Source organism: Oppia nitens, unplaced genomic scaffold, assembly GCF_028296485.1.
Source record: "Oppia nitens isolate AA-2021 unplaced genomic scaffold, nextdenovo-longstitch-racon4-pilon3 scaffold5_pilon_pilon_pilon, whole genome shotgun sequence".
In the NCBI taxonomy this organism is placed as follows: Eukaryota; Metazoa; Arthropoda; class Arachnida; order Sarcoptiformes; family Oppiidae; genus Oppia; species Oppia nitens.
Window position 1 is genome coordinate 7,356,008 of NW_026533243.1, and position 60,948 is coordinate 7,416,955.

Genomic DNA, 60,948 nt, shown 5'->3' on the forward strand with positions numbered 1-60,948 from the left:
TAAAATAAACAATTAGTATAACTAACAAAAATACAACTAATGATAATTACTTATAATTGTAGAAATAATTTTACAAATTTAAATTAGATATTGTCAATAAAAAGTAACTCTAATTATATATATTTAATACAAAGTATTAATGATATTATAATCAAACATTACTTTATAGAGTTACTAATACTCATACTGTAGTAATATATAATATGAGTGGGCGAGTGAGTGAGTAAGTGATAGACCATTACACCTAATATTATATGGATAGGCATTAAGTTTTTACAACATTTTGATAAATCAATTGAGAATTATTGATATAATGGTGTTGTCGTCCCTGCACTTGACATATACGAGAGCACATATAAAGTCAATAATTATTTATATAACCCATATATTTCATGTACAGTATAACATGTGTCCGACAGTTTTATTTTAGAAAATATTTCGCTCAAAAATATAAATAAATATTTTATTAGGAATTTTGTTTACATATAACCTATTTTTAAAGAAATTCTAAAATTATATATAAAAAATTAGTTTTTTGTTGAAATTTTATAAAATACAATATTATTTTAAAACTTATACTGTATAATATACAAGAGTTGTTTTATAATAATAATATTAAACAATATATTATTATTATTATATATATTGTAGTAAAATACTGTACGTTAAAGTATGTAACTATTTGTTTAGTTTAACAGAGAAAAATATTTCAAATATTTAATGCTTACACAAATTGTTCAAATTTTAATAATAATGAGTATTTTTATTAAAATCAAAAATATTTTTTTAACAATTATAACATTATTAGATGAGATTTTATAATTATATTTGAAAATAATATTTATTCAAATATTTTAACTAAAAAGCTATTTTCATAACAAGTATAACAGACATAAAATTAATTAATTGATTATGATTGGTAATATTAAAATAAAACACAAAATATAATAATAATTTAGTTTGAAAAATAATTAAACTAATTATTGAATATATTGAATTTAATTAATAGATCTTAATCTATAACAAAACCAAAATCAGTATTTATTAATAATTTATAAAAATATAACTCAAATATTATTGTTAATTATAAATATAAATAATTTGAACACATAAATGTTAAATATTTAAATATATACTTTTAAAAATATTGGCTAATTTTATTAAATATTTTATTCAAATGTTTTTTCTTTATTTATTAAATAATTATTTTATATATTATTATAATTTAATTTTTGTCTAAATATAATAAAAACACATATGTCTGATAATTATTAAAATTTTCTAATTAAACTTATTTTTTATTGAATATTTCGTAAAAATATATAAATTTTTGATATAATGATTATTAATATTTGCAAAATTTAAACAGTATAAAAATATACTGAACCTTATACCGGTACATATTTATACTTATTAATATATTATTTTATTCAATAATAGACCAAATAATAAATAAATGTATTTATTAATCAATTATTACTAATAGACATAATATTACATATGCTTAATAATTAATGAGAAAAACGTATTTGATTTACACAATAAATTAGATTGACAAATGAATTAACAATAAAATTAAATGAGTTGTAAATATTTTTTTTTTAACATTTACACTAGAAAATAATAAATGCCTTAAAATAGTAATGAAAATATAGTATAATTAAATAATATAATACATTTACATTTACTGTTTATGTTTTTTATAGAAAATATATTTTGTTTTTTATCTTTTATTAGTTTGTAGTGTCAGTGTATATACACATCTGTGTTGTTAGAGATAGTGATGTAAAAGAAAGGGATGTATGCGATGTATGTCGTCATCAATCGATATGAAAGTGTTTCGTCAATGGATTATAGTTTTGACGCCAATTGTTTGCGTCAAACCCTCTAAATCTTGTTTTGGACGCTAAAACACAACACACACATAGCTTATGATGAATAGCCGTCTGAAAGATCACTGACTATATAGTAGTTCATAGAGATATTGTTTACTACATATATTAACTACAAAAATATTGGTCCAAAAAATTTCCAAATTTCACAACAATAGGATTATTGACTGTATATAAATTGTTATATTAATTTATATTCAATTCAATTCAATTTACTTTTTAAGTAAAATTATTATTATTATGTATACATGTAGGATATGGTTTACAAAAATACACTGTAGATAAAATGTTTTGTGTAATAATACAAAACAAGTTTAATCATAAAGATATAAATAAAAAAATCCAAAAAAGTGAAATCAATGAAAATAACAGAATATTCTTTTATTTATAAAATAGTTAAAATCATTTTCTTAACTAATATACTTTTTGAAAAAAATCAATACATTTTTATTTCAATATTCTAGAAAAATATAATTTTCTAAAATAAAACTTTTCAATTATTTATATTTCAGTTTTTAATCATAAAAAACTCCTTTTAAAAAACTAATATTTAAGTTATATATTTGTTTAGTTTAAAAATTGAAAAAAATAAATCTATAAATAATATTTTTATATATATTGTATATGTATATACTAAAAAATTATAGCTGAAAAATTTTAGCTTTTGATAAATATATAAAATGATTGCCTCATCATAACTGCTTTTTTAAAAATATATTGTAATACAATTGAATAGCGAGTTATAAGTTGAAACAAATAGATAACAACATAGAAATAACAAATTTATACAAACATATAGTACTGTATATGTAGTCTCAGAGGATGTCTTCAATTTCAACAAAAAAAGATTGACTTAAAGTATTTGTGACTCAAAACAATCCAAGGCTTTCATATACTATATTGTATAGAATCTATACTATAGATATTATATATAGTATATAAATTTGATATAGTATTTCATTATTTTTGTTATTATTATTATTATTTTGGTAAAGTAATCGATARACTTTTTATGTATGTGGGGGTGTTATACCAATAAACCAATTAGTAATACAAATGTTAGCTTTATGTTTGACTCAAATAAAAAAAATATAAGTTAATGCTTTCAGAATAAACACATTATATTAAAGATTATATTTAAGTTTTTTCATTTGGTAATCATAAAATATGATATTAAATATACTATACTTGTTTAATACTACAGTATATTAATATATGTACTGTACTTGTATATGAAAATTATTTTTATAATAAAATTTTAATATATCAATAATAATCTATTACTGATGATTAAATATTTATTTAAACCAGTACATTATCAATTATATAATATTTATAAAATATTTTTTCTCTTTTTTGGTATCATTATCTGTTATCATGATAACTTTTTTTTAATAGTCAACATATTTATCTAAAAATATATATTATAAAAAATATTCGTATAAAAACAGTTTCTATTAAATTGAACTAACTATTAAATATGTACTGCATATATAAATTATTTATATATATATCGGTATATACTATATAATATTAATCATATTTAATACAAAAATAGTTATTTATGTGTATATACAGTATGTAGTGAACTCTTGTTGAAAATAAATACACAAATGGGAATTACTATAGAATTTAAACTATTTTTAGATATACTGTAAAATAAATTATTAATAAAATACTTTTAAACTACACTTTTTTAAATAAAAAATAAATAAATAGCAATTCATTATTTATCAAATATATGACAATTTTCTAGGCATTTAGATTATATAAAGATTAAAATTGACGAAAATTATAGTCCAATTAATTAGAGTATTAGATATGGGATTCAGTAAAATGAGATTTAATTATAGAAATACAAAGTGGGAGAAATCATATACAATATGTAATGGTGGGTGTTGTTAATTAAGTTACATAAATATTCTGGTCAATARACAAACATATAGTTAATCAAAAAAATAATGTTTATTAAAATGTTAATTTGTCACATTAATAAATATTGATAATAAAATAAGAAATAATTTTTATAATCATTGTTTTCAACAAACAAATTTTGATAAAACTTTTGTTTGTAAATACTTTATTAAAACTATTACTATTAGTAATATAATAAATTATTCAATTTACTAATTAAATATAATGTCAAACAAATTATATAAATAAAAATTTTAATTTATTAATTAAAATAAAACAGCAATTATTGCCCAATAAACAAATATTATTTATAATAATTTTTGCATATTTTAATAAAACTGCTAAACCTTTTAATAAAAATATATTAGTATACAAAACATTTTTACATTTTCTAAATTTATAAAATATTTTTACTAAACTCTTTAAACATTAAAATTTGGTTACAATAAATAAATAAACATCAACTAAATTTCACGTTATAATACTTATAATGTTAATAAGGAAAATAATGTCTTTTTATTATGTAAAACATTAGTGACCTAAAAATTTTAAGCACTTATGTAATAATGACTGTTAATCAATATATACTGTATTTATTAAATAAATAAATATAACATATTTATAACTTAGATAAATACTGTACATATATTACAAATTATTTATTATAATAATAAATAAAATATCATTTATTCTGGTTATTTTATTTAATTATAATTGATTTTCTCAAGATTTTTACATTTTTACAAGCAAAAAGTTTAATAATTGTTATTTTTATATTTTAGTTTTATTTAAATTTTATTGATAATAAAAATGTTTAAACATTATACTGTATTTTAATAAATGTTATATTAAAAATCAATAATTCATTATACATAATTATTAAAATTAAAATATAATCGCGTTTACGTGTTTGTATAAACTTAATAAACAATATCAATTAATTAATTAAAATTTATATTAATATAAAAAATTATCTTAACTAATATTGAGTTTAATTATAAATTTAATATTTGTTGTATTCATTAAATTTAATTTATTTGATTACAAATTATATTTTATCTTAAATTTCTACAAAATGCTATTAATAAATATTTTTAAAAATACAATATATCTATATAAATTTCAGTTAAAGTGTTTTTTATATAAAGATTTATTAAATTTAAATATATACAATTTAAAAAATCATTAAAATATATACTATTCAAAAATGTAATATTCAAAAAATATTAAATCGTTAGTAACAACAACTTATTTAAACAATTTTAATGATTAATAATAAAACAGTATTTTGTAATAACAGACTTTATAACAAAAAAGTCAAATAAAATAATATGTTGTCTGTTGTATCATATTTTAAACAAAAGTATTAATCAATTAATTAATTCAAAACAATTCTGTAATCAGATATTTAGTTTTAAAAAAATAATTTTGTTAAATATAAAAAATAATTTTAGAGAAAAATATTTACTAACTTTTAATAACTAACAAAATATAAGTACTTGTAATGAAAACTATAATATTTTTTGGCAATAATACAACAAATACAGTATAAAAGTGAGAGAGAAAAGAGACAGACATTAAAAGTGAGAACTGGTAGCACAGGTCCAGACCTCACCCATTCTCTAAGTAAAAGTAAAGTAAAACTCAAATTAAGTGCTGATTAAAAACAGTTTACTTTTTGGTTATTATTTTTTATTATTATTTTATTATTATTATTATTATTATTATTATTATTATTAGGTATACTTGTTTTTTCTCAACAACAAAATTTGTGCACTTATTTTATGTCAGCTAAAAATTCAAGGTAATTGCTATCTTTGGGTTTGCAAACATAACTTTACAGTATATAAAGTATTATCATATAATATACAGTACTGTAAGTAATGGATTGGATATTATGAGCCATTAATCGTAAAGAATGCTAATTAATATCCATTGGTTGGAAAAACCAGATTTTCCCGACTTTACTGATATTTGGAGACAGAAAGAGATATATTAACTCCAATTAATAGCTTATACTGTACTGTATATTGTATTTATTATTTGATGCTTAACTGGTTTTCTATCAAAATTTATCATTAAACGACATCAAAAATTAATATAAATAGTTTTATTAAATATATAACTAATATGATATATATATATATATATATATATATATATATATATATATATATATATTTATACGGTATATACTGTAGATATTTACAGAAACAGTCTTAGTTTCATTTATTCTCTTATTTTTTTAATCTGAAAAAAACTATCAAAATTCGCCAAACGTTTAATAATGTTTTTTTGTAAGTCATGTAATGAATGGATTATTAGTTATATATTATGAAAACAGCTGTATTTCAAATGCAATGTTTTATATTTTATAAATTAAATAAAAGTTCAAAAAGTCCTTTTCGTTATTATCGAAAATAATATAATATGTTATTATATAACATATAAACAAATGTAAGCAAACTTTTTTTTAAATAAAAATAATTAATAATTTAAACAAAAAGAATATTTTATATTATTTTTTAATATAAAATAATTGTGTTTATATAATAAAATACATGGAATTTATTTTAAACAAAATAATTATAAAACTAAAACACACTCAATTAATAATGCATTTTATTATTTCAATTAAATTATAACAAAAACATTTCGCAAACAAAATAAATAATTGTTAATAAATTTATTAATGTTAGGGTCAAATGGTTTGTGAACTCTTAAATATATAATACTAAACATTATATAAATAGCAGTTTCATTATAAATATATTTAAGTGTAATTAAACATTTGTAAATTGCAATCACTAACAGCTTTATAGGGACTTGTGGTCTAATGTTTTAACAATATAATGACTGTATTAATCATTGATAAACTTTCTTTTTTTTAAACAGTTAACTTTGTAGCCATCAATTGAACTAATTTTGGCAAACATTTACTTAATGAAAGATTATTTTTAGCTCAAAAATAACTATAATATTAAACATTTGAAATGAAGCCACAAAATTATCGGAAATGTTTTTACTCAAACAAATAATTATAATAATACAGTATATGTTTAGACTGAAGTTTATAATAAAAACTTCAAATTACATATCTACCAGTATTTTATAATTTTGTTAATTATTTAATATTATTTGCATAAAACGTATAATTTAAGAAAATAAAAAATTAAATATGTGATGTTAAGTTTTTTCATTTTTTTACTAATTTATTTTTTTTAAAAACTAATCTTAAGTTTCAAAAAATTTTATTTTCTATAAAATTGACATTAAATATTCAGTAGATTTGAATCCATACACAAAAAATACTTATTGAATTAATATATATTAAGTATACGGTAAATTTAATAATTACACAAATGAATAAAAAAAACATTTTATTTTTTATATTATTGGACTAATGCCAAGTAATTAAAAACATCAAATGTTGAATAAAATCAGAGCCCATAAAGTATTTTTTAAAAGAGTTTAATAAATAAACATATTTTCTGATAATTTAGCAAATAAGTCAAAATGTATTAATGCTGATGTTTTTATCATTTAAAATAAATTTATAAAGTTATTTAGTTAAATTTATAAATTTAAATTAATAATTTGCTAATATAGTGCACTTTTTAGTAATGTTTAATATAGATAGACCAGTCATAAAATGTTCAATATTTTAGAGACAAATTTTAATAATCATTATGTTATTCAAAAATAAAATTATTTAAATATATATAGCTAATAGACATTATAAAATCAAATGTTAGTTGAAAATTATACGATACCTGTATATTAATGTTATAGACCTTCGTATTTATTATTATTGAAAATATTTATTTATTATAATTACCTTAACATTTAATATTTCTTTACTAAAAATATTTGTTTAAGACAACCATTATATTATAAATTGTCATTTTTAAAACTATTTGAAAATCGTTGTCTATGTTTGTCATAATGTGATTACTTGTTTAGTGTTTTAAATAAATGCTTTTAATAATTAAATAAATATTTTATATTTTAATGTTTCAAATTATTTCAATAAATTTTAAAAACTACTGCAATTAAACAATATTTAACATTTGTTGTAGTCAAATGAACTAAATTTCTTCATATATTTCAATTATCAATAAAATACTGATTAAACACAACATAAGTTATAAAATATAAAAATTAACAAATGGTTAACAATATAATTATAAATATGTTTTCATTGTACTTATAGTAACATTATATTTTACTGTATAACAACTTTCTATAACATTATCAAAATATTTATTATTATTTTGTATTCATTGTTAAAAATTATGAGTTTTTAGTTTAATCTAATTTTTTAAAAGCAATTAACAGTTGCAAAATATGCAAAATATTTAAATGTTATGTTTTAATTAATATTATTTGATATCTAAATCGCCCAAAAAAAATTTTTTCGAAATTTTAGTCAAATATGATTTTGTTTTTGTTTATTTTTAATTATAAAATTTTTTAAAAATAAAAACCGAATTATCAATAAAGTTTATCACATAAAAACCTCTTTTATTCTTTAAAGTGAAAAAATTAATATTTTTACTTTACAACATATTTCAAGAGTTTCAATAAATAAAATAATAGTATAATTAATTTATTAATAATATTTTCCTTTTAAATTATTTAAAAATATAAAAATAATACAAATTTTATATGCAAAATTTTAAATCAGATTAAATTTTTGATTAATTTTATCCAAATATCTTTTTTACTCTCATTTTAGTTTTTTTAAATGTATAAAACTAACAAAAATTACTTTTCCTAACATTATATGATATTCAAATTAAGAAAAACTATTATTTTGACATTATATTAAATTATAAATCTTAATATATATAATGTCAATGGGAGTTAACATTTAATTAAATCAATAATATTAAATTACAATATTATATAATCCTCATTATTAATAAAATTTAAAAACATAATTAATTATTATTATTATTATATGATAAATAATACAATATAATTAATCAAAAATATTATAATTGCTATTTATTTTTAAGTCAATTCAATATCAAATTAATTTATTCAAATAAAGTAAATATAAAGAGTTAATTAATACCTTTATAATAGTTATAAATTAAATTATTGTCTTATTTTGCTAATTAGTATCAAAAGGTTGTTCTTAAGTTGCCTTCAAATATAAATTTAGTTTAAATTTTTTATTTGTAATATTCATTTCATTTTACATAACATTTGCCAATAATTTTTTTGTTCAAAATCTGTCGCCAGAATAATCAAAATGATAAAAATAATTTTAATTAAAATTGTTATATAATATACTAAATAAAAATCTTTTAAAATTCTAGCGTTTATACAGTTCACTAAAAAATTAAAAACTAATTTTGATATTATTTTTCATCAGATAAATAAATGAAAAGTATTATTATATAAAGTATTATATAATCAATATATTAGTTTGTTTTGCAGTCAAAATAAATAGTGGGAGAAACGTAAGAGATGTGCCTCTAATTAGATATTTTAAATCCATACTAAATGATCTATAAATATAATTTTTTAGTATTTATAAAACCAATAATAATAATCGTTTTTTATATTTTTGTTGTTGAAGGTTAGTTATAATTACTTTTTAATCGCTGTTTGAAATCAAATTATTCCCTTTAAGCTATATAACAAAAATATTATTACAAAATATGTGTTTCCAATACTATTAATATTATTAATATAACAATTATACTAAAATTAATATATACTTATATTTTTAAATATTTTAAACTCATTTTTATCTCTTAAGTCAGTATATGAATATTATGATTAAAAAAATTATTTTAATCACTCCCTAAAGTTGTCGCCTAAAATATATTTGATATTCAAATATTGTAAAATTTTTGTTTAAATTTTTTTATTTTATTTATTATCCTTTGAATTATTATTATTAATATTATTAATTATAATTGAATTGACTATAAAATGACATACAATTCTTGAGGCAACAAATTCTTCAAATATGCTGTCGTTTGACTCAATCCTATCATTTCTATTATAAGTAATAATCGCTTTTATATTTAATAATTTAATTTAATTTAATTTAATTTAATTTAATTTAATTTAATTTAATTTAATTTAATTTAATTTAATTTAATTTAATTTAATTTAATTTAATTTAATTTATTGATATACAATAAAAATAATAATATAATATAATATAATAAGGAGACCATTCATACAGTATTACTTTTGAACTGTATTTACAAAATTGCTTACAAATACCAAACACACACACAATAAGAAATAATGTCACCAATTATTATATCAAAATGAAAGCTGAAATTCAATATATTTTATTAAATTTTTTATGAACTTTTGGGATATTGGTTACAATAAAATGTATGACAAAGATATTGTTTATCAAATAACACACTCAAATGGCAATTGGGAAACAACTTATTAATTTAATGAGAAAAATGACCCAATGTTTGTTTGTTACTTAATTTTTTATTTTTGCATTTACTTATAAAAATAAAAGTCAAATAAAAGCCGATTTTCATGTCATATAAGCGATGGCTATATGAATATGAGATTCAAATTATACCGAAAAATTTTCGGTAACTATTATTTTAGTTTAAAATTACTATTTTTCTAACTCAACAAATACTTTACTGAAGAAAGTTATCTATTTTTATTTTTCAAACTTAAAAACAAATAAATAAATGTGAGTAAAATTTTAAATTAGATTTTTTTAAATAAACTAAAATCTCGCTTATTATCAATTATATGGACAAACAGGTACTGTCACTATCATCACTAATACCTGTTAGTAAAACTTGATTTTTAAATTTTTAAATTGCATTCATATAACCAACAAATAAAAACATCCCAAATAAATAAATAATATTATTTATACATAAGTAAAACCCTTAATAATTTTAAGCTATTCGTAAAATTACATTAAAATAAACTGATGTTTATTAAACTCAAAACTACTAGTGCTTCACATTATTTCTAATAACAATTTTATAAACAAAATCAATTGATTGAATAGATTTATAAAAATTTAAATTACTTTTATATTCTATTCAAAAATAAATTACAAACATTTATTTCTTTAACAAAATAAAGTCAATAAAACTGTTTATTTAATTAGCAATAAAATTATAATGACACACGAAAATTGACTTTTATAATATTAAATTAAATAACATTAAATATTACTATAACTTAAAAACCAATTTATTAGTATTAAATTACAGGTGTTTTATACAATTTTTTATTATAAAATATTAAAATTTTTATAATAATACTCTTCCTGTTTGTTAATATGATTTTGTTTCACTTCATTTATTTTCATCTAATCTCTCTCTCTCTCTCTCTCTCTCTCTCTCTCTCTCTCTCTCTCTCTCTCTCTCTCTCTCTCTCTCTCTCTCTCTCTCTCTCTCTCTCTCTCTCTCTCTCTCTCTCTCTCTCTCTCTCTCTCTCTCTCTCTCTCTCTCTCTCTCTCTCTCTCTAACACACTCTTCACTCTCTCTCTCCTTTTCTCATTCATAAACACTTACTTAACAATTTACTCACTCACTCACTCTCTATTGCCTAATCACTAACTCATTCACTCATATATTTTTTTACTGAACGTCCTTCTCGTCCTTCGAAAGAATGTAATAATAAAAGTCAGTATTTTATTATAAATTTTTATTTTTCTTAAATTATTATAAACTATAATATAATATAATAATAATAATACAATAATAACAAAAACAAAAATATAACACTTTTTAGTTATTTCCTAACCGTATATTATATTGTTTAATCTCTTTTCTCCCGTTCTCTATAATTGTTATATTTTTTAAATTTAAATAGTTATATTATTTATATTTTCATATATTAAAGTATCTCTCTCTCTCTCTCTCTCTCTCTCTCTCTCTCTCTCTCTCTCTCTCTCTCTCTCTCTCTCTCTCTCTCTCTCTCTCTCTAGAATAATAACAATAACATTTACAAAGCAATTATTATTATTATTTATTTATTAATTTTATTTTTAATTCATTTATTCAATTAGTCAGTCAGTCATTCATTAATTACTTTTATAATATCATTACTGTAAGTAATAAAAATTTAAAATAAAATCTATTAAATATAATTTTTACTAACATTTTTTTTTATTTGAAAGGCTATTAGATATATTCATATAATAATTATTATTTACAAATAATTTATTAGCAAATAAATTTAAACAATAAAAAACATTGAATCAACAAATCATTTCCTTTAAATTAAGCTTTATTTAATCAATAGAGCAAAATATAATAAAAATAAATAAATAAATATAATATAAATATTACTTCTAAATAAAATTCATTTATAAATTATTATAAATAGTTTAATTCAATCAATAGTCTAGAATAAAACATATAAAGGTGTAAACATTTTATAAGTAAACGTATTTCAATCAATGATTAAAATTAAAGATTTTTCATTATCTAATTTATATATATACATACAAAAAATCACATTAATTAATAAAAAAAGGTTAATAAACTATCTGTTGATTTAATAATGAAAACATAGACACATTCAATATATTAACCACAACAAGAAGTCGTTAAAAAATATTTATTTAATTAACTCCTTTGTGTTTGTCTTATTGTATATAATAAGTGAATAAATAAAATCTATTATATTTAATGGTTATTTTTTTGCAATTTGTTTTTTCTCAATTGTATAAACAATGTTAAATTAAAATTTTGATAAACATTTTTTAAAGATGTAAATAGAGTAAGTCATTAATCAACAACACCAGGAAAGGTGTTAATATAATTGTGTAAACATTTTGAAACAATCAGATGACCATAATTTCATGTAAACATAGTTTAATAGTTTTTTCAATAGTTTTCAACAACAAAATAATATTAATATTAACAATTTACTTATAATATACTATCATTATATTATTCAATATACAAAAAAATATAAAAAATTAATATCAATGATAATTATTATTAGCTAATAAAAATTAATTAATATTGAAAAAAGTTGTTTCGTATTGTTATACATATACTAGAATTATGTTATATATTTCTCATAAAATAAAATTATCATTTGTGTTAATTATATTTTTTAATTAATTAATTCATTTTATTGTTATACTAAATTCGTGTGTGTGTGTGTGTGTGTRTGTGTGTGTGTATGTATGTGTGTGTGTGTGTATGTGAAATGCATATCATTGTATAAAATGTACTTAATATTATGATAATAATTATAAATGTGTGAAAATTCATTGATATCACAAATGTTTTCATATACAGTAATATTCAATATGTGTTATACATTATTTTGTTTTGCATAACCGACAGTTGTTATTAATTTTATTTAGTTAATTAGTTTACTAATATATCTATATGACTGTATACTAAAATAAGCTGCTTTATAAATTTAAACATTACATAATACATAATTAGATATATTTATAACATTATATTGAATGCTAATCTAAGAAAAAATTGTTTTAAATAATAATAGTCTTTTGAATCATAAGTACAGCAATTTTATATATTAAATCAATAATAATATTATTATTATAATTATTATCATTAGATTGTTATTATATTTCTATTGTATTAAAATTAACTATTATTAAAGTATTTATAGAGACTGTTAATAGATTGCCAAACATGTATACTATGGTATGGTTCAACCCCCCCCCCAATTCAAAATAATCAAAATTTTAATATAAATATCATTTAAATTTTTTTAAAAAAGATTTAACTAATTTGAGCTAAAAATTTAGTTTATATTATCGACTTATAAGTACCGACTCTTACAATATTAAATATATTGATTTTAACAACTATAGATAAATTTGATCAATTTCAATGAGACATTAATTTTCAAATATACCATGTAATAACAGTTACGCTATATTTATTTTTATATCTATAAAATAATATTTTTGCAAAAAAAAACAAATAAAAACAACAACATTAAATAATAATTATTATTATTATTGAGAGAGTAATGGTAGCAATAATATAAAGGAATTTATATAAATATAAAAAAATTTTAGATCAATGTTTATGACTGAGGGTATCCTTTAATAACAGATTTATTATTTTTCATTTCCTGATTGTTACTACTGTATTATTACTGATATTATTATTATTGCACTGATTTTTCATTGAGAAAACAATGTAACAAAAAACTTTTAAAAAAGTAGAAAAACAAAAAACAATAAAATAAAAATGTTTAATAAACATTCAAAGTATAAACAATTTTTTTATTTATATATATAAATAAAAATTTCATAAATTCTATATAATAATAATGTTATCATACAAATATTGAAAATCAATAATATAAAAAATTTATGGTAAAATTAGGTAAAAAATTGGAATATAAATATAATATTTTGATTCATTTATTATCTCTTTTTTGTTGATATTTTTATTTAACAAGAAAACTAGTATAGAATAAAATTAATATAATAAAAATTATATGTCTTTTAGCTCAGAGAAAAAACATCAATCACTTGAATGGTGAAACTAGACATGGGATTAGTAATTGATTAAAATATGGTCTCATTAATTGGTCTCAACATTATTGTTGTATTTGTTTGTTTCGATATAACTTATTAATATTTATGACAACAAAGTATTAACGATTCTCATATAAAAATAATAAAAACTAATTATTAAAGTAATGAATAATTTATATATATATATATATATATAAATAATAAACAAACAAATTCTAAATATTTTGAGCGATTATTAGGGAAATGAAGAGAAATAATAATTATTTAATAATTATTTTTCTTTACTTTTGTTTTCATTTTTCATATGCTTTGTGTGTCTGTCTATAAGCTGTCATTTGTTTGTTGTTGTGGTGATTGTACTTCACTATAGCGAACACCGTTAACCTTATTATCAGAAATAAAACAAACCAATTATTAATTGATTAAAACTAATTAACTAATATATATATATATATATATATTTGCCTTAAAATCATAGTCCATGACAAAGGACGGCACCTGTAGTTTCTGGAGTGAAACTACATTCTGAACGACGATATATACCACAGGAGTGTACAGAATCGATAGATTTTATAAAAATTGAAACAAATTTTGTTTATGAAAAACTTTTAATACATTTTTTTAAGCAAAAGCTAAAATCATTAAAAATGTAATTTTTAAAAATGGTTCAAACCTTTAGATATTCAACGCCTCCGATGCAGAATAGTTTACGCTTAAGTATAGTTGCGTTGAATGTTGTGAACCACCAAACTATAAGACGGCACCAAAATGACGGATGAATTAGATAAAAGGCTTTCAAATTTTTCTTGTATTCGTAACCCAAAAGATTGTAAACATTTTGGACAAAACTAATGGACGGAATGTTCTCCTTTTGAGTCATACTATGAAAGTATATCACAATATATTCTTTGGTGACAATCGGATCCAATAAACGAATCAAATACATGAGTGTTCGCTCATTACTCATTGTGTCGGCTCTGAATCGTTTTCCGACTATCACTACAACAGGTCTACCCATTACGTCTTCACCCGATATGTACAGACATCGGGCACTAATATAATCACTAAAGTCTTCAACGTTTGCTTTACGCAACAGTCGTTCATATCTATGTTGTCTTTGGATTTCTTGAGTCATTGGATCATAATTTTTGGGAGTAATTGCCGACCGACCCCTGTATTTATCCAAATCCCCCTGCATTTTGGCAAAAGCTGTCTTTCCGACAGCGACTGATGAGTCGAGACCACTGGACAGGTCGACACTCTCCTCAACACTTGTTATTGTATTTGGTTTGGCCTTTTGTATTCGTATTTCGCGCTCCGGTATCACAGGTTCTCCATTATCTCCTCCGACATCTTGTGGTAAATAATATAATGCGTACTCTTCTTCAGGTTCCGAACGGGGAAAATAAAAAGGCATCAAAAGTTCATAAAACCCAATATCTATGTCTTCGACGGCAAACACAATCAATTCAATAGATTCGGAGTAATGTTCAAGAAATCTGCGAACAACTCGAAGAGCTATGTGAGCGGCCGACTGTCGGGGATAACCTCTGTTTGCAGTATTTATCGCACAAAAAGCTAATGACTTGAATTGATTGTCGCGACTGATTTGAAGTACTTTTGAATAACAATTATATAACGCATTTTCAGCCGCCGTATGATATTTAGGGTTATATTTGGGGCCAACTGTATGAATGACATAACGGGTCGGCAGATCATACCCTTTAGATAACTTTGCGTCACCTGTCTTACAGATCCGCAACTTTTCTGCCAAAAAGTGTCTCATTTGTGGTCCGCCTTTCGATATGAAATAAAAAATAATAAAAACAAATCAAATCATTACATAAATTAACAGCAAATCAGTTGTTGGCCAACAAAAAGGCATACCTTTAGTAAGAATTCTTTCGTTAAGAACTGATCTCTAATTAACAATCAAAACAATTGTATTAATTCAATGGTTATATTAATTAATTAATTAATTTAATCAATGGTTGAATTGTAGACCTCATTGAAGTGTTCATTAGTTGTATTGACAATAGCCGTCACCGATAGCTGAGTGATATCACCGAACCAAAGGGCGACCTTAGAGTTGATGGCCGGCGAGTACGGGAACGGACTCTTTCGGTGCATCTTTTCGTCCGTCGGATTACTCGCCAAGTCTTGTATATCTCTGGCGGCAATCTTTGACCACAGTTTCAGATGATGTGTTTCAATGATCTGCGGAGTAGTGGCCGCCGAGTCTAGCGCTGGCTTTTCGTCCATCGCTTTATATGCTATTGTTTTGCTGTCTCTTCAGTAACCAAATAAAAGTGACGATAAAAATGCAGAGAAACGACACAAACAATGAAAACACTGAACAAAATGTTATCAATAAATGTCTTATCACTCAATAGTTTTTGTTGACAACTAATATCACATTCAATGCATTCAACAAAATCACTGTTTTATTAATAATATTCAATGCATTCATTCAATCAGTTTAAATCATTTTGAGATAATTTGGTATTATTTTAAACATTAGACACAATGTATTAAATATCATAAATAGTACTGAATTTTGCTGAATGTAATGCCTATTAAAAAATAGCAATAAATTGTTATTTAAATATTTGCTAATAAAAAATGTTTGAAACAAAAATCAAATATTAGACGAAAAACAATAAACAAAAAGTTTTTTTTAATGCGTGTCTACTATTAATATAATGTAAACACTTTTCTCATATTAATAACACTTGTTGTCATTTAAACTAATAGCAGTATTGAATCAACCAATAGAGGACGTGGGAAAAGGGGAAAACTRGGGGAAAAAGATTTGTACACATAAAGTATTGAAAGGGATTGCGTAATAGTATTGATAAAACTGTTTTTATGGTGAATAAATATATAAAAAAAATACTCAATTATATAATAATATATAAATTTAACTAAAATAACAAAAATATTTAATTTTTGTAATGTAACAAATAAGCGACAACTTTAACTATTTATAGAAAATTAATTAATTATTTTATAAAACTTACAATTATTTTAAAAGTTATTTTCCACTGTAAATATAATACAGTATTATTTATTGACTCTAAATTATTGTGTTATACCCATAATATTCCCATAATATACTGTATAGTTGTAAATGCAAATGATTTTCAAATTACAATATATTAATAATACTAATTTAGTCCAATAGACTAGTCATAGACTATCGTTGTTTTTATTTATTGTTGATTTGTTTTATATAATTAATAATTATAATATAAATTATTTATTTTAACTTTTAGATAATTAGATATTTATAATAACAATTTTTATAAATTATTAACAAGCTAACAACAAACAAACACAATCATTTTTAATTAATGTTTGTTTTATCACTATTATTTTTAATATTAAATAGCCAAGTTTTTTTTAATTGTTAAACATTTTATTAAACAATAATATCCTAATAACTTTAAGACATTTGTTTTGTCTGTTTGTTTGTTTGTTTGTTTGTTTGTATGTGTGCACACTTCCTCAACAACCATTTTTTAATTCAAAGCTAAAAATATATTGTTATATTTTCAATTTTAATTTAAAGCAATGTTATTTCTATGGGAAATTTTAAATGATTATTGAGCTCAGGTAGGTTTTAGGGACAGGTAGGCTGGTGTCGTGTAATTACACTTTGCTATATTATATGAGTTACAGGGCACCGGGAGGTAAGCTACCTGTGCTAAATTTTTGCAAAATTTTCTCAAATGCAAAAATTTTCAATTTGTGTTAAAATTTTCAATTTTAATTTAAAGCAATGTTATTTCTATGGGAAATTTTAAATGATTATTGAGCTCAGGTAGGTTTTAGGGACAGGTAGGCTGGTGTCGTCTAATTACACTTTGCTATATTATATGAGTTACAGGGCACCGGGAGGTAAGCTACCTGTGCTAAATTTTTGCAAAATTTTCTCAAATGCAAAAATTTTCAATTTGTGTTAAAATTTTCAATTTTAATTTAAAGCAATGTTATTTCTATGGGAAATTTTAAATTTTTGTTGAGCTCAGGTAGGTTTTAGGGACAGGTAGGCTGGTGTGTCGTGTAATTACACTTTGCTATATTGTGTGAGTTTATGGCACATGTTAGCTACATGTGTTAAATTTCAGTAAATTTTTTTCAAATGCAAATTTTTTTTCGCAAAAATTAAATTTTCAATTTTTATTAAAATTATTTAAATATATATAAAAACTAAAATTTCTCAAAAGTTTAGTCGAATTAATGTGTATTGGTTCAGTAGTTTTGTTACATTAGGTTATGTAGTAGTTGTATAAACAAATTAAGTCTCATTCAAATTACTTATAGTAAATATTTTTAAATTAGTTAAAGAATTGCACGGCTATACATGTTGCTCGGGACAAACTAGTAATTATTATAATAAAAAACAAATATTAATTTATCTAGGATCAATATAATATATGTAGATTTACAAAAAAATAGTGTGTAATAAATTTATGAATCACAATACAGGTAATGTACTGATACTAATGCATTATATTGCATGTACTCTATAACTACCGGTAACTATATTTTATAAGTTTAATTTAATTATATAATTTAGTTATTTATTATRAATCATATTTTTTGAAATTTTAATTAGTTATTATATTATATTTTTGTGTTTATTTTCTGTATTAGAAATACAGATTAAAATGTAATTTATTGTAAAAGTTTTATATGATATTAAATTTATATTGTATCATTTATTTAGTACCTCTTATTAATAATTTATAAATTTTATATACTGTATCATATGACTAACAAGTAGTTATATTATATTATATAAATTAAATGATTAGTTGAAGTTAGTTATTAGTAATAWTTTATTACTAATAACTAACTTCAACTAATCATTTAATTTATATAATATATTAGTAATAACTTATTACAAAATGATTATTTCTATTATCTTATAATCAAATGACCATGATCATAATATAATATTATCAAATATATAACATTGTGTCATTCATTGATTAATTTATATACAAAATTGCATTAAAATTTTATCTGTTTTTTTATAAATTTCAATCAATCAAAGTATCAATTATTTATCAGAGTATTAATTATTAATTATTAAKTTTGAATCAAATCAATCAATTTTGTAAACAATTTTTTATTGAAATTTTTACATTTAATTCATTTGGTTTTTCTAAATAAATATGATTTGAGATCAAAATAAAAGAGTGGATAAATTGATGACCAAATGAGATGCACTGACAGTCAATAAGATGACGGTTTGTTTGGTGTGAATGTCATCACTGRTCGTCTCTATTGTCGACTCTTTCACTTGTGTTTGCGTTTGGGATGGAAGTGAACGCAGGACTTATTGTCGTCGACATCACTGCACTTCTTTGCGCCCTTTCTTTTGGTGTGAAAGTGAACGCATTTGCCTTTTCCTTTGCATCTCTTTGCCTTTGAACGACCTCTGCCTCCTCTTCGTCCTCCACTTCGTCCTCCACGTCGTCTACCACTTCGACCTCTGCTCCGTCCACTTCTTGATCGGGACCGACCGCTACCGCCTTCACTACTGTCTTCGTCTTCACTGTGTCTTCGGGCCATTTCTTGTAGACTACTTTGTAATGACTTTTTTGTTTTTGGTCGCAAACAAAGCACTTATAATCTTTACTTTGACTTATCGATTGACACCAAACTAAATAACTGTTGAATTATATAACAGTTTTGAATTTGAATTATTCCCTATAAATCCCATTCGTATTGTTGTAAATCGGGTGACAAAAACTTTTTTCTTTTTTTTAATCAATTCGCGCCACAAATAAATTAATTTTTATAAAAAATTATTATTTTTTGCAAATAAAAATGTATATAAAATTTATTGCATTGCAAAACTATTTTATTTAGAAGATTACAGAAACTATTACAGAAATAGTTAGCCATAAGAATAAATTATTAATTAATTTTTTATCCGATTCTTAAACATTTAATTGTTAAACATATTATTTTTGGGTTTATTCCCTAAACAAATATATATTTTATATTTTGTTTTATAAATATTTTTACAAAATAATTTAACTCTTATCTCAAACATGTTTATTGTCAATCTATGCTATCAATGAAACAAACAAATTCAATAAAAACTTTTCAATTGAATTGCGATAAAAAATAAGTATATATTTGTTGTTAAAGAATCGGTGAATTGAGTTCACAACCAGAATATATGTGTCAATGAAATGACTGCAAAAAAAACATAAAAATATTGAATCGAATGAATCAATCATTTGAATGCTTTTTTGTGTTGTTGTTGTTGTAGTCAATGAGTGAGTGATTTAATACATGCAATGGTTTTAGTGTTTCTCCAATACATTAACTCAAACAACACAACACTCCATACAATACTTTACAACACAACTGGCATTGCATTCACTGACTGATTGTTAGTGACATTGGATTAGTAGACAAACAGTGGACACTAATCGGATAAATGGCAGACAACAAGACAAACAGTGATACAATCCGGTGCTTCCTCGACATCAATGTTGGCGATGAATACGGTATGTATGATATAGGCTATAGTGGCCAACGATTGAACAATAATTTTGTTGACACCACCCGTTGTCACCGATTGTGTCATCTAATTGTCATTGTTTAATGTCCTCAACAGTTGGCCGCTTAGTGATCGAGTTGTTCAACAATGTGGTGCCCAAGACGTGCGAAAATTTTCGGGCGCTTTGTACGGGAGAAATGGGAATCGGCTCTAAATCCAGACCACTTCACTATAAGGGATCCATTTTTCACAGAAGTACTGATTGATTGTCATTTGATTTGATTATTGTTAATAAGTGTCAACAACTGTCACTCATATCATATGTTTTGTTTCCAGTAATCCGTGAGTTTATGATTCAAGGCGGAGATTTCACCGATTTTAATGGTACGGGAGGTCAGAGTATTTACGGCGAGAAGTTTGAAGACGAAAATTTTGAGCTTAAGGTCAGTATTACTCTCATTAGAGTATCAATTAGTTTATGTTGTTTTTTGATGGCATCGACAGCACGACAAACCTGGACTCTTAAGTATGGCAAACGCTGGTCCCAACACTAATGGCTCACAATTTTTCATTACAACTGTACCGACACCTCATTTGGACGACAAACATGTGGTGTTTGGCCAAGTAATCAAAGGTATGGGTGTTATCAAGTATTTGGAAGGCCTGCAGACCATTGCTAACGATGTTCCCGTTGAGGTAATCGGTTTCGACATTATTGTTGACATAATTATCACTGATTTACATTTGATTTATTTCAATAGCGAGTTATAATCAGTGATTGCGGACAATTCAAAGCTGACGAAGACTACAATCTCAACGAAAATGACGGTTCAGAAGATATATTTCCTCCCTTTCCTGAGGACACGGATCTTGATTTCACTTCGGTTTGTAATTTTTTTATTTCATAAAAAATTGCAATGCGTTTTGAAATGCAAACTATCTAAACGTTTTGAAACATAAATTTCTAAGAATTTTTAAATGATTATAAAAAAATTTTATTACAAATTAGCAAATGGAGAAAGTTTTAGAAATTGGCGACAAAATTAAAATATCGGGAAATCTTTATTTTAAAAACGAAGACTTTGTAAACGCTAATCGCAAATATAAGAAAGCGTTGCGTTATTTAAACAAATTGCACGACAATGACCTCAACGATGAAACTGAGAAACGGGTTCTCAATCAAGAACTTCCATGTCTGCTAAATAGGTGTTTATTTTTATATATATATAAAAAAATAATTGTAAACTTATAATTAATTTTGATAATTTCAAAATGATTTCTATTTGACATATGATATCTATATAGTGCTGCCTGTCTGTTGAGACTCAAACGATATGAGGCAGCACTGGAAGTGCTAAACGAATCGCTTGATATCTGTCCTGATAATGCAAAAGCATTATACAGAAGAGGTCAGGCATATCACGGCCAACGAGATTACGATAAAAGTCTGTTTGATCTTCAAAGGGCACAAGCATTGGCACCGAGCGATAAGTCAATTGCAGCCGAATTGGCGGCCGTTAAGGGAGAGATCGAGGCCTATAAGGCCAAAGAAAGGAAGGCATACTCGAAGATGTTCTCATAAATAGATCCGACGATATGTACGATCTAAGCAAACCATTTGTACTATAAGTGCAGCAAATCTTCTTTTTTTAATTACTGGTAATTTCTGTAAATATTTTTGACAACAGAGTCACAGAGAGAGAGAGAGAGAGTTTGAATCAAATATTAATTGAAATGAATTTAGTTTTATTTTCTACTATTTTATTTTTTTTTTGTTAAAGTAGGTAAATGTCAATTGAAATCATATTTATGATACACTTATTATGTCATAATTACGTCCATACAGTAATTGTGTGTACAATACATTATTTCAGAGAGAAAGTGATTTTTAATTTAATTCTCGGTCTCTGATGTCAAACACATTTGAAATAAACATTTTATTTTGCACTTAATTTCCGCCGACTTAAAGGATATTGTGATTCCGTTTTATAACAAAAATTGTTTTATAAATTAATTTGTTTAGTTCTATAAGTTTTGTAAAACTATTTCTCACACAAAATACTATATATTTTGATGATTTGCTAATATGAATGTATCTCTGAATGAAAAGTTCAATGAATAATATGTGTATTGTTTAAAGTTTATAAACACAGATATAAATATATATAAAGGCTAACATTCAATTAATTTGAATAATAATAATTTTAATATAAATAATAATTATAATATTATTATAAGAATATAATAAAGAAATGAAATATTTTCATTGTTATAAATTTTTGGTCATTTATTTTCTAACCATTTTGTTAATTGTGTCGTCAATTTGTTTTGTTGAATGCAATCGATATAAAAGATTAGATGAATCGCCAACTGAAGAACTAGTATCCATTGGTCAAGACGTAGGAATGCCAGAGGATATGAGTCCAGGTATTTGATGTCAAAATATTTGATACTTTTTTAATATCAAATTATATAACTTATAGAATAAACATAACTTACCGGTAAATCCGATACTATAGTTACCGTAAGTTTTTATTACTTTTCCCGGAAATGTAGAATATTTTCATTAAAGCAATTCATTTCTCAGTTCATTGTTTTTCGATATAAATAAATATTTTTCTTCAATATTTTTTCAAATCACTTATTTATATTTAATTTATATTAATTTGTTTACCAATTAATTAGTTGAAATAGCGTGCGATAGAAATTTTAAAAGAGAGTCCAATATATTGCATCGACAGTCACTATGCCGACCACCGCGAAAGCAATTAATACCAGTAAAGATGCCGTCCAAGTACTATATGCCGGGTGTCTATCACCGGCCAAACATGTATGAAGTGGAGAGATGTGTTGGCGTTTGTCARCACCCAAACCACAAGTGTTTGCCAATTGAAAAAGAGATCATCGAAGTGCCCATAACTTCAGATTTTGTATAATTTTATAAATTGATTGTTTTAATCTCATTGTAAAATAACCTTTTATTGTATCTGATTTAATCAGATATACAGTCGATTATTAGGCAGTGGTAGTCACACAAGTGGTAATCCACCCGAAAAATGTATGCGAATCAAAATGGAGAAACATTTGTTGTGTGGATGTCAGTGTGCAATGACTCAAAAGAATTGCAGTGATAAACAAGTATTTTCAGAGGACAGGTGTATCTGTGAGTGTAAGGATATGTCTAAAGCCAAAAGCTGTTCCCAATTGAACAGAATGTGGTCCAATGAAAAGTGCGATTGTATCTGTCCGCCAACCATTTCCAGACAATGTTCATCCGCTGCTGTCTTTGATGAAACCAATTGCAGGTCAGTTATCAATTAAATGAAATTTTTGATAAAAATTGTTTAATTTTTAAATTTATTTAATTAAAACAATTTATTTTTTTTCATAGATGTATACAAAACTAGTAATATCATCCGAAATATTAGTTTAATATATCATTTTTCATACATATGTATAATTTACTTGATTTTTTTTATAAAAATTACATTTTTTTAAAAACAATCGTATATTTTTTTTATATAAAAATTGTGATTTCAAAAAGTATAATCAAAAAATGTATATAAAAAATCAATGATTTCACTTAAATAGTGTGTAAAAAAGCTCTGTAAATATGATTTTGAAATGGCAACACTTGTAAATAATTATTGAGTTAGATTGACTCGGATAACACCCATATTTACCGTTTCGTAACTGTTGGACAAAAAAATACAAATAATATAATCTTACAAAAACAAATCAAATATAAATGTTATGGATATAAAAAAACAAAACATACGCAAAGTTTTTTTGCTTTAAATACTGAATGACTGCCGGTTTGATGCGACCCATAACACCTTTGGTTGCCCCGTAACCGGTGATAATGTCGACCGATAGTTTGCGTCGTCCCTGAGTTCGCTTTAATTCATCACATTTACGACATAAATATTCAGATAATATGGCATTTACTTCCGGTAAACGCAAACCATGTAAATCAAGTTCATTGGTATTTATACTGACATATGATTAGGATATAAATTAAACAGTAATTAGTGATACAAATGAGTTATAATGACACCAACACTCAACCAACCTATTGTAAAGAATAGCATCGACCGTCTCTTTGCTGAGTCTATCAATATTCAGATGCAATTGATTGGCTTCGTTAGCATAATATGAGGCGACGGCAAACTGTTTGCGATTGAATGCCAGTCTTGCCCTGTCGTGTGTCTCCTTTTTCTTGACTAATAGAGAACTCATTTGCGATATGTTTGAGTTGATATCAATCGGTTTGCGGATAGATTTGAGCGGTGATGCAGAACGCGAGCCATTCATTGGTGAGCCGTTTTGTGGACTATATTTTTCTTCGGCAATCAATTCATTAATCTCTTTTGTGAAGTCGTCATCCAAACCCAATGAGTTATCTAATACATCGATTGTTTTTCCTAAACAATAACTATTAACAAATGTAAAGATAAAGAAATGTATAGTTTAAACATTTATTAATAATTAAATTATATTACAATAACTTACGTATTGGACTCGAAAATGGTGTCCAAAAAGCTTTGATCGACTCCGGGATATCTTTGAAACAACTGATCTCTTTTCAATTTAGTAGACAACAGGTCTTTGGCATTTTGTCTCTTTGTTGGACACGAAGAGTTGAGTGCATTCGCTGCCAAACTTTTTTGATATTCTTTACGACTCAAATCCTTTGCCATTTCAATATCCAGTATCTCTTGAAACTCACTTTTAGGCAAAACCTCTAAAGCAGATTCTTTTGTCTGATTTTTAGACACTTTGTTATTATTCATATTATTGTTAATGTTTTGGCTTTTATTTTGATGATTATTGAAAATTTTACTATCGGTAGTACTTTGAGGTTTAGGTTTAGTTTGAGACAAATCTTTTTGATTTAAAGACTTTTTCCAATTATGATGAAGAAGTCTAGCGACGCCATGACTTAAAGTAATGGTCAAATCATCTTCAGTTAGAGTGTCAGTTATAACACCAAATTGTGACTGAAGTTGAGCCGCTAARAAGGTGTCCAGAGTTAGGGAAAAAATAGGTTCATCAGAATCTTTGCGATTGTTTAGATTTTCTTGTAAATCCTCTTCGCCTGAGTTTGAAAGTGATTCCGAGATCGTCTCAGGACTGCTGACTCGCGCTTCGGTACCATTGGACAGCTGCTCAAGTGATCCGACATCGAAGTGATCTTCATTAAGTTCGCTCAACAATTTTTCGGCCCATAAATAGTCCTCATGACAGGCGTCAAGAATTTCATTCAAATGATTATTTTCCGCTTTCGGAAACTTCTGCCGCAATGTATTTAACTTTTGATCGCGACTTAAGTCGTCGGGCATATCATTAGTATCGGTTCCCTTATGAAACCTAACACCTAAACTACTTTTTATATCGTAAACCTTAGTCTCACTAATTATCTCTTCACCATCACTACTGTCAGTGTCTAAACCCTCGTTCGAGTCTTTATTGCATTGTCTTAGCTCAAGAAGTGCCCAATCTTTAAGCTCTGTCTGCGAGAAACGTGAATGAAAAGTAATACTGACTTCTGATTTATCATTTTTATCGTTTAAGTCAATAGGAAATGAAGGAAACTCCCAATTCTGTTGTCCTAATTGTTTGGGAACTCCAACCAAACTAAACATTCTCTTAGTATTGGATGTGTTCTGCAAACTAACTTCTTGAGCTCCGTTAGTTGTACTCATATTATTTACATTCGAAACAATATTGTCGTTATTAGATTTACCAGTGGTTTCATTAGACACAACTTCTTCAACAGTTTCCTCCTTAATATCATCAATAGTCGTATTACTAATCAGATGTTCCTTTTGAAATATTGGCTCTTTAGGTGACTCATAGATAGGATTTTCAGTTTGCAGTCCATTACAAGATGTAGACTGATCCATGTCATGTTGTTGTTGATTATCAGTATAAGTAAACTCGTCATCCCTTTCCCATCCAAACTCCTGACTAACACAACTACTTCCGCCATCAGAGGCATTGACCGATGAACTATCTTCTGAGTCTGTGTTACGTTGATTGAGTGCAATAAGTAAATCGATGTCTATTTTGTTATCATTTAAAGAATCAGTTGGTTCTGTCGAATTGAGCGATGAAGAGCTTTCTTCTTGAAAATTGCATAATTGTGCGCTTGAAGATTGTGGTGACTCTTCGTAATCAGAGCTCACACCAGAATTATTGACAGTCCATGCATTTGTTGGACTACTTATTGATCTCGATATCAGTTTTGTGGCATTTGTCGATACAATTTTACTATTCATTACTTGAGTAGAGTTTGATTTTTGCAGCAAATGAGTTGTTGGCAATGTCTTGACAACGTCATCGACGGTCACTCTTTCAAACTTTTGAATCATTGATTCGAGTTTTTCTTTAGTGATGCCATGAATATTACGTCGCGACAACTCTTTAGGATTTCGACTCCAATAGGTGTCCGGTTCGAGAAAATAGATTTTATAACCTCTGGTATAASCAAAGCTAACATAAGGTCTCATTTCCCATCCCTCGAGATTAGTATTATCAATAATAACGGGTGACTTCCCATTTTCAGCGTATTTCTTTGCCCTTTTCTGATTCCATTCGTGAGCAATGGACAGTTGGTTGGGATCAAACCTATAGGTGCCGTTCTTTATAAAATAGTCGTCTGTACTTAAAATTATACCATCGGATCCATAGACAAGCTGATTAGCTAACGTAGTCTTTCCACTGCCGGGTAGTCCACGCATTAAAACCATTATTTTATGTTTTTTTCTGATCATTTGTTTTATATCGTCTTTAAGTGATACYTCTTTGAGCTTTGATGATGACGGCTGACTAGACTTTGCACTGATCGCCGCTGACTGAATAGATTTGGGAGAAAAAATGTTGGCAAAAGGCATTACGGCGTTCAATGGCGATGGCTTGTGATTGACCTTTAAATTAAGTGGCAATAGATTGAGCACTTCTACCGGTTCCCTGTTATAAGTCGTACGATTGCCAACATCCCTGTTATTGCTATTTGTACTGTCGGTCAACGGGGGCTCAGACACAGTATAAGGAACTTCGTCTATCGTATGGTTGGATGTATTAAATGCATGCAATTGTGCTGATAATGGAAGTGTGTCTCTGTTTGGCACCAATTCATTGATACTATCGCCGCACATCTCCAATAAGTTTTCTAATGTCTGGTTGACTGATAATATATATTTTATGTACAATTATTAATATTGTATAGTTATGAATGTTATAATATTAAATCATATTAAAAATGCTTAATCATATCATATATAGTTGCATGTAAAATAAATAAAAAATAGTTTATATATATAAATTTATTTGTAATTTATTAAACTTATGAAAATCAACAGCCAATAATTATAATTTTATATGATATTAAATTATTGAGAATATTTTTTTACAATGTTATAAAAATTGCATACCTGTGCTTACTTTAACTAACTATATATACCATATCATATAATAGAACCCATTTAATGATATATATTATTTAAATCATGTGAAATAATTAGCTAATATATTAAATAATAAAATAAATTTATAAAATACATATATATATATATATATATAGAAATATTTTCATTAAATATAAACTAAACTAATTAATTATATACTTTCAAAAAAATAAATTGTAACACATATATCGATAATAACAACAACAAAAAATTCTTACAAATGTTGCCCTAATTCTTATGCAATAAATTTCATTATTTTTCAAAGTAAAGGTCAGTATAAAAAATAAATATTAAGACTTAAATTATTTATACAAAGTTAATTGTTATAAATTATAAACATTGATAAATTTAATTGTAAACAAATGCTTATCGATAACTCAATTATACAAATATTTTATTATTAATTATCAAATGCATAAAATATATTTATATATTTTAAATAATAAAATGGATTCAAATTACAATATTTATTAAAAATAAAATATAAATAGATTACAAGTTATATAACTATAGATACTATATATAAAAATAGTGCATTTCTATTATAGACTAAAAGCTATTAAGTATCAAACAAAGTTCAATATTAGATTAATCAATAATAAAACAACAGGTGAAAAGTTAACCATTTTTATTATTAATTATCTATAATTTAAAATAATTTATAGACTTATATAATAATGTTTTAATATAAAGACCACATATTTATCACATGTCTAGTCAAACAAATTAATTTATTGCTTTAATTAATTAGTTCATTTAAGTAAACTTATAAAAATTAATTTGCATTTTATATAAATCGATAAAATTATTCCAGTGATTGATATCATATTTATGTTGGATATAAACTCAAATAAATAACACAAAAAATTATGAAACTATACATTTAATTGGCAGTCATAACAGGAAACTATGTGATATAATAATAAAATAAATAAATAAAAAATTACTAAAAAAACAAAAAAAACTTTAGTGAAATTCGTGTTAAACTTTTTTGAGACACACCTAAAATCACAGGGTTTTTATATAAAACTTTTTATAATCAATCATTTGTGCTATTATTTTCTCTCTATATATAAAACATGACTTATGTTAATTCATAGCATTTTTTTGTTGGTTAAAACTATTTTCTTTTATTAACCACAAAATCTTTCACTTAAATTATAAAAACATTGTCAACTAATCTCTAGCTTTCATGAAATATAAGATCTATTTTTGGCTCTAATAATACAAGTAATTCATAGTTGTAAAGCCATTGCCTTTCAAGTTATTAAAATTATTGAAAAATAAATATTATATATAATTAGCAACTATAGGATTCAATTATGAGATAATTATGTGGTTATAAACTTTTAATAAAAATAAAATATGAATACATTAATATCTTATACGATATATTTACTAATTAATTGCGAATTTCATATTTCAGTACATTTTTATTATAATAACAAAAAAAAGATTTAACTGAAAGATAAGCGATAATTAAGTCTAAAATAAAAACAAAAAAAAATACATACAATTAGCGGCACATTCTTGAAAGACACTGTCGATAATCTCTGGATCTAATCGGTTGGCAAACATTTCCTGCAATGACCTTAAATTGTCCATTTGTGTCACAGCATTGGTATCATTAGCGGCCAAATTGGATATAACGACTGTATTTTCGTTGTTATTGACGGCCTTTAAGTCAATGGCCCGTTGTTTCACTTTCTTGTTTCGCGGCATTTCTTCTTTCTGTTTCTTGTTTACAGTTTCTGACCACTTGTCGGACAATATCTTAAACCATCTAAATTTGATCACTAATTCTATATATCATATAATCTTTTTAAACACTTTTTAAAAAAATAATTAAATGCTTTTTAGACTTTTTCTTCGTTTAATTAAATTTTTAACTAATAATATGATAATAATAATCACCGAAAGATATCACAAAAAATCCAAAATATTACTAAACAATAATAATAATCTTGCAATCATTGGTTTGCCGTAAATATAATGCTTGGTTGGAACCGTTGTGGTGATAATCGTTGCAGACATTGGATAATTCAAACACCAATTGTCCAAACATTTGTTAACAATGATTTGCATTGGCTATCAAATGGACCAAACAATTCAATCAATACTTTTTGTTCAAAGTTGTCGTTATATATTAAATATGTTTAAACAATAATAATAATCAATTAATCAATTGCTTTGTAATAATTAAACTAAAATTTAATAATATTTTTATTAAAGTGAAACCCAAAAGAAAATGTGATTTTTATTTATAAATAATAAATGATTTTCAATCTCAATGTCAATACAACACTACAAACACTCTTAAGAGACAAACAGTTAATACAAAAACATTGACGACTTGTGTGTCTAAACAGTAATACAGTAGAAGTAGTAGTAATACTACAGCTATACTCATATTCATTATTATTGACTCACTTTATTCACTAACAACACTATAACACGTGATCTCATGTATTACAGCAATCAGTGTGTGTGTGAGTCACGTGACAATTACGTGGGCTTTGTTGTAGTGTTTTGTGCCCCACATTCAACACAAACACTAATACATTGCTGTAATAATACTGTACTATACTTAGGGTTAGATCAGATTCCCTCCCTCGTCTTATTTTCCATAAGTTCCTTATATTCCCTGTTCCCTGGGAAGACATTTCCTTGTGGTACCACCTATCGTACCCTAACTCACATTACATAATGTTTAATTAAAAACACGTTTGTATAGTAAATGTCTACAAAATGTATTTAATGTTTTTACTAAATGTTTAATAATATTTGAATCATATTTTGATTGAGTTATTACTAACATAATGGTCCCAATTGAAACACATAGCCATTGAGATTATGTACTTTTTAATGTATGACAAATTATATTTTCCCTTTCTAACGATCAAGGGAAGGAATATAATATATTTTCCATATTTTCCGGGAAAATTGGAGGGATTTTATTTGGGAACTTCCCTCCCTGGGAATCTCAATCTAACCCTAACTATACTATACTGTATGACTTGCTTTAGTCACTATACAAGTGATGCCCACTATTGTATTGTTAACGTTATTAGTGATGACASTGTCAGCTGAAACTGTTTTTATTTTATTTTTTATTTAATTTTGTCAAATATTTCATTTGACAATCAAATGGCCAAAAATTAATACAATAATTGATACATATGTTACAAATTATTAGTTTGTTTCTCAAATGAATTTAATTGCATAATAATTAATTGACAACATTTGACTTTGACATAGATTTATGATAATAAACGATAAAATCTTAATCTTAATAAAGTTGTAACAAATATTAATATACATTAATATATGATATTTGCGTTATTTATTAACAAAATATATTWGCTTTTATCATATTATTAATATAAAACAATACTGTAATAAATTTATAATAATGTAAAACTTTCAAAGTTTTTTGTTGTCATCCCAAGGGTTGGGCCACTGTTTAGTCGAACATTAAATGTTTAGTATTATGTGTTTGTGTGTGTCTTTCGGGGGAAGCGCTGGGGGTTTGGACTCAGATTTTTGGTTTGTGTAATGCGTTTGTGATTTCTGTACGTACAGTGTGTGYGAGTGATAGTGCAGTGAATATTAAAAAAATAAAATAAAACATAATTTTGTTTTACATTTTATACAGTATTATAAACACTCGGCAATGATGTAGTGTTTACTAATATACTGTATATTAATATAAGTTTGAATTGTTGTTGCGTTTTGTTGTCACCGATATAGCCATGAAATCTCGTTTCAAAAAATTTACTATTGAATCGATTGAATCGTTTTTATAATTAAAAAAAAAACACAAAAATTATATTATAATTGCATTTCAAATATAATATGAAATTGTTTGACTAGTGTTGTGTTGTGTTGTGTTTGCTATCATTAATTTACATTAGAAATAATAGTATTATTTCGCAAATTTTAACGGTAAGTCATAAATAAGTGTATCAAATGATTATCATTATTACTACTAGTGTTACAAAACATAAGTATATCCTACACAACACTACACTATAGAGGGGGTCATAGGGGGTGAGTGGAGGTGAGGGGGTATCGATTTGTATGCGTTTTATTAATGTTAACATTGATTAAATTGTTTGTCATTTTGTATATAATGCATGTTTTGTTGTAAATTACAATTTATTACAAAATACAGTACAGTATAGTAAAGTAATGCACAATCTATTGCACAGTATATTCATATTAATATACTATTACTTTATTAGTCTTATACATGAATAATGTGTACACATTTGCCAACCCTTTCCATAAGATTATCATACAATTGATTAGTATATAAAATGACGTAATTTATGATTAGTGACTCACGTATGGCCTTCGCCTTATGATATCCAGTGTTGACTGTCTTGTAATGTCTTGAGTGCCGACAGTCTTAACCCCATTTGATCCCAATTTTTTGGCCATTGATTTCAAATCCGATTTCATTGAATTAGACTTTAGATTTGTTTTATTCATTTGAATGATTTGTTAATTGATTCCCAAATGACATGAGAAACCAATTGAATGCGTTTTTGAGACAAATTTGGTAATCAATTGATTTGTGATAACAAATACCACGTCTTAACTCATGAGAAACGATTGTTTAGTCCATAAACCAATAAATTGTTTAAAATCTCAATGATTTAGATATCAATTATCATCAAAAGTGGATTCATTTGGGACACATTCAATACAGCGTGAACTCCAAAATCTGGTCATTATTTTTAGACATTTAATTGATTTTTCTTTGTTTACATCACTTCCTCTTTTACTTCTTCTATTAGATTGTCAATCATTATTGTATTAAATATTATTAACAATTGATTACTTAACTAAAGTTTACGAATGTCTTTGATTTGACAGAGTTTGCAAACAGGTGCCGATCATCAGCTAAACGATTGGCTTCAATTGGGACAGTCATTGTTGGCCGACATCAGTGACTTCAGCGGTGGTCATCTAATGCCTCCAATGCCTCCCAGGCGTAGAAAATACAATATAGACGTCTGTGAAGAGGATAAGAATCAATCCAAACGTTTCAAGACTTCAGTAATGAGTGATCGGTTAGTATTGAGAGCCGACCATCCGTTCAATGAACACGTATTATACGCGTCACTCGTTAAATGCTAAGCATTTAGTGATAAATCACGCGCTACTTATTAACAATTTTTTTAAACGCTTTTTATAACCAATGTTTCGGTTTACTTTCAGCTATAATTCTCGTCGCAATAGTTCCCGAACTGATGACGAAATGAGCTCTTTTTCACAAAAGAAATGTATTGCTTTCTTCAAAGAGTTTGCTTGTATGTCATCAATCAATTGATCCCAAAATGTATTGATTTATTTATATATAAATTTATTATTACAGCCCATAGTGATCCCGAAATTATTGAACCGGAAGGCATAGAAAATTTCTGTAATGCACTGTCGGTTCAACCCGAAGATATAGTGATGTTAGTGATTGCCTGGAAAATGGAGGCAAAACAGATGGGATACTTCCACATCAAAGAGTGGGTTAAAGGCATGAGTGAAATGCAGTGAGTGGTCATATAGTTTGGATGTTAAATGAAATACTAATTAACTTTTTTATGTTTATCTGTAAGATGTGATTCATTAGCAAAATTACGTAACAAATTGGACTCTTTGCGCCTTCAACTCAACGACTCGTCGGTATTTAAAGCCATATATCGTTACTCATTTGACTTCGCGAAGGTATGTGTTTTCAATTGATTTGTTTTGTTTGATTGCATAAATTGATTTCAATTGTTGTCCAATAACTTGTAGGACAAAGATCAGCGAAGTATCGACTTAGAGACGGCTAAAGCAATGCTTCAGCTCTTATTAGGCAATCGATGGCCACTTTATCTCTACTTTCATCAATTTTTAGAGCAATCGAAATATAAAGTCTTAAATAAGGACCAGTGGTGTAATGTACTGGAGTTTAGTCGCTCTATTAGTCACGATCTGGGAAACTATGACGAGGACGGCGCGTGGCCCGTATTGCTGGACGAGTTTGTCGAGTGGTACCGAAAAGTTGCGCACATTAATTAACAGTATGTGTGAACCACTAAATAGCAAATATTTGAAATTATATGTCAATTAATATTGTAATTAATAACTAATTTATCAAAATTTTTGCCAACACATTGTCAACAAAACAAAAATATAATAAACATTTGTATTAGGGATTGAATACTATTGTATACATATTATTATAAAAAAGTTTATTTAATAACTATTTAAATTCTGTATTTTTTTTTGTTTTAAACTTCTTGAATGCTTACTATTAATAGTTTGTAAATGTTGTTTTGTCGCAACTTATTTTATAAAAAAAAAATAAATTATTTTAACTGTGTAATTTTTATAATTATTTATATACAGTAATATTTTTATTATAAATTAAATTTATTAATAATTTAAATTGTATTTATATTGTTTTTAGCAAATGTATGCAATTTTTATTGTAATTATCAAAAATATTCTACAATATTAAAAATAATTCTGATTTAAAAATGTCTTTAAAATAAATTCATATATTGAAGCAATCGATCTATTAGTTTGTAATAATAGTAATGTTTGGATCAAATCAAATAATTAGTAGCTTTATAGACATTATCTCCAATAATAATTACCGGTAATAATATTATTATTAATTAGACATTTATTGAAAACTACGAGTAATTTTTGACTTTACATTTAAAGGTAAGCAATTAGCAAACATTTATTAAAATCATAACAGTTTGTACAATACTATTGGTACGGGTATTTGTATACCACTTTAGTTGGGAGGGTTGGCGTGTTTGTACCACTATTAATACAATATCTATAAAAACAATAGTTTAAAACTATTTGAACAAAAAAAAATTACTCAAATATTTAATGTTTTAATATCTATGTAATGTTTTTATTAAAAAAAAAAACAATAATATCATTACAACAGTTTGTGTTTACAAATAGACGTTATTAATGATTTTGTTGTCAAAATGTATTATTTATTTATTATTTATATTATTTACTATTACTGACAATACATTTAATAAATTAGTGATCAAACTGTTTGATATCAATTGCATATCTTTCGGTAAATATATATATAAATAAATTGTGTCCACAATTATGGCCGACTATTCTGACTTCCGAATCGGCAAACTTAATCTCAAAGGAGAGAAAAGGTATCACTTTTTTTTGGTGACAATTATTGTTTTGATTGATCCGTTGGTGACTTTTTGTTGATTCAAATTGTGTTTTTCCAGTAATTTTTCAGTAAATTTTTATTTAAATAATTATATATTTTTTTGTTTAAATTATTTTGTTTTTTTTAATAGAAAGAAGAAAAAAGATAAGTCACGTAAAGTCGAGATCAGCGAAGAAGAGGCAAATATAAAGACAGACAGAGTTGATGCCGAAAATCATGGTTTGTGTCCTTTAATATATCAGTTAATTGTCTTTATATATCTCATACATATTATCATAATACCAATGGACAGGACTTTGGTTTAAAATCTCCGACTTTAAGCACATAACTGGACCGATAGCTATAGAATTGTCACCCTATCAATACATCCGTGCCCTCGACAACGGTCTGTTTATATTAGGAGCCGCCCATCAACCGGGAGAGATACCCGATCCCGAAGAGATACTGACGGCCATACGATTTTCAGGCACACATATAGCTCTTAAATCAGGTTATAATAAATATCTGAGTATTGACTCCAAGAACCGATTGGTGGGTCGGTCTGATGCTATTGGACCGCGGGAACAGTTTGAACCCGTATTTCAGGACAGCAAAATAGCTCTGTTGGGCTCTAATGCGTGCTTTTTATCAGCTGATGAAGATAATCCTGAATTACCTTATATTGTGGCCCGCAGTTCAACCGCCGGTCCCAACGAAATGATCAAAATTCGTAATAATATTGATCCCGAAGCTGTTCATAGGGAACGACAATTGAAAGCAACTGCAGTTGAAGAAAGAGGTTCACTAAAGGACGCAGAAGTGAATTATGTAAAGAAATTTCAGAGTTTTCAGGACAAGAAGCTAAGGATTAATAAAGAAGAAACCGTTCACTTGAAGACCGCCAAAGACACTGGAAAACTGCACGAAGTATTGTTAGACAGAAGATCTAAGATGAAGTCCGACAAGTTCTGCAAATAATTCATTTTAGTTTTTTAAACAAAACATTTATTTTACAAAAATCATCTTAAAATAAAATATTATTTAATATACTGTACTTTATTTTTTTTTAAAATTATATTATTAATCTCTCTCTCTCTCTATATATATATAGATAGATATATATTGACACATTATAATGAGATTACAATTTACCATAAATATATAACAATTTTTATTTAATACAATATTATTAATAGTATACATATATATATATATATATATATATATATATATATATATATATATATTAAATTAAATCAAAATGTGTTTTGTATCGGTAAATATAAATATTGGTTAAATTATGCGTACATGAAATCAACTATTAAAGTAATTAACGAAAAATGACATTAACTGGTAATTATAAATAAGTTAAAAGTAATTAATGAATTATCAATGAATGTCATGTCATACAAACAATATGATACTATGTCAACAAATTCAACAAATAATGCAAAACTAAATAAAAATAGTTGATATAAATTATCAATTTTATGTATTATTGTTACCTTAGATGAAAATATGATGAAAATACAATAAATGGTTCAAACAGTCCATTTCAGGACACTGTTTGTCGTTTCTGTGGGCAAATCAGCTGTAGCTCTGGTGTGCGTCAGTTTGATCTCTCCTTTGACACCTTTATTCTGTTGCATTGCCATTCGTTCTTCAGTCTTCTTGAGCCGAAGTTCTCTCATTTCATCGTTAGTCATATTATCGGTGCTAACTGTGGCCTCACTGGTGCCGCCCAACACTTTACCGGCCGATTGGAAGACCTGATCGCTTGAATTTTCATTCTTTTTATTCTTCTTACTTTTGGTTTGATTGTTAGATTTGACCGTTCGTTTCGGTGGTCGGACAGTATCAGCAATCGTACGGATAACTCCTTTATAGCGGACTTCTTGTTTTCCTTCGATTGGCTGATTCTCGCGCTCCGAGTTATCACTGATGGACGTCGACGGCGAGTCATTTATTAGTACTTCGGTACCTCTATTGTCGTCGTCAATACTGTCCATATCTTCAACAGTCATTTGGTTTCCTTTCTTCAATAGTTCCTCGATATCCATAGTGTACTTAATATCAACCAAATTAATCATCGGCTGAGTTCTGTTACCGAATGGCTTCGAATTGACCTGTGGTTTGACGGGTGGCGTATCGGCAGCAATGGCCACATCACACAACTGGTCAATCCATTGTTGACACTGTTTTTTACCGATAATTTTCATTGAGGTCATTGTATTGAAAATTTCGGTACGCATTTCGGTCATTCGGTGTCTAATTTTGGCCAATTCTCGGTACTCGTCGGCAGATATATAGGACATTATTATTATCGTTGTGTTTATAGTAATTATTAGACAATAATATCAGTTATTATTATATTTATAATAATAAATAACTTTTTTTGAGATTCAATTCAAATATCAGTTCATATATTCATAACACGATTGCAATGATTGCGTCAATAGTTATACAATAATGTTATATAATATTATATTATATGCAAAAACTTATATCAAATACAACTAACGTCTGTTATATTATAACTCCAGTTAAAAAAATTAATTTTAAACACACTTTAATTATATTACTATTGATTGACTGCAAGACATTGAAAGCACATCTGTTTTCAATAACAATTTTTTTTTTAAATACATTAAAAACATATTTAATTTCTAATTTATTAAAAGTGTGTCCATTTTCTTAAAAATTTGTAATTTTTTACTTTGGTAACAAAAATTACTAAAAATTATGTGTAGTTTAAAAAAAATTAGACTATAAATTTCGTTAACAATTATAAATTATATATTATATATTAAAATTTAATAGTTTTTAGTAATTTAAGAAAATATTTCAAAAAATAAGTTAATTTATTAGAGATATTTTTCTATTTTTTGGGAATTTCCTCTCATTTATCTGAGAATATTAGAAAATTTAAGGAATTTTCATTTCATCAAATTGAAGATTTTTTGAGGAAATTGAAGACAAATTAAAGAGGGGGTCTCATTATTTTAAAATTTTGAAAAATTACAATTTTAAAAATGTAATATAAAATATATCCCACTCTATACTATCTAAGATCCAAAACTTTGCTTAACCCTGATATTAAATATAACTTTATATTAATTTTTCAATAGTGTTTGAGTGACCCTCATTTGACACACACCAACACTACTTATTTAAACTCCACAAACAGCTACTTGGAGTCAACTGTCACCTAAAGGTTCTCCTATCTATGGGAACCTTATTATTGATAAGAATATTGGACTTAAGGAAAAAGTTTTTTTAAATTTAAGATTAATATACATGTAATAAAACTATTGTTATGAATCAAACTTATGATTGTTAAGCTTTGATCACAAGTTTTTATATCATTGTATTAAAACTATAATTTCAATGACTCATTTTATAATCAATACGTTTAGGATGATATGGTTAGAGCTATTATTAATAATATTATTTTTTGTCAATATTTTATAAATTTATATATAAATAAACATGTATAAAATTATAACTAACACGTGCTTATTAAAGCAAACAAATTGCCATTAGTTAGCGCGTGTGAATTACTGTATTTAGTAATTTATCAATATTTATCAATAAAAATCATATTAACATAATCTTTACGACATCTCATAGTAATCTACAATATTTGTAAACCACAACCAAACTGACCCAATCCTAAATTATTTAAAAACATTATATAAGTCTAGTAAATGGATATTAAAGACTAAAATTTATTATTGTAAATGCATTTAGTTTATTTAAAAAAAGGGTAATAATCAAATAAAAATTAAAATATATAATTTATATCTAAGGCTTTTATAAGGTATAGACAAGAATACATTATTTATAGTTAGTTATTGGGAATAGTTTTAATACATGTATTTTACTAATATATTCACAACAAATTATAATAATTAAATACAATATCTGTAATATTTTAATATTGTATAATTTATTTCTAAGTATATATTTATCATAAATAATATATATATAGTTAAAGTGACTCAATTCTCCACATAGTAATAATTATATTAAATATAATTGAAATCATTATTAAAATGATGATCAATAGTGACAACAATAATGCAATTGTTATGAGAAATATTTGATGGATTGGTATACGAAATGTGCCGCTAATTAACAGTATTAACGATGAAGACATCAGTCGATCCTTTTCTGACTCCAAATTAAGGTATCGATTGATTTCATCACTTGTTTTCTTAAATATCACAAAAAATTATAATTAGTTATATTTTTAATATTTATTTTATTTAATAGTACAATAAGTACATTAAAATTACAATGAATACTTATAAAATGGTTTATACAAATTATTAAATAAAAAAATAAAACTTGTTTGAAAATCATAGTCTTGTTTTAGCTAAACATGTATTTTATATCAATGAAATAATTTGATAATTTAAATTTAAATGTAATGCTTAATCCTCGAGATGTACAAAAAAATTATAAATTTTTTATCTTTTTGTAATTTACTAAATTTAAGTAATTTCTAAAATTTATTGATAAAAAATGTAATTTCAATATTAATATTAATTTATATTAATTTAAAATAAAGTATATACCTGTATGTATTTTTTGTGTGTTAATTATTATATATAATTTTAAATAACATCACAATAAATATATCATGAAAATTTACATTTTTATAATATTTATAATATAGCAATTTTTTCATTAATGGCTTTACTAATTGATATAAATGTTAACAATGTCAACAAAATTAACTAATATATTGCTAAAATAATAATAATATACTAATAATTGAAATACACTATTTTTTGTGAAACACACATTTATTCTTATGAATTGTTTTTTTTAAGTAATTAATATATTAAATGCTTAAATTAGATTAAATTAAAACAACACTAATTTTCTAAATTAAATAAATCTATTAAATATTATTAAAAGACAAAATTTACAATTATTTTACAATAAAATTATATAATGATAATGAAGAAAAAGGGTTCGTAATCCAGTCCAGCACTTGGAGATCATCTATTCTATTAATAAGCTTTTTTACCACCACCTCCACCGCCACCATAACCACCTGCACCTCCTTTGGTAGCTCCTCCACCACCATAGCCACCTCCGCCAACACGACCACCACCACCGCCATGACCACCTCGTCCACCACCACCAAAACCAGCACCTCCTAAGCCTCCAAAGCCACCTCCAAAGCCTCCTCCAACTCCAGCGGCACCACCAACACCTCCTCCACCACCACTACTACGCGATACAATAGTTTGTATGTCTTCCTGAACCGGATTAATCTCTTGTACAATACGTCTGAAAGGATTGATAACTTCGCGAACTTCTTGTATGATTGGTTTAGTCACCGAATGGAACAAAGTGTGCGGTTCGTCCTCTGAGGAAGATTGCTGTGTCGAACCACCTGAGCCTTCGTGTGCCTGTTCAACGTTCAGAGCACTTGAGGCCGATCTAAACACAAAGTTGACAGCAATGGGTGAGGCGCCCACTTCAACAGTTACGGGCTCTACCGATCCACTTGACGGCACATTTCTATAATCAACAGAATGCCTTGAGATAATAGCTGCCTGTACTACACCACCACCAGCACCGCCACCACCGCCTCCACCACCAAGAGCTCCTCCGCCAAATCCAGCAAAACCTCCACCAATGCCTCCTCCTAATCCTCCTCCATAACCACCACCACCACCTCTAGCGCCGCCACCATATCCTCCTCCACCATGACTTCCTCCACCACCATAACCACCACCGCCACTTACTCGAGCACCGCCTCCTCCTCCATAACCTCCACCTCCTCCGCCATATTGACCGCTGCAAACACTCAGAAGTGCCGAAATTGAGATTAAAAACTACAAAACAAAATTGTATTCATTAGTTTATATTTTTTATATTTAAAATATATAAATTAAAAAATATTACCAGTATCATTTTTAAATGTTATTTTAATAGATACAAAAATTAATATATATTTACTGTATATATATAGAGTATAATATATTTAAAAAAGTTATATTATTTTAATACTAAATAGAAAATAAATATTAATATAATTTTAATGATGAAAACTTGGCTTTTTATATATACCTTAAACTTCTTAATTTTTATTATTATTATTTAATTTTTGTTAACAATAAACTACATATTTTTATTTAAATTTTATAATCACAATCATCACATTACAGTTACTTAATTTTAAAATTGATAATTAAAATATCGTGTTATTTTAAATGTAACTATATAATTGTTTTTATTTAATAACTAATGCTAACCAATATTGTAAGTTTTGATTATTAAAAATTTGATGGAAAATTTTAAACAATTAACAAACATTGAATTATTGTATTTGTATTAAAAATAATAATCAATCAAATTATCGAAACATTTAATTATTTTTAAAGAGTTAAACGTGATTTAGTATTATAAAATAATTTAAGTTAAAATGTGAATAATTGTGAATTATGTAAATTTTAAATATTGACAATTATTTTAAATAATAATGTTATGTAATTGAGATGAACTTAAGATAATTACATAATTATTTAGAATTAAATGTTAAGTCATTGTAATTTTTAAAAATTTTAAATATTTATTAAATGTTTATTAAACAAATAAAAAAAATAAAATATCGATTTTATGTAAGAATAATTATTATAAGTTATAACTTAAAAGTTGAGTAATTTATATTTGTTAATATTATTTTTAACAACAAAATATTTAACGTAAAATCGTATATATTTTTAAATATGTAAACAATAAAAAATACTTAATCAAATATCATAAAAATATATTTAAGCTACTTAATAATAGAATTAATAATAATAGCAAATTATTTTCATATATAATTTACATATTTTAGACTAAATTATTTTATTAAAAACAATTGATAATCAAAACTATTTAATATAAAAATAATAATGATTAAATATAATTAAATATGATTGATTTCTAGTATACTATAATATTTTTTTTAATTAGATTATTTTAATATGTATCATTGTTTTAATAAAAATAATAATAATAAAAGCATTTTGATTTTAATTTTAATGTCATTAAAATATTAGCATAATTTAAATATTGTTATAAATTTGTATAATATTATTGTTTTTGTATATTTTAAATTCATTATTCGTTATATAAAACAAATTTAATTGCAACCAACGAATATTTATCTTATTTTTTATTATATTTATTTATTATGTGTAATACTTTTTTAATTTATAGATAATTTATTAAATCCTATTATTTAGTTTATTTGCTATGTCATTCATTTTTAAAAATAATTTTAAATCAATTGTTACATTTATAGTGTTATTTATTAATGGAAAACTTTTTATATTGCTAAAACATTAGATAAATGGTTAAAAAATCTTATTTGATATTAAATATTAATAGTTTGATAAAATTTTGTTAAAGTTTTAAATATTTTAATAATTAGTCTTCAAGTAAAAGTAAAGTCACTTGAAATCTAATATATAAAATACATAAATGTAATAAATAATCATTATATAGGTACAAAATCTATATTTTAATACAATAGTTACAAAACATTTATTAGTATACATCATATTTAATACTTGCTCTAATAATTTTTATTATTTAATTAATAATACTCAGTATATTGCAAACAATAGCTGCAAATAACATTATAAAATAAAATAATTTAATGTTGAGATTAGATATTTTTATAAATAAATAATATTAGTAAAATTAGATAAGTTACATTTTAATTTTGTAACTACAGTATTTCTGTGAATTTTTAAATAAATATTGATAATTATTATTTAAGTTTATAAATTTTATAAACAATATATTATTACGTTAATACTTTACTGTATATATAGATTAATTATTATGAAGATTAAATGAAGTTATTGATAAAAAAACACAATTAACTATTGTATATAAATACTTGTGTATTATTTTTATGGGCTATTATTATAAATAACACTCACTTAGAAAAAATAAGCAAGTTACAAATTTTAATTTTAATATTTAATTATGCGCTCATTAATAGCATTTCTATTACTTTCAGTGGTAATTTCATCAGGTAAATTATAATTAATTTTTTTTGTTTACTTGATATGTATATATTTTTTTAAATGATATTTACTAATGAATTTGAATTAACAGTATTGGCCACTAATAAGGATGTCTACTCTAAAACGGAGATTCGTGTTAATCAAAACATGAGAGCCATTAGTTTCAAGCAGGGTCAGTTTTAATTTAACAATTTTTATATTTTAAACATTTATATTTTTTAATTATTTAATTAAAATATCTGTATATATATGTTCCTAATAGGTTATAGTGCTGCCAATATGACCATGATGAAAGCCAATGATTGTTGGCTCTGTACCTATCCATGTGATCACACCTATTGCTGTGATGACGGACACCCACAGTGTTGTAGAATTAGTGATTCCTGTTCCTGTTGTGACCGATAATACATAAAATAGACAATATTTACTAATTAATTCATTTTAAGCAATTTATATAATATTTTAATTAATAATAAATTTTAATTAATTACTTTAAAAATGTAATTATATTATATAGTATAATTATACTAATATGCTAACAGCAATGTAAATTTATTTATTTTAAACAAAAACCAATTATTAATAACTGTATTATAATTTATTATTAATAAAGCTATTAATTTATTACAATATTGTTCGATGTATTTATTAAATAAACCGTTTTTGTTAATTAAATATATTGTAATTTATCTCTTTTTAAAAATGTTTGATAATAAAATAATAATTATAATTTTTTGATTTTATAATAAAACAAAAAATAATATGAGTTGTGATTATGTCTGTCCCTGTGATCGCTAATCAAGATTTAATTGTAGACAAGAGGGACACTCTAAGGGTGTTTGTGTCGATTCAAAACAAAAGTATAGACTGTAGTGACTAAAAGACAAAATTATTTCATCACAAATCACATCAACATATTTTAAAATATATATATAAATTATAATTTAGTTTTTTAATAGTAATAATTAATAATAATAAATAATTTTTTAAATTCAAGTCTAATAAAATAAATAGACAATGAAATTAAAAATTTAATTGTTTTATTATATTATTTTTCTAAAAATATAATATAATTTTACTGTAAAATTTTATCCTTATAATTATAATTTTGTTTATTATATTTTTATATGATTATTAATTAATTAATTTATTTATTTCTTAAAGTCTAAAGTAATATATGCTGCAAACCAAGGATTTTGCAAATAAATAAATATTTTAGTAATAAAATTGAATATTTATGCTAAATATGCCAAAATAATGTGTAACAATAATATATTATAACCAAATTCAATATCATTTAATTTATATCGTTTGATATTTTTTATTTATTAAAATTATAATTTACATTGAATTTTAAGAGGAAAGTGTTAAATATGTATAATATTTATTTAATATAATTTATATTGTATTTAATTAATTATATATATATATATAATACAATAAACTCATTATTTTTTGCAATGTTTAATATTTTAAATTGATATCACCAGTAAATATAAATCTAGTTTAAAATATTAAATAGTTAATTGAATTTAACTATACTATATTTATATATAGTATATTAAAATAAAATATTAAAATGTTGATATTATCAAATAAAAATTCAGTTTTAATTACATTAATATTATATACATTAAAAGTGGGTATAATTGTGTCGGATAATAATGATAATTTAAATGTAATGTGTAGTGACACTGCTATGACTATACAGGCGAAAGTCAAACGGTGTTCAATTGATCGATGGTCTGGTATGTCAAACAATATTGATTTAATCAACTGTTGTACGCGTGTAGAGCACGCGTGTCTTCATCATAGAGTGGTAGGAATATAAGTTATATAATATATATATACTCTCTATTAATATAAAATTAAATTGTTTTTTATATATATTGTATGACTTAAACAAATTATTTAATAGAGTGCAGACATATGTAAAGTTGCCGACAACTATGTATGGCATAACAGGTTCAATACCAACCAAGTAGTGGCCATACAGTGCCAAATGTATAACATATCTATCGAATTGTGCAATTCATTGATAACCAACGAAATAACTGATCCCATATGTCGAAAATATATACCATGTAATGGTGACACATATATACTAACGGGACAGTCGACTAATAAATCACTGCAACCAACAATATTGTCGCCAAAACTTCATTCAATTTCCGAGAGAAAGTCACAAAAAACATCTATTATTAATAGCGATAAACCATTGACTAGTAATAGCACTGTCACATCGATACCTATTAATAGTAGTGAATCAAGTGTTAACAACCTGTTTAATAAACAGGCATTACTTAAACTAATAATGTGTTTACAATATTATTATTTTATTATATATTTTTAAATAATTTACATATATTAAATATTATAAATAATCAAAATAATAATATTTGTAAAATTACTAACTCGTAAGTCAATAGTACAGTAATTCCCGTTTTGTTTTAACTCAAACCGGGTTTACAGCCGTACTTTAAATTTGATTTCGCATTTAATTTCTTTAATTATAAAATATTTAAATTTGTTTATTAAAATATTTGTTATCAATAAATTTTAATTAATATTTACATTTGTTTTTTAAATAAACAGATTGTATATTCGTATATATCAATTAATTTTGTTTGTCAATTTGAACATGTTAGTTTTTATACTAAGTCATTAATTATACATTTTTTAAATCAATTAAAATAAATGAGAGTTTAGATCATTTGAATTAATTAATTAGATTTTATAAATTAATTTTATAATAATAAAACCATTTGACTATACATATTGTATAGCATATACAGTTATTTTACTGTATAAAAAAATATGTTAAAAGTATAATACGTGTGTATAAATTGATCTAAAAAATGTTAAATTAAAGAGCAATCGATGGTCTATAAGTTAGACTTTGCATTAGTCAGATGCTCTCTAGCGATGATAACTCTTTGAATCTGAGCGGTTCCCTCATATATCTGGAAAATCTTTGCGTCTCTCATCAGCTTTTCGACGGGATATTCGCTATTAAAGCCGGCGCCGCCAAAGATCTGTACGGCATCGGCAGCAGACTTGTTGGCCACATCTCCGGCTAAACATTTGGCAATTGATGCCCAGTATGTATTCCTTCTACCCTGGTCAAACTCCCACGCACTACGCAAATACGCCATACGGGCCGTTTCGATACCAATAGCCATATCGGCTAACATAAACTGAATGGCCTGATGAGCGGCAATCGGCACACCAAACGTTTTCCTTTCAAATGCATATTTGGTTGCCTCGTCCATCGCCCGTTGTGCTAATCCGACGGCACCGGCAGCAACTGGAGGTCGAGTCAGATCAAAGGCACCCATAGCTATGCGAAAACCTTTGCCTTCTGATCCGAGAACGTTCTCTTTAGGAACAATCACATTCTCAAAGGTGATGCCCCGCGTGTCCGAACATCTCTGACCCAAATTCCACTCTTTGCGGCCAACAATAACTCCCGGTGTACTGCTATCTACAATAAATCCCGTAAATGCTTCGCTGGTCTTGGCTTTAGGGTCTGGATTAGTTCGGGCCAACACAAACATCCAGTTGGCATGACCTGCATTAGTGATCCACATTTTCTGTCCGTTCAAAATAAAGTCTCCGTCCTTATTCTTTTCGGCTTTTGTTCGGACTCCGGCCACATCGCTGCCCGCTCCCGGTTCGGTCACAGCGTAGCAACACATGACAGGTTCGGCAGTACATCGGCCTAAATACTCTTTCTTTTGCTCTTCATTACCGAACAACAGGACCGGCGCCTGACCTAATGCATTGGCCGTCATTGCTGTCCCAATACCAGTGCAGCCGTAGGCAACTGTTTCATCAACTAAACAGTGATCAAATAGTGACAAACCCTGTCCGCCGTACTTCTCGGGAATACTGGTCGTCATAAGACCCAAACCGTGCGCTTTCTTAATGATTTCAATCGGATATTCGCCGGTCTCGTCGTGATGTCTGGCCTTCGGAATGATCTCTTCGCGGGTAAACTTCTTGGCCATATCCAGCATCTGTTGCTGATCTTCGGTCAATGAAAAGGAGAAACCATTGGCCGACGCACTTCCGTCGGTCGACACACAGCGCGGAGTCACAACTGATGCCGTGTTTAACCTACATTTGGCCGCTCGGGTCAACACTTTTGATAACTTATTTGTCAACATTTTATTTTTCAATCCGTTAAATGTGTCCTTAAAATAGATATTTTTTGCTTATTTTCAATGTATTAATCAAATGATTTCAATTGATTGCAATAATTATGCACTTTATTGACGATATAGTCGACGACACTATTATATCAATTAAACTAAAAATTTTAGTCTAAAATAATACAATAAATACAGTAAAACATTGAATGACAGTAACACTACTGTACTGTATGTCTAACACTGTATTTAACGCAAACTGTTTTTCCCTATGATTTGTGCACTCATTTGTACTCTAGGTTTGTGTGCTATCTATGTATTCATTGGTATTATTACAGTATTTGCAGTTTCATTACTATACGGCTGGCTATATGTCTGCAAAACATTTATATTGTATTGAAATACAACTTTTTGTATACAATATTAAATACATTATGAGAGTACATACAATACAGTATAATCTTATATACAATATAATTATATCACTATTTATAAATTACCTGTTTTTATACTAAATCAAAGTTCAGTACATTTATATCTAAAAAAATATGACCCAAATATATGTGTATTTTGATCAATGAATCAAAGATTTTTTAATTTTATTATTTATCAGATTTTTGTTTTGTTTTAAATTTTGATAAATTTAATTTTTTATTATAAAAAACATTGAAAATGTACATAGAAGACTTTAGTAATATATATATATATATAGTAGATAATTTTTATCAAATATTTTAATTAAAAATAACACTTTATATTAAGAAAAAACAAAGTTTTAATTATTTCAAAATTAGATTAATATTAATATACCTGTAGTTATAATGTTTGTTAAATTATTTTAATTTAATTGTTTAAAATAGTAGTTTATTTTAGTTTTTTTTAATAAATGTGTAACAAATAGTTAAATATTTTATTTATGCGTTAATTTTAAATATATAGCATTTAATAATAATTATTATTTAATTAACAAAAAATGAGAAAATAATTATTTGATATGAATTTAAACGAAGCGCTCGTTTGCTATGAATATAAGCCAATCATTGGTTACACAATGAAAGTGATGTCACTATTAAATGGATAACACATGCAATACATGTGACACATGTTGTGATTGTTTTTGGATGTAATTATCACTGAAAAAAAACTAAGAAGTATTGGCCGCCAATAGATCACATCAACAAAGATGACTAACAAAAGGGTCAATAATAAGTTACCCACAAATCTGCCACAACTGCAGAATTGTATCAAAAGAGATGCCAACGGATATAAAGATGAGGTTTGTTTTGTTTAATGATAATCAATACGGGTTTTGATCATCAGATGATAATGGGATCAATTAATAAACTAAATTTGTTTTTATAGTTTAACCAACAATATGATCACTATCGGTCACTTCTGCAAGTGTTTCAATTTAATCCATCAGCCAATGACAAGAACTTCCAGGAGTTGGTTATGTTTATATCACACGTCAGCCACTGTTTTCCCAAAGATTTATCTGAATTTCCCAATGAATTGATGAGTACTTTGAAACTGTTTTCGGCAAATCTGAATCCCGACGTCCGTATGGTATGATCTGATTTCATCAAATAGTTGTCGAATACCAATATCTTAGCGATTGATATTTGATTTATTTTTTTTACAAATTTATTTTAATAGACATTATGTCGCGCTTTAATACTTTTGCGAAACAAATCGCTGATCACTCCTCAAGACATGCTTTCGCTGTTCTTTGAATTACTTCGCTGTAATGATAAAAATTTGCGACAATTTCTGAAACAACACATTATAACAGACATCAAGAATGTCAACTCAAAGCATAAGAATGCAAAGATGAATACAGTTTAGTATTTGTTTATAATTTTTACATTAATATTGGGATCAGCTGTTTATGATATCATTAAATATCGTTAGGTTTTACAAAACTTCATGTTCTCGATGCTTAAGGACAGCAACAAAGTGGCCGCAAAGATATCGTTGGAGATAATGATTGAATTGTATAATAAAAATGTTTGGAAAGACGCCAAAACTGTTAATGTGATTGCGAGCTCTTGTTTCTCGAAGATCACCAAAGTATGTCATTATTTTATTTGATTCATATAATATATAATAGTAATTAATAAATTTCTTTATTTATTTTTTAAAGATTTTAGTTACTGGACTAACATTTTTTCTTGGCAACGATGAAGTTAAGGAAGACTCGGATTCAGATGATAGCGATTCCGATGATGATAATCAACCGAACGCTTTGGAGGTTGCAATGGCTAACAGAGTGAATAAGAAATCCAATAAACGAAAGAAACTATTGGCCAGAACTAAGAAAGCTGTTAAAAAAGCCAAGAAAAACGATAAAGTAGTTTCGTTCAACTTTTCAGCCATTCATCTGATCCATGATCCACAAACAATGGCCGAACGGCTCTTTAAATCTCTGCAGACTTGTAACGAAAGATTTGAAGTTAAACTAATGTTTATGAACTTAATTTCACGATTAGTTGGTATTCATGAACTGATTTTATTGAATTTTTATCCATTTATCCAACGATTTATTCAATCACATCAACGAGAAGTTACCAAAATATTGCAATACACGGCACAGGCAGCCCATGAACTCGTACCGCCAGATGTTATTGAACCGCTACTCAAACAAATTGCCAACAATTTTATAACCGAAAGAAACTCGAGCGAAGTCATGGCCGTTGGTATCAACTCTATTCGTGAAGTATGTTCTCGTTGTCCTCTTGTTATGACTGAGGATCTTCTTCAAGATTTAGTTGAATATAAAACATTCAGAGATAAAAACGTATCGATGGCAGCGAAATCATTGATCCAATTGTTTAGATTGAAAAATCCGCATTTGTTGAAAAAGAAGGATAGGTCCAAACCAACTGAAGCCAATTTGCAGATTAAGGCCAAACAATACGGAGAAGTTGTGGCCAGTGATTTCATTGATGGTGTAGAAACACTTAATGAAACGGTCGACAGTAATATTGATGACAATAATGATGAACCACAAGATGATGATGACGATAGTGAAGGTTGGATTAATGTTAATCATTCTGAAGATGAAGATAGTGATGGCTTTATAGATGTCAGCGATTCAGATGATGAGGATGAAAGTGGTGACGAGGAATCTAAAGAAGATATGAAAACTTCTATATCGGATCCTAAAGAAAAAGCTGCACTCATATCGTCATCGCGTATACTAACTCAAGAAGAGTTTCGAAAAGTAAAGGCAATACAACTGTCGAAACAGATATCGGCGGCCAAACCGCGAAAATTTAATAAAAATGCTAAATCTGATGAACCACAAGATGTGAGACAAGTATTTGAACCAAAAGAAATTGTTCCGTTGAATGCCATCGAAAGACTTTATAAGAAAAGCAGAGCAGACAAAGAAATGCGATTAGAGTCAGTTCGCGAGGGACGGGAGGGAAGGGATAAGTTTGGCGCTAAAAAGGGTAAATCCAATCCATTTTCAAGTAAAAACAAGAAAGAAAACCTGAGAAATAAAAACTTTCAAATGATTAAACACAAGATTAAGACCACAAAGAAAAAATCATTTAAAGAAAAACAAGTGGCTTTGAAAAATCGTTTACTTAAAAAATGCAAATAAATTGTGTGTATAATATACAGTACTATACATTAGATATATTTATAATTTATTTATATATTTTTTGTAAATATAATATTTTGCAAATGAAAGTATAAGTAAAATTGAGTAAAAGTGTTGAGAATTTTAAGGCTAACAATGATTTTTTAATAAATATACAGTACTATAATTTAAGTGTAAATATAATACATATTATATAAATACAGCAAAAAGTAAACGTAAATATACCGGTAATAATAATATACAATATATTAAACTATAAGTAGAGTTTACTGATTATAAGGGACGGGGAGAGTGTAGACCAAACACTTTCTGGTCAATACTGGGCACGTGATTGGTGCCAACGGGTCCCCAATCATGAAGACCACTGGTGTATGAGACACGATGTGTGAGTCGATGTGATATAGAGAAGCCTCCGCTGCCCTCCAATTGTGTTAATACTATTATCACTTGTCTATTAATTTTTTAAAAGTAAAAATTATAATTAATTGATGCATCAAATATGAAAAATACAATGAAATAACAAACTAACCGATGAAGCGGTGGAATACTATCGACAGTCTTCAATATACCTCTGGTTGAAACAACATTAATACTATCGGAACAGTCGCATATCACTTGAATACAGCGATCGGGGAATCGATTCTCAACAACTACGACTAAACCGGCCCAACCTTTGGTCAGATAGTAAGCTGTCATACCTTCCCTGCCCTAAGTTATTGAAATAAATCCTCCATTAATATTATTATTAAATAAAACACTATTAAAAATATGCAAAATATCTTACCTCATGTCGTTGTCCTTTAGAAAGTGTCAAATTTATGATAGCATCGGCTAATAAAAATACTTGCGGTGACACTGTTTCAACCAACAAGCGTTTAGAGCTATGCATTGCCAACAAAAATCTTGGATATTGTTCAACACTTTCTATACCTTTTTTAAAAAAATATATCAAAAAATAGATCAATCTATTGATACATAAGTTTAAGACAATTATTGTCTGATTTGACTCACTTGTCTGCCAATGATTGAATGCCAAACAAATTATAACATAAACTCCCGGTTCAAACATAACATGACAGCCGACAAAACCCCTGACCTGTCGTTTACTATGCTTAATAAGTTTGCCGACGTCTCCGGTCGATGGATTAGCACTTTTAAAGATGACAACACATAAATCAAGTTGACTTCGTTGTGATCGTTCAGCACTTCTCTGTCCTTCTTGAAACAAACTGAACTCCAGTTCCGTGGGCTCGACTACAGTGAACTCGACAATTGCCAAGTTTTCTACATCACAGGCATTGGAGGGCAGAACACCCTGAAGTCTAATCTCATTCCAATCGGACCTGACTTTGCAAATGTCAATACAGTCAAAATATTTAAGTACATCATTGAATGACATCCAGAAGACACCTTCACTGGCGCCGTGAGGTATTAGCTGTTCCCTAAGTTCTGGTGTCCACAATGGTGACGAGTCTGACCAGTCACCTTTCCATGAGTAATGGCCCCACGGGTTGCGCAATCTAACCAATCGTAGCCCATCAATGTCCTGGACATCCAGTACGGAGTATGCGTGTCGAGGACGGAGACCAACTGCATGATATTCGCTATCATTGACCTGCATATTTCCGCCGCCACAAGAGGCGCCCATTAAAAAGCGGGCTGTCCTTGAGCTTAAAAGTTGAGCCCATATCAAGTCTTCATCAATGCCATCATCATTCGATAATGGATTGGCTGATTGAAGTGGAATTGACTCACACGGAGCACCGGTAAGTGTTGACAGGCCTTCAATAGCGCGACCAGAAACTAGTGCTTCATAACATCCGTGCAGTTTTGCTAACGCTTTCTCTATTAACGGAACCCACAATTGTTTTCGTTTGGCCTGAGAGTAGACTAGATATCCTCGTGAATCACAGGGAAGTAAGTCATCGACCAACACAGTCGTCCATTTGCCGTCTTTACATAGTCTCACTTGATATGCACCCTCAGGACATACCTCTCGGGTAACCATAACTCTCTTGACTAATTCAGGTCGTTCCGCGAGGACAGCCAATGCACTTAAAAACCAACAGTTGCCGAGTATTCCCTGAGATATATCTGACGGCATCGGTGTCCGAAATACAGCCCATTTGACATTTGGATTGGCATCACTTCTGATGTCAACAGGTCTTATCCATTGAGTCACGTGATGATTATTTGCTGTCATGTCATCGGTATTATAATAAAGAGATTTAGGCAGTGGTGGGAATGAGTCGTCGACAAAATTTATTTTACTTTTGCGACAAAAGTGGACGATATGTTCCAATCGATTGCGGGCCTCATTCTCTTCAATTCGGCGCAAAGTTTCCATGAGCTCACTCTCGCCGTGATATAGAGTACTAGTATTTGAATCATATTGTGATGAATGAGAATTAGTGTTCAAATGTGCCGAATCGGGTCTCAATGTCAATACACTGCGTGATTGTTGACATATTTCGCAACCGTATCGGGAACTAGGATTCAAATAAGTACAGGCACTGCATTCCCACTGAGATTTATTGCGGGTTAGGTCACGACGGGCAGAGGATGTCGGTCTGCGGCTCACTATTTGGATTTCATCGTCACTTTTGTCTTCAATTATCTCTATCGAACTATTCCTGAGATCAGGTCTTTTGTGGTTACAAACGGAACAATTAGTGGAATCCATTGAATTTCTTAAAGTACATCGATTGCAAACCCAACTTTCATTTGGTTTAAGTGTTACAAAACTTTTATCAGTAGTACTGTTGAGTTTAGATCCGCCACAAGCCGTACAATGATTGTCATCAAATGAATTAATTAATGTACACTTAATACACGTCCAACCATTTGTTAACATTGTTTTGTTCTTTGAGATTAATTGCTGACTATTGCTATTAATTTTATTATTATTTACACAATCAATCAAATTAACATTATTATTGTCATTATTATTATTATTTAAAACACTTTGTTGAGCGTCGGAAGCATTGGTATTGCAATTGTCGTTACTTCTAGTGTCACACATATCACAAATGGCCGATTCATGTCTATTGTATGCATATGAACACTGAAGACATAACCAGAATGCCGTTTCGTCGGAAATGTCATCGTCTTGTGTGAGATCAATGATTTGCTGGTCAGTCATTGTGGCTGAGCTGCTGCTCGCATGTGTCGGTGATTCAGTGGAGTCGGTTCCCGAACTTCCGGCAGAATTTTCTTTTCGTAATCTTTGGTTTTGCTGTTGTTTGAAAAATTTATTCTTTTGTATTCCAATCAATGCAAACGACACTTCATTGAATGAAGTACTTCGTTTGACACGTGCCGGTGTATTGTCCACTACTTGTTGTTGATGAACACTGTCGTCGACACTTGTTTGGCAGCAATCGCTTTGATCGGTTCCAGTGGATGAACCACCATCTGATCCGTGCCTTTTAAGACGTTCCTTGAATTTTGCTTCTCTAGAATTGATGGCATTCTTCTGGTGCATCAATGCATTCACTTTCTTGTCGATTATCTGTGGAATGAATTGGCGATAATTTTCGCATATAATACAAGTGACTGAAGAGGGAATGTTTAAGAAGTGGCACTTAAAACACGACCACTTCTGTGACTTTGTGTCGACATTTGAACTCTTATTAAAGCGATTTACAGTCAAATGTGTCGGCGAAACAATCGATGAGATGTTTGAATTGATAATTGATTTATTTGTTTGATTGTTGTAATAGTTTTGAAAATTAGTTAACAGATTGTCGTCGAGTCTTAAATGGCTACAGACTGTACACTGGAAACGATTGACAAGATTAGAGAACTGGCAGTTATGGCACTTCCACTTGAGGTCATCGATTGGAACCGTTGGCTGAGACTGAGGTCTCAATTGACTGTTTGGTTGACCTTTGTTTTGATGGCAGTGAACACATTCAGAACAGGCGGATATGTTTGTGAAACCACAGACCGGACACAACCACTTCTGGTTCTTCTTACCGATACATTTGACAAACGTTTTCTCCAAGAAGTTTACTTCATTGTTGGCCACAACTGGACTATCAGTCAATCGATTGGCGATCATATTAGTGATGCTATTATTAACACATATTTATTGTTATTATTATTAAAATGTATACAAAATATAATAACAAATACAGGTTTCCATAACAACCATCACTGCAATCAATTTTTTTTGTACAATAATTCTATTATAAGAATTGCAAATAAAAATCTATGATATTTTTATACTTTTATTAAGTGAACTATCAATGAATAAAACTATTGTAATACTATGTCTAAAAAGGGATTATATTTCAAATATTTTTATTTTTTCTATACATTATGAAGATTAGAATATTTTGTAAATGTATGTTGGTAATTTGAGATATTTTTTGTAGTAATATAAATTAAAATATAATTTTAGTAAATTTTAATGTTTCATCTAGTATTTATAATAATTTTAAAAAATAATTTAATAACTAATTAATATATTGTTAAGCCAACTATATATATATACTATATCTTAAATTAGAAAAATATAACATTTAAAATGTGACCATGTAAGATTTTAAGTGAAATTTTCATAGCTATTTGTATAAAGAGATGATAAATATATTATTATTATTATTACTAAATATATATAAATATGTAATTTTTTGTATGAATTTTTACATAACAAATATTATTTGACTTTGATTTTGGCTATAAATGACAGTTAATTGACAGCAAATAATTTGATTCAAACTTTTATTGTGTTATTTCTTTATGTTTAACAAAATATCATTTACTATATTATAGTCATACTGTCACTCATTTATCTAATTTAATAATATATTATATACGCAGTCAATAATTTATTAACAATAAACCTATAAATATTTAATTATTAATACAATAATGTAAATATCAGGGAAGGTATTTAAACATATTATTTATACTACAGTACATTATTTTCATCAAAATTATTTATATATATATGATTTATATATATTGGTTTTACATTTTGACATTTTAGTGTTCACTTAATTATTAACAATACAATAATAACTATTGTTCTAATAAAATATTAAAACATAATATATATATAATATATTTGTATTGATAAACATTAAATTTATGTATTACTACAAAATATTATTATTATTTTTTAATTAATTAGTTTTTTAAATATATAAAATTTATATATCTATAAAAAGAATTTTATTATAAATTTTTAGATTTTGAAATAAATATAATATTAAGCGGACTTTTTTCGCGATTCACTATTTCAGCGGATGTCTGAATACTATCTAACGGTTCAATTGATTGAATAAAAAAAGTTTTGACAAAACAATCATTTGTTCAATTAATGCGAACCGCTTTCCGAGACAACCGCGCGGACCGACACTGAAGGGCACATAACTGTAAGCATGTCTTATGTCAAACATAAATGCGTCCACTTCTTCACGTATGTCCTCTACTGACAACTTTACTGTCTTTGATATGATATTCGAGTAATGGATCCATAAATGCCATCCATTTCTTTTTATTAGTTAAAAAGTAGTTGTTTTTATCACTACTTACTATCTGTTCTATACTTTCTAATTATAAACAAATTACAGTTATTAAGAATATTAAGATTAAAATTAAGAGTTTTGAAGATCGCCTAAATTTACGGCCAATTGATGTACAATAAAACACAGTGTCCGACCAAATCCGAGGCGAAACTACACGTTTCATAAATATTTCCACCAAATCATGAATAGCTGAAACGTATGTTTTATTTTTGCCTAACTGTGCGCCCATCTGTATACCCATTGCAGTTTCTTTAAAGTAATTGTCTTAATTAAGTATTTTTTATTATTGATTGATTATGTTTACCGCAAATAATATCTTATACTAACAGCGCTATCAGTTCTCTGATATCAATATATTGTCTCTCAATTGATGAGATATTTCTTATTTTGTCTACAAATATGTTTATCTGTTCATTGATCAGTGTATGAAATCATCTAATATTTTGAAATGAAATGCTGGTGTCAACAGTTTGCGTCTACCTTTCCATTTAGCACCGGTAGAAAGCCCTATGCTATCACCCAACCAATCACTTAGAAATTTTGTTATATGAGATTTTTAAATGTTGACATTGCTTGAAAATATTGTCTATTATATAGTATTACCGGTAATATTAAAATATTACATTATAAATGGTTATTATACCGGTATTATTAATACAATACATACATCCATTAGTATTATATTTAAATATGACAAAAAACATGTTTGTGTAACAAAAATATTTTTAAAATACCATATTTGTTGTATAGTTTGCATAATGATCTTAATATTTTATAAGTAATGTAATTTTTAATTAACTAAATGYAATATAAATTAATTACTATTTTTTAAAAAGAATATCTTTCAATAATTATCAAAAATATTAATGAAGAAAATGCTCAAGCAAAATTATTGAAACTCACTTTCATTAATAGGAACATCAGGTATACGAAACATTTCTAAATTACCGATAAGCGGGTATCGGGGGTTCAGGTCCGAGATTTTGGCCAAACACGAGTCGCGGTAAAGGTTTTTATGTTTGAAATAAAAATATATTACTGAAAATATAGTTAAACTAATTACTAACAAATATATCAGAAACAATACAATTGATGCAAACATTATTTAAAGCAAATAAAATAATTATATAATTTACATTTTAACCAATTTATAAAAACCGACCGACAATAAGAAAAATTTTAATTAATTTAATTGACGTCAATATAGAAATTAATATTACCGTCAATTTTAAAAACATAAAATAAATAAACAAAATATCATTTGTTTTTCAAACATTATAGTAAAATCTGTGGTTTAGTGTTCAGAAAACAAAAAATATAAAACTTTTGAAAGAATTTGTCTCAAACCTAAACACTAATCATATTTAATAAATTGTATAAAATATGTTTATAAACATCTATTAGTAAATAATATTTTTATTTTATTAATTAATTAATTTTATTATTATTTATTATTTTAAGTAAACAAAGTTTATTAATGTAAATATTTTTCATATTTATTACCAAAATTATTATACTGTATAAATTAGTCTACTGTTTATTTGAATTTATTGTATTGATATTGAAAATAATTTATTAAAATCAACTCATTTTTACTTATAAAATCATTTTGCTTTAAACATTATTATTTATATTAGACTATTTCTATATTATAGAATCTATAAGTATAAAAATTATAACACAATAATTACTTAATAAATTACAATAAAAAATTGTTATTTAAAACAATATATAAATATTATACAATATTATATATAAATAATTAAAACTATATTTAGAAAAACTTATTTTATTAACAAAACATTACTACAAAAAAACTATAAAACATTAAAAATTTTAGATATTACAAACTGTTTTTGTTTTTATAGCTTATTTGCATCAAATTATTCAGTAAAATATATAGATGTGCAACAAATGTTCTCTTACATAGCTAAAAAAATATATAATTATTAATTTGATAAATGATATTATACTGTATTTATATTACATTAAATTTATACTGTATTTATATTACATTGTATCTAAATTGCATTTTATTTAAATTAAATACTGTAAAAATACTATTGATTTATTATTTTACAATTGGAGTAATTTTTTAAATTATTTTTTAAAAACTTAATTATTATATACAAATTGCTTGAAATTTATACAAATAATTAAAAAAGTATATTACATGTCTAACTCACTGGTCATAAGTGCTGTCAAAGTAAGTAAAAACTTTTTACAAAATATCATAATTAATATATAATAGATGAAATCATATAATAAATAGATGAAATAATTACTAATAAATATTTTAAATGTTGATTTGATTAAAAAAATAAATTACTTTATTTTTATATTTTTTTCTAGTTTTACATTTTAACATTTTAGTGTTTACTTAATTATTAATAATATAATAACTATTCTTCTAATAAAATATTAAAATGTAATTATATATAATATATTTGTGTTGATAAACACTAAATTTATATATCGCTACAAAATATTAATATTATTTTTAATTAATTAGTTTGTATGTATACATTTGTGCACATAATGTGCATTTGTATGTAAAATGTATAAAAATTATATTTTGTCATTATTTGTTATTAAAAACAATACTCAGCTTAATGTTCATATAAATAGTTTGTTTTATATTGTGATAAAATTTTCAGATTAATAAATCATTTACATTATTAAAATTATTTGTTAAAAAACATTACTTTCAAAATGAAATTAATATTTGATATCAAACTTTATACTATTTTATTATTAGTATTATTGACAATAAAAGTTGAAATTTTATTGTTTGATTACTTTCCAAACAACAAAATATTTTTTTATGTCATCAAATCACTAAATACTTGTGAAATGTATTTCATTAAAATTGTTGATTTGATAATAATTAATAAGTGATTATTGTTGTCAACTATCATAACTATAGGACAATATTTTATAAAAGTTAATTTAATAAAATAATGGTGAAACAATTTTTCCTTCAATATTTTATTTTTTAAAGTATAATTCAAAAATCGTATATAATTTTTATAAAATATTTTCAGTTTAATTAGTAATCGAGAAATTTGTATAAATAAAATAATTGCTTAATTATTTCAAAAACCAAATGGCATTGAAATGGGAAAAATAGTTTTCCAGTTATTAAATATTTTTTTTATATAGAGTTAGAGTTAGACTTTGTGTGGGAGGTGTGGCCGTCACTGTAAATGTCAGTAACATTATTATATTGACTGTCCCTTTAAAATATTTATTATTATTTATTATTATTATATAAAGTATACGTTGATTGCTATTTATATTGTGCACAATATATGCGCAAAAATATTATGAACTTTAAGCTCATATGTATTATTGCTGAAAATATTTCAATTATATGATCGCTTACTTACTATAAGTTACATTATATTACATTTGATTTGTTCCCCTATTATGTTAATACTATGTATTACTGCACTCGTCTACTATCAAGTTTAACACTGTATATGAACAACAAATTCAAGCTTTATATAAAAATTTATATATATATACAGTTAGTGATGGACCAATTGCAAGATGCGCAATTGCATTGCTATGAAATTGCGTGAAATTGCCGCAATTGCGAAGATGCCGATTGCGAAAATCGCAATCGTATAGTAGCGCCATCTATTTTAACAATAATAAATTGTTTAAAAAATAAAACACATGTTATTATGTAGTTTAAAAATGGATAAAAATAAATCAGTGGTTTATAATTATTTTAATTTAGTTGACACAAAGTATAATTGTAATTATTGTGGCAATTATTTAGTCAAAAATGCTACACGAATGAGAGAACATTTACTAAATGCATGTAAAGGATGTCCACCACAAGACGTGTTATCAACCCTTAAAGTAGAGATTAAGACTAAAAATCTCAAACGTAAAGGTAATTATATCTTCAGTAGTATAGTGGTTAATATCCCATTTATTACAGTAACTGACGATTCAACTGAATCATCGGAGTCATCTCAATCACGAAAGGATGTTCCATCGTTTGTGGACTCAATAACTAAAAAAGATAATGATGACCTCAAGCTTTTATGCGCAAAGTTTGTGTACTCGTCTGGAAGTGCTTTTAGTCTAGTAGAGAACCAAG

The 60,948-nt window shown here is 26.1% G+C and overlaps 11 protein-coding genes across 13 annotated transcripts; 5 read left to right on the top strand and 6 right to left on the bottom strand.

Annotated features, from left to right (window-relative positions):
* Positions 1-14,522: 14,522 nt before the first annotated feature.
* LOC128961929 (protein GDAP2 homolog) lies at positions 14,523-16,805 on the bottom strand. The gene is made up of 5 exons (XM_054308255.1): positions 16,312-16,805; positions 16,195-16,228; positions 14,981-16,104; positions 14,773-14,832; positions 14,523-14,691 (listed from the first exon to the last, which is right to left on the bottom strand). The coding sequence occupies exons 1-5, from the start codon at positions 16,567-16,569 to the stop codon at positions 14,629-14,631; spliced, it is 1,539 nt and encodes a 512-aa protein (XP_054164230.1). The 5' UTR covers positions 16,570-16,805; the 3' UTR covers positions 14,523-14,628.
* Positions 16,806-20,485: 3,680 nt separating this feature from the next.
* LOC128961750 (peptidyl-prolyl cis-trans isomerase D-like) lies at positions 20,486-23,001 on the top strand. Its single transcript, XM_054308012.1, has 7 exons — positions 20,486-20,840; positions 20,951-21,088; positions 21,170-21,276; positions 21,338-21,529; positions 21,595-21,717; positions 21,843-22,039; positions 22,139-23,001. The coding sequence occupies exons 1-7, from the start codon at positions 20,771-20,773 to the stop codon at positions 22,413-22,415; spliced, it is 1,104 nt and encodes a 367-aa protein (XP_054163987.1). The 5' UTR covers positions 20,486-20,770; the 3' UTR covers positions 22,416-23,001.
* Positions 23,002-23,182: 181 nt separating this feature from the next.
* LOC128961751 (balbiani ring protein 3-like) lies at positions 23,183-24,288 on the top strand. Its single transcript, XM_054308013.1, has 4 exons — positions 23,183-23,260; positions 23,519-23,763; positions 23,834-24,138; positions 24,225-24,288. Exons 1-4 carry the CDS (start codon positions 23,239-23,241, stop codon positions 24,238-24,240), a joined length of 588 nt encoding a protein of 195 aa, XP_054163988.1. The 5' UTR covers positions 23,183-23,238; the 3' UTR covers positions 24,241-24,288.
* Positions 24,289-24,440: 152 nt separating this feature from the next.
* LOC128961749 (NEDD4-binding protein 2-like) lies at positions 24,441-30,122 on the bottom strand. The gene is made up of 5 exons (XM_054308011.1): positions 29,817-30,122; positions 25,346-28,022; positions 24,906-25,268; positions 24,612-24,827; positions 24,441-24,526 (listed from the first exon to the last, which is right to left on the bottom strand). Exons 1-5 carry the CDS (start codon positions 30,022-30,024, stop codon positions 24,478-24,480), a joined length of 3,513 nt encoding a protein of 1,170 aa, XP_054163986.1. The 5' UTR covers positions 30,025-30,122; the 3' UTR covers positions 24,441-24,477.
* Positions 30,123-32,121: 1,999 nt separating this feature from the next.
* On the top strand, positions 32,122-34,529 carry LOC128961758 (DCN1-like protein 4). Of its 3 annotated transcripts, none has more exons than XM_054308023.1 (7): positions 32,122-32,247; positions 32,968-33,034; positions 33,184-33,380; positions 33,529-33,620; positions 33,686-33,854; positions 33,921-34,029; positions 34,102-34,528. In XM_054308023.1, exons 3-7 carry the CDS (start codon positions 33,280-33,282, stop codon positions 34,366-34,368), a joined length of 738 nt encoding a protein of 245 aa, XP_054163998.1. In that variant the 5' UTR covers positions 32,122-32,247; positions 32,968-33,034; positions 33,184-33,279; the 3' UTR covers positions 34,369-34,528. The 3 variants fall into 3 exon arrangements, with proteins under 3 accessions (XP_054163998.1, XP_054163997.1, XP_054163999.1); XM_054308022.1 differs by lacking the exon at positions 32,122-32,247 and adding an exon at positions 32,617-32,866; XM_054308024.1 differs by lacking the exon at positions 32,122-32,247 and having other exon boundaries at positions 32,970-33,034; positions 34,102-34,529.
* Positions 34,530-35,346: 817 nt separating this feature from the next.
* On the top strand, positions 35,347-36,530 carry LOC128961073 (protein FRG1-like). Its single transcript, XM_054307282.1, has 3 exons — positions 35,347-35,489; positions 35,643-35,731; positions 35,805-36,530. Exons 1-3 carry the CDS (start codon positions 35,434-35,436, stop codon positions 36,467-36,469), a joined length of 810 nt encoding a protein of 269 aa, XP_054163257.1. The 5' UTR covers positions 35,347-35,433; the 3' UTR covers positions 36,470-36,530.
* A 3,982-nt stretch (positions 36,531-40,512) lies between these two features.
* LOC128961701 (uncharacterized) lies at positions 40,513-41,669 on the bottom strand. Its single transcript, XM_054307962.1, has 2 exons — positions 41,664-41,669; positions 40,513-41,346 (listed from the first exon to the last, which is right to left on the bottom strand). Exons 1-2 carry the CDS (start codon positions 41,667-41,669, stop codon positions 40,513-40,515), a joined length of 840 nt encoding a protein of 279 aa, XP_054163937.1.
* Positions 41,670-46,256: 4,587 nt separating this feature from the next.
* On the bottom strand, positions 46,257-47,923 carry LOC128961967 (medium-chain specific acyl-CoA dehydrogenase, mitochondrial-like). The gene has a single exon (XM_054308310.1). It carries the CDS (start codon positions 47,703-47,705, stop codon positions 46,422-46,424), a length of 1,284 nt encoding a protein of 427 aa, XP_054164285.1. The 5' UTR covers positions 47,706-47,923; the 3' UTR covers positions 46,257-46,421.
* A 798-nt stretch (positions 47,924-48,721) lies between these two features.
* On the top strand, positions 48,722-51,368 carry LOC128961966 (protein SDA1 homolog). Its single transcript, XM_054308309.1, has 5 exons — positions 48,722-48,963; positions 49,050-49,253; positions 49,344-49,526; positions 49,599-49,757; positions 49,831-51,368. Exons 1-5 carry the CDS (start codon positions 48,871-48,873, stop codon positions 51,295-51,297), a joined length of 2,106 nt encoding a protein of 701 aa, XP_054164284.1. The 5' UTR covers positions 48,722-48,870; the 3' UTR covers positions 51,298-51,368.
* A 156-nt stretch (positions 51,369-51,524) lies between these two features.
* On the bottom strand, positions 51,525-55,440 carry LOC128961885 (calpain-D-like). The gene is made up of 4 exons (XM_054308193.1): positions 52,309-55,440; positions 52,082-52,227; positions 51,827-52,005; positions 51,525-51,748 (listed from the first exon to the last, which is right to left on the bottom strand). The coding sequence occupies exons 1-4, from the start codon at positions 55,358-55,360 to the stop codon at positions 51,571-51,573; spliced, it is 3,555 nt and encodes a 1,184-aa protein (XP_054164168.1). The 5' UTR covers positions 55,361-55,440; the 3' UTR covers positions 51,525-51,570.
* Positions 55,441-56,535: 1,095 nt separating this feature from the next.
* On the bottom strand, positions 56,536-57,390 carry LOC128961703 (cytochrome P450 4C1-like; the record flags this gene model as incomplete). The annotated part of the gene is given in 5 exon segments (XM_054307963.1): positions 56,536-56,745; positions 56,747-56,858; positions 56,934-57,063; positions 57,158-57,258; positions 57,261-57,390. Coding segments are annotated over 5 exon segments (651 nt in total), but the record flags the coding sequence as incomplete, so codon positions are not given.
* Between the last annotated feature and the right edge of the window lie 3,558 nt (positions 57,391-60,948).

Bases quoted from the DNA above. Each gene is read 5' to 3' on its own strand.
- LOC128961929 (XM_054308255.1), bottom strand. From the start codon at position 16,569: ATGGACGAAAAGCCAGCGCTAGACTCGGCGGCCACTACTCCGCAGATC. The intron at 16,229-16,311 runs GTCTACAATTCA...ATTGTTAATTAG, and splicing joins CTAATGAACACTTCAATGAG to AGATCAGTTCTTAACGAAAG. The intron at 14,833-14,980 runs GTTTGAACCATT...ATCGTCGTTCAG, and splicing joins GAGGCGTTGAATATCTAAAG to AATGTAGTTTCACTCCAGAA.
- LOC128961750 (XM_054308012.1), top strand. From the start codon at position 20,771: ATGGCAGACAACAAGACAAACAGTGATACAATCCGGTGCTTCCTCGAC. The intron at 21,277-21,337 runs GTCAGTATTACT...TGGCATCGACAG, and splicing joins ACGAAAATTTTGAGCTTAAG to CACGACAAACCTGGACTCTT. The intron at 21,718-21,842 runs GTTTGTAATTTT...ATTACAAATTAG, and splicing joins CGGATCTTGATTTCACTTCG to CAAATGGAGAAAGTTTTAGA.
- LOC128961758 (XM_054308023.1), top strand. From the start codon at position 33,280: ATGCCTCCAATGCCTCCCAGGCGTAGAAAATACAATATAGACGTCTGT. The intron at 33,855-33,920 runs GTGAGTGGTCAT...TTTATCTGTAAG, and splicing joins AAAGGCATGAGTGAAATGCA to ATGTGATTCATTAGCAAAAT. The intron at 34,030-34,101 runs GTATGTGTTTTC...AATAACTTGTAG, and splicing joins ACTCATTTGACTTCGCGAAG to GACAAAGATCAGCGAAGTAT.
- LOC128961073 (XM_054307282.1), top strand. From the start codon at position 35,434: ATGGCCGACTATTCTGACTTCCGAATCGGCAAACTTAATCTCAAAGGA. The intron at 35,490-35,642 runs GTATCACTTTTT...TTTTTTTAATAG, and splicing joins AATCTCAAAGGAGAGAAAAG to AAAGAAGAAAAAAGATAAGT. The intron at 35,732-35,804 runs GTTTGTGTCCTT...ACCAATGGACAG, and splicing joins AGTTGATGCCGAAAATCATG to GACTTTGGTTTAAAATCTCC.
- LOC128961967 (XM_054308310.1), bottom strand. From the start codon at position 47,705: ATGTTGACAAATAAGTTATCAAAAGTGTTGACCCGAGCGGCCAAATGT.
- LOC128961966 (XM_054308309.1), top strand. From the start codon at position 48,871: ATGACTAACAAAAGGGTCAATAATAAGTTACCCACAAATCTGCCACAA. The intron at 49,527-49,598 runs GTTTAGTATTTG...AAATATCGTTAG, and splicing joins AGAATGCAAAGATGAATACA to GTTTTACAAAACTTCATGTT. The intron at 49,758-49,830 runs GTATGTCATTAT...TATTTTTTAAAG, and splicing joins GTTTCTCGAAGATCACCAAA to ATTTTAGTTACTGGACTAAC.
- LOC128961885 (XM_054308193.1), bottom strand. From the start codon at position 55,360: ATGATCGCCAATCGATTGACTGATAGTCCAGTTGTGGCCAACAATGAA. The intron at 52,228-52,308 runs GTGAGTCAAATC...TTTTTAAAAAAG, and splicing joins ATTCAATCATTGGCAGACAA to GTATAGAAAGTGTTGAACAA. The intron at 51,749-51,826 runs GTTAGTTTGTTA...AAAAATTAATAG, and splicing joins AGTATTCCACCGCTTCATCG to ACAAGTGATAATAGTATTAA.